This window comes from Rhineura floridana, chromosome 5 (genome assembly GCF_030035675.1).
Source record: "Rhineura floridana isolate rRhiFlo1 chromosome 5, rRhiFlo1.hap2, whole genome shotgun sequence".
Lineage (NCBI taxonomy): Eukaryota > Metazoa > Chordata > Lepidosauria > Squamata > Rhineuridae > Rhineura > Rhineura floridana.
In genome coordinates this window covers 111,196,007-111,268,095 of record NC_084484.1, presented here as the reverse complement: position 1 = coordinate 111,268,095, position 72,089 = coordinate 111,196,007, and the positions used below count along the sequence as shown (strand labels likewise).

Here is a 72,089-nt window from a genome sequence, read left to right as displayed (position 1 = left end):
GAGAGAATCCAGAGTTCAAAGTGTAAAACCAGAATAAAATAATCCAGATCCCTGATGGACTTTTTTTTGTCAGTGGTCTCATAGTTTGGTGAAATTAATTAAAAATCAGTCATGTTCACAGAGTACCTGTAATCCTATTATTGACCTTACCCCATACTCTGACCTCATCTTCTGCAGTTTAAAAGTTAAAAAAATGCATGGATGATTTTTAATTACTTTAAGGAAATTACCATTGGAGTCTATGATAGCGCAGGTCTGCTCAGTAAGAACCGTCAGTGATCTAAAAGCCAGACTAACACCTGTTTGGCTTGGATAATCAGGGGGCCACACCCACACCTGACATTTATTCTACTTTAAACAGTCATGGGTTCCCCCAAAGAATCCTGGGAAGTGTAGTTTGTGAAGTGCTGAGAGTTGTTAGGAGACTCCTACTCTCCTGACAGAGCTCCAGTGACCAGGGTGGTTTAACAGTCAGTCCTTCTTCCCAGAGAATTCTGGGGATTGCTCAGACGCACGTTACCAAATTCTTCCAATCTACACAGCAAGTGAATAGAACTGTGAAAGACCTACCCGAATTGTGTTTGCATTTTTACAAATTTGTTGGGCAGTACAATATCTCAGAGAGGAAGTCAGGTCTCCTGCTCCCCTGGTGTATTCACTATAGCTGCCCAATTTTCCTGCTTTTTAAAGTTTGATAGAAATACCTGTTACTTGTTGTTATGTGCCTTCAAGTCGATTACGACTTATGGTGATGTTCTTAAACTGCAAGGGGTTTCCTGTTCATGAATATACATTAGATACAGGCTCATGTTCATAAATGGTTTCTGAGCACTTCATGTATGCTTCTCACGAAGTTGAAGAAAGTAAATCAAAATGTAGCAAAGACAACAAATATTCAAAATCACTTCTACCCCTTTCTCGGTTGTTTTCTGAAGCTTTGGAGATCAAGCAGTAAAAAGTAATGTCAATAGTGTAATCTGTGTCTCTTACCTGTAACCAAAATTTCCTATATGGTCATAGTTCTCATTGGAGGAAGGATGATATGAGGCACAGAAGGTGGGTTTTTTTGTCTGTTAGTAAATATTATTCAAGAGAGGTAGCACGACAGCAGGCTATGCTGTCTTAAACTAGCTATGTAGCTTAAACTGCAGACTATACATGGCTTTAGAGAAAATGGTTTAGAGTGGTTTATCATGATGCAAAAGTTTGTATTCTGGCAGAGATATCCAAGAAGAACCTAAGTTGTCAAGAAGCCAATGGTTAAGGGTGAATTCATAAATTATTTGCTGCTTTTCTCTTTAAAAAACACAGAGTGGGCTACTGATGCTTTCCTGGTTGCCTCTTCTCTCTATTTTAAAGGGAAGCAAGAGAACATATTCCCACACTCTTCCCAGCTGGTATAGAACAACAAGTGTTTCTGCCTAATAGTCCCGTGACAAGTTAGTTGTGAGTCCTGTTTTCTGCAAGTAGTCCACTGCTCCAACATGTTTCTGAAGACTGAAGAAAGGATAATGGTGTGACTATTTTTTAATTAAAGTCCTTGTTACCATTAACTCTATTGAATCCTTAACTTTGTGTGTGTGTGTGGGGGGGGAGAATTAGGCAAGCAGTTTCAAAAAACACTTAATTCAGGAATGTGAGGGCTTTTACTCCAAATAATGCCTACCTGCCCTGCACCTGATATCATATGTGATGTCAGGTGTGGGACTGCTAGACATGTGGCTGCCAGTGCACAACTGGAAACCTTAAACTGCACTCCTGGTTGTACATGTGCAAGGAAAAGCAGGCTTCAGCTGATGGGCAGTAGAGCTGAAGCCTACAGAATTGACTTCCTGTGTGAGTTCCTCATGGAGAACTCCTTTGCACAGCTGATGCCTGGGAAAATCTGATGGGCAGTAAAGCTAAATTCTCAAGCGCTTTCATTGTCATGTCAGGTGATTTGTTTGTATTCAGAAGACCCTAGTCATTTGCGAGTGAAGGGGCGAAGTAAGACAAGGACACATCAGCTTGGGTTGAACAAGGGCCACTTTATTAAACTATACAAAAACACCTTTTAAAGTGACCTGCAGAGGGAAACCTAGGTGCGGAACTATCTATAAGCAAGCATCTTGCCATACAGCTCACGGGTGACAAGCCCCTGCTGGGGACAAGGGCAAGCCCCATCTGCTTACCCCTTCCGCCAGCCACACCCAGTAGGTGAGTAGGGGGGCCTTCTCAGGTCACCACCCCCCGGGGCCGCACAACCCTCGGGTGGATGAGTTAAGTTGGCCCCAAAAGCAGCCCATATCCTGCCCTCAAGCTGCAAAGCTCTGACAGACAGGCCTCTGGAACCGCCAATCACCTCCAAAGGTGCCTAAGGGGGCCACCGAGCTGTCCTTACCTATTTCCCTTTCCGCACCTTCCCACACCAGTGCCCCAATTATAAACTGCCCTCCTAGGGCAATTAAACTTCGACCATAACAAAATAGCCAAATTAGCCAAATTCACCTATTAATCACAACGCCCACTAACCCGATTCCATCCCACTCTCACAGTGTGGAGTAGGCAAAAAACCTGCCCGCCAAACAAGGGTGGGCAGGGTAAAAATTCCTACTCGGTCCCGAAGTGACCACTGAACACACTATAAGAGAGGGAGGGAGGGGTGGGCATCGCTCGCTGAAAGAGGAGGTAGGAGGGGCGGCCTAGCCTTAAATAGGCCCATGGCCCCTCCCCTCCCTGCTGCATGTCACACACGCATAATGCTGCGACACACGACATTGCCCTTAATGAAGATGGCCATGGCAGCATCGCTCCCTCCTTGCAACTATGCCCCGCTTATCCATGCTGCGCAGGTAAGTGGGGCTTCATTTCCAAGCAAGAGCAGATGAGAATGCAGTGTTTCCAATAAAGTGCTAATGAGAAACCCTTTCCAAATTCAAACATATCTAGTTGGATCCAAAAATACCAAAGTGGCTTTTAAGTTTCTGAATTATCTCAACATGACTCCATGGTCTTCCCAAGTTGTTCTATGTCCAGTGAGGGGGGGAGTTAATAGGGAGCTAACTATTTAATGAGCTTGCAGTGGGCTAGGGAAGTTGATCTATCATTGTGTGTAACAGAACTGCTCTAAGGGAATAAAGGCACATTTACTAGGCCAGAAACATGTGAAAAGACTGATTAAATACTGACAAGATTGTGAAGTGAAAAGATAATATAACATAATAAAACATTCTAGAGGATTGGTGGCTTCACTAGGTTTGAAAGAAATTTAAGTAGAGCAGATTTTTGTCAAAAACATGCAGATTTTATCTGATTTCAAAGTGAAATGTACCTATATAATATTGTTATGAGCATGGGGGGGGGGCTGGAATGGATGATTTCTGTGGGTCACCTTTCCAGCCTCTGATTTTGAATCCTATGTCTGGGAGGCTGGCTCTGCTAGCCAGATGAGTCTCCTTTGTTAATCAAATAGAGTGGCCAGGTAGTTAATGGTCCTATTTAGTTGCCCTGGCAACTGGTGAAAGGGCTAGGAAGATCCTTTTATCATTTTAAACTCTACTGGAGGAGAGTCTCTCCCCCCCACTCCTGGGCGGGCAGAAGTGTGTTTGTAGTTGGTAGTGTGTGTTCGGGACAGAACTAGGGCTGCAGGCATGCGGAGAGGCTGGCTCCCTGCATCGTGGCCATAGAATGCCCCTGCACCTAGATGGAAAAGCTGGATATTAGACTGCTGATGCCTTGAACCCCTCCATCCTAAGCTCAGGTTGGAATGTGTGTACATAAATAAACCATATTTCATAAAGACACCGCAGTCTCCACTGACCTTCTTCCCAAAGGAAACCAAACCCTGGATGGGTGCAGGGACCCCCTGAAATCTCACCGCTCAGAGATTGGGGGAGGCGCGCAACACTGGTGTCAGAAGTGGGATTGAGTTTCCTAGAAGAAGCCTTGGGAGCAAGGTGTGCCTGAGTCAAGATGGAGGGGAGAACAGCATTTCTCCTGGAACAGATGAAATTGATGTTCCAGCTGGACCAGCAGCAAAGGCAGAAAGAATGGCAGGAGGACCAGCAGCAAAGGCAACAGGAGCAGCAGGAGCATTGGAGACGAATGGGAGAGATATATGAAAGCATCTTTGGAGAGAAAAAGGAGACCCCATGTGAGGAGGTGAGAGCCCTGCCTGATCAGCCACTACAAGGGGTCGAGGGTGACCCAGGAGTCCAGCTGCAGAGCACCCAGATGGAGGTGGCTAAAGAGATCCAGAAAGTGGATGGGCAGCTGGAGGGAGTGGGCTGTAAGGAGTTGCAGTCAGTAGTGGAGGAAGAAGAAGTTTTTATTGTCCAGGAGCCTGCCAGGGGGGGAAACAGCAGAGAGCTGGAAGTGAAGCCCCAAGATTTGAAGGAGGACAGGCTGGAAAAAGAAGAGGAAGATGCCTTCGAAGAAAGTAAAATAGAGGCTGGAGAAGAGATGCTGCTGATAGATTTCTCTGCTCCCTGTGTGCCAGCTGTGGAAGAGAAAGTGCAGGAGGAAGAAAAAGCTTCAGACAAAGGTGAACTAGAGGCTGGAGAGGAGCTGCCAGCGCCTGGAGAAATGGCTGTGAAAGAAAAGGTGCAGCAGGAGAAACCTGAGAAGGGAGTTCAAGTCCAAGAGAAGCTCCCAGTGCCTGGAGAGATGGGTGAGATAAAATCCCCAAGTGACTTTGTCCCTTGGGTGCCCCATAATGGTCTTGTGGGGTGAGATGCAGCTCCTATGATGGGTCCAGTCCTTGGGCGAATTCCAGCAGTGAGAGGCACCCAGTACCCAGTGAGTTTGGAGGGTAAGAGACACTGGGAGGGTTTCCTGCCTCTGTTTGGGCCCATGTTTCATACTGGAGATTGTGAGGGAGGACAGAGAAGATTTCTTTCTGCCAGCCTGGGTGGACTAGGCCAGCTAATCTTTAAGAAGATCCCCCCGGATAAAGACTTGTGGCAGAACTTTGATTTGGCGTTTGGGGCAGGAGACCAAGTGGACTGGCTTGAAGACTTTTCCCAGAGCAGAGAGTGGCAAGAACATGGCTACAGCCTGCCATGTGCTGGGGAGGAAACAAATCTGTTCCTGGAAAGGAGTCCCAACTCCCTGCAGGCAGCAGCAGGGATCAGCTTGGACTGGGAACGCCATGAAGCCCCAAGACAAAGGGCCATGTTGGCAACCGCATGGCTTCGGGGTGGGGGTTGTGCTTATGGGACTGTGTAACGCTGTTGATTTGTGCCTTTCTGCAAGCTGGTGGGGATATCAGCTGTTTAATGGATTTTTAGGAATCATGTTGATAGGGGTTTTTTGTAATAAGATTTTAATGTTTAGGATTTGTTATTCTGTGACTTGGATTGTGGGTGTATGTACAACTGTTTGGGGGAGCAAGGAGTAAATGTACATGTGGTTGAGGGCATGCTTAAACATGTCAGGAACTCAGGCAACTGCCAAGTTATGAGGACTGGGTAAGCTGTTGGATGCAGAACTGTGACTGGGAGCTCCAAGAAAGAAGAGGAAGCCCAAAGAGAGAGTAATTAATGGAAAAAGGTGCTGTATGGAAATGAGACTGTAATATGACTATGCTTTTAATGATGTATATTGCAATGTCTTGCTAACCGGTATCTGTTATTTCTTTGTAGGAAAAGTTGTTATTCTGTTGTTTTTGCAGGTCTGGGACAGACCTCTTTCAGAGAAGGGTGTAGTGTTATGAGCATGGGGGGGCTGGAATGGATTATTTCTGTGGGTCACCTTTCCAGCCTCTGATTTGGAATCCTATGCCTGGGAGGCTGGCTCTGCTAGCCAGATGAATCTCCTTTGTTAATCAAATAGAGTGGCTAGGTAGTTAATGGTCCTATTTAGTTGCCCTGGCAACTGGTGAAAGGCTAGGAAGATCCTTTTGTCATTTTAAACTCTACTGGAGGAGAGTCTCTCCCCCCCACTCCTGGGCGGGCAGAAGTGTGTTTGTAGTTGGTAGTGTTAAGGATAGTGTTGGTAGTGTTGGTAGTTGGTAGTGTTGGTAGTGTTAAGGCTAGTCAGTCTCTCAGGGCTGAAAGGGGGGACTGTTAAGGATAAATTGAAATCCCCGGTGCTTGTAAAAACTAGAGTTCACTTGTCCTATCTCAACCAGCTTGGGTTTATGGGAAATAGAACCAAAGTGGCCTTTATTTGACTTAAGATATAAAATGTCGGTTTATTTCCTGGTGACCTGACCCTTACCTACATTCCAGTGGCTCGCATAATAAAAGCCGGTTTAAGCTGGAAACTTCCCTACTATGCATTTTCTGTATCACATTTGTGCTTATGGCCTTGCTTATTGTTACAAACGTGCATTGCATAGAAATGTCAATCGCTATTCCAATGCCCCTCATATCCTTGACTTATACTACTCCTTTGATATGTAAGCAGAGTAATATCATGTCTGTCTCTGGTTCAGGGGGCGCCCGGTTGCAGCTGGGCCTTCCCTCAATAGTTGCCTTTGTCTGCTCCTTGCATAGTGCTTATCTCAAGGACATGCGAAATATGCAGACATAGAGTCTGAAAGATAGTCTTGATGTTTCTACTTTGTCCTTCCCCCTGTACCCCTTTTACCTCCTTACACATGCCCCAAAGCTATGATAGTTGGCAATTGTTTTCTTTGTGTTTTATGACGTGAACCCGATATTGTAAACTTCGGGGTAAACCTATATAAACCCTTGAACACCAATAAACGAGGTTCCCATGCGGGCCTGCTTCGGCTTGTAAGTATTGGGTCCCCTTTGCAAAGGTTTTTGTCTCGTGTTACTTGATCTCTGATAGTGGGTTCATTTGCACTCAGCTCCGCACTCTTCCCGGGTGTAATAAGCGAGTTGGGGTTGACAGGACGACTTGCGTGTTGGGTTTGGACCTAACAGTAGTGTGTGTTCGGGACAGAACTAGGGCTGCAGGCATGCGGAGAGGCTGGCTCCCTGCATCGTGGCCATAGGATGCCCCTGCACCTAGATGGAAAAGCTGGATATTAGACTGCTGATGCCTTGAACCCCTCCATCTTAAGCTCAGGTTGGAATGTGTGTACATAAATAAACCATATTTCATAAAGACACCGCAGTCTCCGCTGACCTTCTTCCCAAAGGAAACCAAACCCTGGATGGGTGCAGGGACCCCCTGAAATCTCACCGCTTGGAGATTGGGGGAGGCGCGCAACAATATCAAGGGTTGTATCCAACAGGGCTGTCCCATTTGCACAAGGACTTCCATTTGTGCAACAAAATTTCCCTTCACTCTCCTCTCCCCATGCTCCCCAACTCTGCTTTGGAGATTGCCCCCCCAAATAATAATAATAATAATAAAAGCCATGATGGAAAAAGTTTTAGCTTTGTTTTTGGAGCAGCCAGGGCTAAATCAGGAACCCTTGGATCTGAGCAACCAGGGCTAGAGATGTTGGAGCATCCTCCAGTACAGTGGTAAATTATAGCAAGTATTGGAGTGGCTCTGGCTCTTCCCACCCAGACTGGCTATTTACTGGCTGACTTCAAGAGGAAAAACTATAAAGCCTTCATGTCCAGGCTGGGACATGCCTAGACAACAATTATACTGTTCCATGACTCTGCATTTGTCATAACTCAAACTTGTTTTCTGCCTTGCCTTACTCTGTCCTGACTCCTGGTTCTCATTTGCTGCCTCCCACCTGATTACGTGGGTTCTGTGTTTAGAGACTGGTTTTGTGAAATGTAAATATGTATGTGAATGATTTTGGTGATTGTATTATTACATGCCACTAGAAAAGACAATAATGCTGGGAAAAACAGAAGGGCATAGAAAAAAAAGGAAGGCCAAACAAGAGATGGATTGATTCCATAAAGGAAGAACTGAACTTACAAGTTCTGTTCATGACAGATGCTCTTGGAGGTCACTGATTCATAGGGTCGCAATAAGTCACAATTGACTTGACGGCACATAACAACAACAACAACATTATTATTATATGTATTTTGTTTTTTGGTAATATTTATGAAATTTACTACAGTATCATGTAATTATGTTGGATTTTGATGTTATATCTTGATGTATTTCAGTGTTCATGTGTGATTTGCTTTTGTGGTTTATATTTAGCGTTGCTTTATTCTGCCACGTAAAATATGGAATTAGTACTAGTATTAGTGTTTAGTTTTGAATGAGGAATTTGTATTGTATTTTTTAATTTTGATTCTTTTTTGTTGAGGTAATGAAAACTAGATATTTCTGTTGACATATGAAGTGGTATATAAGTTCAGTGCTTGGAGTGAACTCAATCAGATTAACTACTAGCTATAAGAGGATCACCTCACCTCTATTGCATTATGACCATTTTTGTTAACTCTAATCTGACTCACTTCTTTCTAATCTAATGTGGTTCATTTACTTCTTTCTGTTTCAGGTCAGGACTAAATACAAATGCAAAGGATTGTTTACCCTGCTCTGCCTAATATCCTTTGGCAGAGGTCTCTGTATAACACAACCCATTCACTCACCAAAGCCCAGCCCCATCTGTCATACAACTTTAAACAGTCATGACTTCCCCCTCCAAAGAATCCTGGGAACTATAGTTTATTATCAGGAGACCCTCTATCAGAGCTTGGAAAAGTTACTTTTTTGAACTACATCTCCCATCAGCCCCAGCCAGCACCATGCTGGCTGGGGCTGATGGGAGTTGTAGTTCAAAAAGTAACTTTTCCAAGCTCTGCCCTCTATTCTCATCACAGAATTCCCCAGGAAGAGGGATTCACTGTTAATCCACTCTGAGAATTACAGCTCTGTGAGTGGAACAGGGGTCTCCTAACAACTCTCAGCAACCTTAAGAACCTACAATTCCCAGAATTCTTTTGGGGAAGCCATGACAGTTTAAAGTGGTCTGATACTTCTATAAATATATAGTGCAGATGGGGCCCAAGACACAATGGTATAGGTGCTGTAGGGCACATGTGTGGAAGGCCAACAAGTGTAGAGCCCTAGAGAAAATTAGTTCTACAACTACTTTCCTCCCCTCCTGTGTTGCTTGCTTGTTCAATTCTAAATAAAGAAGGGTGTTTGTTTTTAAAAAAGTATACGCTGCTCTGTGATACATACTGGTGTACAGTAATGGTGCCAAATAAACGTCTTCATCCATCATTATCATAGATTATAACATTATGCAAAATGTTTTAAAACCACCAGAGTAAATACTACAGATACTTTAAAGATAATTCAGTTAGCGACTGAAGAAAACATGCCAAGCTACTTTAGTATTGTTGCATGCTTTCTGCACTTAGGACCAAAATCCATCCCAAGAGCTGCTGGTCTAGATGGCACCCTAAAAAACTTATTTGCCATATTTGGCAATGTGAAGAGAGAAAATGATGAGCACTCCAAAAACATCTTGGCAATATAAATGATGCATTTTAGACTTGATCACATATTTGGTATATTTCTTTCTTGTGTATGGATTGTACAAAATCAGTATTTCTTCCTTATACTTTGGAGCTCATTTCCTCTGTAATAACATACAAACTACTTTAGGCTGTGATCTTAGAAGTAGTAGCACTGAATTCAAAGATGTTCTCTCTGACCATCCATTTTTAACAATGAATCCTTTGCCAGGTTTGGTGTCTCTTCCCAAATGCATCCATGGCAGCATAAGAAGTAAATCTGTTCCTCAACACTTCAGACAAAAGTTATTTGATTCCCCTTATAGTATGGATGATATTAGATAACTCATAGCTTCCTTTATCCTGCCATAATAAAGCTCATAATGTTAATATTCCGTGGTCCATAGAATATATTGATCTTGATTTTATTGACTCATACCTGCCCAGCTAATACCTGCTATTATTATTATTATTATTATTATTATTATTATTAACAACAACAATAACAACAACAACAACAACAACAACAACAATAATAATCTGTTGGCTATAGGTACATTCTTAAACTGCAAGGTAGGTTTTTTTGCCTATTAGTGAATTTCTCTGCTGTTTAATCCAGGAGGTAAGAAATGGGATCTTGTACAAGTTTGCTGAGAATGGATTGATCACTGCATAATTATTGAATACAATGCAATTTACTTCCCTGCAATCATGCACAGGATATGTGAAACTGACCATGGTGGATGGGGAGGAGGAGGGGAGGAGGAGGAAGAGTAGAAGGGATGAGGGGGATGGGAGTAAGCAGGACGGGGAGCAGAGGAGGAGGGCAGGTTTGATCATTTGCATGCTTATTGAGCAGTGGGATTTAATCCTGGGCAACCATGCTTAGGATAGCTGAAACTGATGACAGGGGAGAAGGAGAAAAGAGATAGAGTGGGCAGGGGAGGAGGAAGAAGGAAGAGGGGAGGAAGAAGGGAGGAGGAGAGGAAGGAGGAGAAGGAGAGGGGGAAGGGGAGGGGTACAGGGAGAAAGGCAGGTCTGATCATCTGAATGCTTATTGAGTTCAAGGGGATTTACACCCATGCAATCATGCTTAGGATAGGTAAAACTGACCATGGGGAGGCAGAAAAGAGGGAAGGGGAGAGGAGGTGAAAGGAGGAAGGGAAGGACAAAAGGGGAGGGGGAGGCGGCAGGAAGGGCGAAGGAATGGGGAGGGAAGGGGCAAGAGGGAGGAGCAGGGGAGGACATGTTTGATCATTTCCATGCTTTTTGAGTTCAATGGGATTTACCCCTGTATAATTATGCTAAGGATAGATGAAATTGATGTGGGATAGGGAGGAAGATGGGGGGAGGGGAGGAGATTGGATGGGTGGGCACTGGAAAGAGGGAAAGCCTCTTTCCTTTCCAAAAGGGAAATATTTTCCAGGGTTTCCCCCACCTTTTCATTCTACTGCAAGCTCATGTAGTCTCCCATGCAAATCTAAATCAAAGCTGACAATGCCCTTTCCCTCACAGACGTACAATCCCCAGAAGACAGACTGACTGTTAAGTGACTCTGGCCACTGGAGCTCTGTCGGGGAATAGGAGTCTCCTAACAACTCTCAGGACTTCACAAACTACAATTCCTATAATTATTTGGGAGAAGCCATGACTGTCTAAAGTGAAATAATGGTCTGGTGTGGGTGTGGCTCCCTGATTATCCAAGGCAAACAGCTGTGAGTCTGACTTTTAGAACACTGACAGTTGGTTCTTACTGAGCATGCCCGTGTTTATCATTGACTCCAATGTTAAATTTCTTAAATTAATTAAACATCAGCCATGCATTTTTTAAACTTTTTAACTGCAGAAGATGAGGTGAGAGTATGGGGCAAGGTCAGTAATAGGATTACAGGTACTTGTGAACATGGCTGATTTTTAATTAATTTCACCAAACTATGAGACCACTGACAAAAAAAAGTCCAACAGGGGTCTGGAGTTTTCCCCCTTGTTTTATACTTTGAACTCCTGATTCTCTCTGACTGTTTTGTGTGTCACCATAAAAACAGTGGGTTGTTAAGCTCGCATTTCTGAGTTCAGGATTATAAGTTTTGTAAGGTTTTATTTTGAAATGAGCTTATGGGAAGCATCAGAATGGCATGGGGGTATTTTCAATTTAACATTGCGGAATGCAAAAAGTTCATGCTGGCTATAGTATACAGCCACTTTTGTGGCTGTATAATATTGTTGTGACCTGCCCAGAGACCTTCTGGTGAATGGCAAAAATAACAGTCTGCCTCAAACCTCTAAGCCAGCTTAAAAGGTTATCACTAGGGCTTTGCACTGGATCCAGCCAGATCCTGAACCGAATTAGACCAACCTGGGATTCAGCAGAAATGTGTTGAATACACCAGGATCCAGAGCTATCAAAAGGGAGGTGGTCTGGTGGCAAGGACAGGTGGTAAGAGGAAGACATGCAGCTAGCCGCCAAGCAATTTGTCTTCCCCCCACCTGATTGCATGCTTAATAAGGGTCTTAAATGCTGGTGAGGAAAAAGAGAAACGTATCTTCTTCTCTCCCCTTCCAACCATATGTTAATTAGGGATTAAAGTGATCTAAGGCTGTCAAAAAGTCTGGTGGCAAGGGAAGAGGAGATATGCAGGCAGGCTATGTGCATCTCCTCCCCCCCCCAACTGCATGTTTAATTAGGATTTAAAACTAGACTTAAACACTATGCAAGGCCTCTGAATTGATTTTGGGTCCGGATTCATCCCAGGACCATCCCATATTGGATAGAGGCCACTATGAAGCACTAGATGTGGGAGGCTGTGTACAGCCCTAGTTATAGCTTAATGCTTATGAACTTCAGCTGAGATTTTGCAATAAACACTCAGTCTAAATCTTTTTAACAAAGAAATAAAAAGTATGTTTATTTGTAAAAGGAAGATATAACATTAAACATTAGAGAAATCAAAGAAAATCAACGAAATATCTAACGTTCTATGCTGAGAAGTTCTATATTGAAGAATTGGATTTGATGCATATGGAAGACAAAAACCATAATTACTATTGCCACATTTTATAGACAAAGTAACAGCTGGCAACCTGGAGAAAACAAGGCTTCTTAGAAGAACTCATTTTTCACTTTATTTTTCACCTGACCAATAACTATGAAGTCTTTGGAATGATGTGTCATTTCACAACCATGACCTAGCCCTTTAAATCTTGTACTAAAGCAGGAGATAAAGCAGCTCTAGCTCCTCTACATGTTCTCCTCATAGTTCTGCTGTCCATTTCATTCTCTCACATAAACCGGTTGCCACAGCAGGTAAAGTTGGGACCATGAAAGAAATGAAAGGGAGGGCCATAGTGCCCTTGCCTACTGCTATGTCCAGTGGAGCTATCTGGGTTGTGATGTACCAAACTTAAACTGAACCTTGTACGTACTTTAATAAAAAATGAAATAATCAAGGCAAATTGAAAATAATATCAATGTTTCCTGCAGAGTGGGACCACTTTCAGGATGGAATTTACAAGATAAATTTATACAACAGGCCATGAAGGCAGGATGTATGTGCCAAGTAAGGTTGTGATCCTCTAACTTAATTTACCTGAGAGGAAGCCCCATTGGATCCAATGGGAATTATATCTGAGTAGGCATATTTTGGATTGCAGCCTTAATCTGATTATCTGAAAACCATACATTTACTGCTATGAAGTTTTCTGAGCTAAGCAAATAGACTAATATCAAAAGAAGGGTTCTCTTAAACACTCGAATGTGCCCATTGACCTTCATTTGCATTTGTACAAGATAATTCATCAACTCCTATGATTATGAGGAAAGGGAGATCAGTAATTCTGATACACAGCACTGAACAACCAACCGAGACACTGCATATAGGCCCCATTGCCATAAGGAGAGAACAAGGGTAAGAAACTGCTCCGCATTAAGACTTCTTATCTAAAAGGCTAGCTGCTTCTCCAGGCACACCAAAATATGATAATTGGTGTTCAAAAAGTCCCACTTAGAATCTAGCAACATACACCATTGTATTTCATACTTCTAGGGATAATGAAAAGATTTAGTGTATATTTGTGCCATTCTTATGCTTAGTAAAATAATAAAAGAACTCACAGCTCTCAGTATGCTGTCTTAATTGATAAAGGACCTCTTTATAATTGCCAATAATGTTTGCCTTTAGTGATGCTTTAGGTCAATTTCCATCATTCTTTGCAATTTGCAGCCAAGCAATCTCTATAGGAAACTGATGTGATGGATGATATTACACTCTTGGGAGCTTCCTTCTAAAAAAAATTCTTCAAATGTGTGATGACCCACTCAACAGTATCCCTCATTTTTTAGATCACAACCCTTTCTTCCAGTTTGGTAGTTTCTATAGGCAAGAACAGAATATATGGACATGATTTCAGTTCCAGATGCAGGAGTACTACAAATATATTTAAGGTGGATTAAGATGATGGAGAACTGTGCATTAACTACTTAAACTTTACTAAAGGGGAAGTCAGTTGTGATGGTGGCTTACCGAAGGTCACTCAGTAAACTTTATGGCTGAAGGAGCTCACCCCAGGTGTTCTCCATTCAACATCTTGCCTAATACATCATGCTGATGCTCTGACTCTCCCAGCAATGGACAAATATACACCAAGGTCCACCTAGTCTAGCATTCTGGAAGAGTAACAAAACAAAGGTCTTCCAAACACTATCTGTTTCCTACAATGGTCAGTCAGACACTTCTGGAAAGGTCACAAGCAGTACGTGAAGACAATTGCTCTTTCAAGCCTCTCTCTCTCCTCCCCCACAACTGTTGTTGAGAGATATACTGCCCTGAATGTGATAGTTCATTTTAGCTATCATGACTAGCATCCATTGACAGACCAATCTTCTATGAATTTATCTAATTCCCTATCAAAGCCATCAAAACTGGTGACCATCATAGTGTGGCAGTGAATTCCATAAAATGCTAAAACAATGCTTTTTGCTTTTTGTTTGTTTGTTGGTTGGTTCTGAATCTACTGATAATCAGTTCTTTTGCTCTTATTTTATTTATATTTATTTATTAATTAAATTTATATACCGCCCACAGCCGAAGCTCTCTGGGCGGTGCACAACAAATAAAAACATCAATATACAGTTAAAACCACATATCCAGCCATTTAACATACATTAATAATCTAAAAAACTTAAAACATATTTATACACATACTGGAATGCCTGTTAAAATAAATACTACTAAAATATTAAAATACTAAGATGCTAAAATGACTGGGAGAAGAGAAAGGTTTTTACGTGGCGCCGAAAAGTTATTAATGTTGGCGCCAGGCGTACCTCATCAGGAAGAGTGTTCCATAATTCGGGGGCCACCACCGAGAAGGCCCTCTTTCTTGTTGTCACCTTCCGGGCTTCTCTCTTATGATACTGATGTGGTGACAGCAGGGTTTTGCTCAATGGCTCAGACCTCCATTTCTCTTCCATAAGAACATAAGAAGAGTCTGCTGGATCAGGCCAGTGGCCCAAATCAACCATGTTCAGGGCCACTCCTGGAATTCACCATTAACCCTCCCCCCATTGCCAAAATATTTAGCTGTGCGTGAATGATGTGAAATGAGGGGCATTTTTGCTCAACCCTATAGCAAAAGGAGATTTTTAAAAAATCCGACTAGATGGAGAGGATATACTTTAATATCCTGCCTTCCATCCCTCTATTTCTAGTTTGGATAGACTGAGCAGCATAATAATAATAAAAAATGATGCTATTACAACTTGCCTCAAGCTTTAATTCATGTAGACCTCATTTTATATCTGACTGTTGATATGCCTGTAAAAACATGCTCATCAATGACAGTTGATTAATTAATGGGTTAAGAGCAGCTGAGATCACAAGGAGGGTGGACTGAAGCAATAGTAACACAAAGCACCAAGGCAGAAGAACATGCCTACCTGACCTATTTCATACGGTAGGAAACAGGATCCCAGCTGGAAAAAAGACTGTTAGGAGACAATTATGGAATATACTGCTCTGTCAGGGCTGATTTCTGGATCCAGAAATTAGCCAGATTTAAGACAGGTCAAATCTGTCACAAAATTAAAGAAAAGAATCTATTTGGAAGTCTGTCAGTGAACCCGGTGAGATTCTGTTTGACAGTGTGTAGTTTGAGAGCTACAGATTCAAGTACATAAGATGTCCCACTTTGCAGAATAAGCATTTTTTGGATCTGTTCTACATAAGGGAGATTCACTCCACAGGGAAAGAATTGTGGCAGTATCTAAAGAACAAGTATATACATACTTTTAGGGGATACTGCATTGTTAACCCTGTTTTGTACTGTCTATGCTTGTATGATATATCTTTCTGGTCATCGACAGTAATAAACTATTCATTCATTCAAAGAACAAGTAAAGAGTTTCTTCTTGGCGTGTGTCTATCACAGATCTACTGTTATTTCATATTCTGACATCCCTGAAGGAAAGTTGAGAGTAAACTATGTAGAATCAATTTCCTTCAGAGGAGACAGAACAGTGGAAAGTTGTTGTATCCATTTATTTAAAATGCACAACAATTTTAACAGCAGCAAATACCCAGTTGTGGTTTCAAAGCAGTATCTGTTCAGGTTTTGCAAATCCCAGAACTCTCTTGTTAAAAGTGTTTGACCACTAAGCAGATGTGTATTTGGGGGGGGGGATCAGAATTGTACCCACTGCCCCCAAAGGCTGCTTGAAGAATTCGGTCTTTGCACATTTTTACATCACCTGCAGGAGGGATTCAAGGGCATAACTGGAAATGTAGGTTTGTGCCATTAAAGTGGACCAAGACACTTTGTCACCCTAGTGCAACAAATCCATTTTTTTAAAAAAAATCCAGTCTTTTTGTGGTTAGAAAAGTTTTGGAATAACTGTATTTGAAACCATGAACTCATTTTGATTTAAACTATGAGTTCACATCATAACAATTCAATAATTTTTCAAATGTTGAGTGCTTTGAAGTAAAACCACATGTGTCTCGAAAGATTCCTCTTGAAAGAAAGAAGTCTCACAAGCTCTTGAGATAGTTGAGAACCGTAGATGTCAAATTAAATGGATCTTGCATGAATTCAAAAAGCAATTTGGTAGTTTTCAAAACTGGAAAAGCCTATAGGACCAAAGGGCAAATTGTGATTGTTAAGGGTGGGCACTTTTTTGAACTGGTACATATGTAAAAGAATTTTATTTAAGAAATAGGTGGTAGAAGTAAAGCACCAATTCATCACAGGTCAATAGCCATTTCACCAGATGTGATAAGTGACAACTGTGCTGGCAACCAAGATTATAACATTTAAAAATTCTCATGTGAATTCAAGTTGAGCTCGTTCACTGGAGTGGTCCCTCATTTTTTTAAATTAGCTAGAACCAGAAAAAAATTAAGTCACAGCTGTATCCAAAAAGAAAATAATCAGAACTATTAAAGTTGATTTAGAGAAAGGCAGGTTCTACATGTAGCTTCTCATATCACTGTTTTGCAGAAAATGTGATATGATCAATTCTCCTATGCTAGTATGTATTCTATAAAGGAGCAAAAGCATTGTCATCTAATGGGGATTAAATAAATTTATTTTATTTAACAAAGATTACATACCACTTATATAATCATTTTAAAGTGGTAATCTGTATATCTATGAAAAATTAATGTTTGTATTAGAGAAATGACAATATTTTGAAATCCTAAACCTACTGTCTGTCAATATTTATTGGGGGCTTCCAACAGCCATCTGGTTGGCCACTAAAGTAACAGGATGCTGGACTGGCTCAGCCTTTGGTCCTACCCAACAGGGCCCTTCTTATATTATTATGAATAGATTTTGCTCATTTAGTATCAAGAGTACTTATGCAGTCAGTGAACCAAGGATGTTCAGTGTGTCCCCCCTAAACTGTCCACCTCTGATTCACTTGGATAAATAGAATCCTGCATAATTAAGGCTAATGTCAGTTTTTTACACTGGCTTGCATATGTACCAGTAACTAATTCCTAATGAAGTCAGCAATCAAGCTCAATCAACATATAGAACCTGTTAACTATTCTTTTAAATTAGATTGCAACTATCAGATACATTTCCTGTATTAAAACTCAGTATGAATGTTGCCTTTGAGTCAATTGTGTGAAAATGACAGGAATGACAATGGTTCTCAAATACCATATGGTTCAAAATATACTAACGAAGCGTAGCTTTAAAATTCTGGGTATAAACTTCAGAATGTAAACACATTTAAGCCCAGTGAGCTGTAGCCCTCTGTCAGTAGACAGAACTGTTTATTGAGTTCTGTGGAAATTTCTGCTTTGAAAGCAATGAGCTGCTATGGCTCATTGTTTGTACATCAGAGGATGACAGACATGTACAAGGCCAGGCCTTCCCTGGCTTACCCATGCAAATAATAGTGATGACTTCAGGGGAACTTAGACATAAGTAAAACGAGTAGGACTTGCCCTAAACTAAATAAGGTAATAGATCAAGATCTCCAGTTGAGACTTACGTGCAATGAACACTTAGCTGGTACAGAAGAGGGCAATGGTAGCTGTGAGCAATAAGGTTTTTAAGAAAGGAGTTGTCTGAAGCATGCTAACTTTTGTGTTGGATTGTGGCCTTGTTGTTTGAGCCATTTCTATGAATTGAAAGTACTTACAGGAACAATCAAAATGACAGAAAGGCTGTAAAATGTTTGGATATTTTTAGTATCACACCTCTTTTTTTCTGATCTCACACATTAGAAGAACCTTCCAAAATGAGGAGATTATAAACATCTGAAGAGGCTGTCCTATTTGATGCAGATGATACTGTATAAAATACTATATATATCAGATAAGAAAATCTCTTGAGTTTACATGAATTGATAGAGGTCATTGAATTTAGACTACTTTTCATATTGTCACTTGTCCACCAAACTGATTTTAATTTGTTTTCTATTTGGGTTATACTATACTTTCAAAGAAAGGTCCATGTGAATCTCTCATACATAGACATAGTGTTCTAGTCTTCTCTAGGACTGCATTTCTAATTATGAGGCCATAGGGGGCTGCCCTTATACCAAGTTAGGAGGATTGGTCTATTTGGCTCACTATTGTCTGCAGTGATTGGCAGTGGCTTTCCATGTGAATCTTTCCCAGCTCTGTTTTGAGATGCCAGGGATTGAACCTGGGACTTTTTGTATGTAAAACATGTACTCTATTCCTGAGTGATGGCTCTTCTTGTGGTGGACATTTTTGCACTCCCACCATGGCAGGTGGCAGGGAGCAGGTGGAGTTGTGGGCAGGGGCACTGATGCAGCTGGGGCTCTTGTCAGCCCTGGGAGTCAATTAGAGAACTTGGCGGACTCCCAGAGAATGAAGCTGGGGCTTGGACCAGACAGAAGCCTGCACTTTGCTGGTCCTCACACAGACCTTTAAAAGGCGGGTTGGCTATGCCAGTGTCTGCAGTTTCCTGCCACCCCAAACTGTTTGACAGGGCCAGAAAGAAATTTTACTCACAACCTAGATTTATGGGATTCTCGCCTTAGTAACAGTGTGTTTTTCCAGTTTGTCATGTGTATATCTGTCACAACTTGGTAGGGGAGGGCATTGGGCAGGATCCATAGATTGTGAGGGGATCCCTATAAGCAGTACTGGGCTGCACAATAAGGCCCCTGGTCCCAGTTTGGCCCATGCCAAGGTAGCAATCTCTTCCTACTCCCAGTAACTCCTACTGATAACCCAACAGGTATAGAAAAAAGTCCTGGGATGTAAGTAAACTGAGTGTAAAAAGAACAAAGACAAGGATCTTGAAAAATAGAGAATGGTGCAGAGTAGAGAAGGAAGAAAATAAAGGAAAAGAAAGTGGCTTGAAGAAAAGATGATGGCAGGAAATTAAGGCTAATCATAGAAGGGTCTCTGAAAAAAATTCACAGTGCTTAAGGGTAAGAAGGAGCTGCATACTATGAAAGGTGTAGGATGAAGGCAGGAATATACAGGGGTTGCTTGAGACACAGGGTGGCTAAAAGATATGGTTTCAGAATCTAGATTCTGTTAGGGAAATTCTCCAATTATTGTCTATGTATCTGGCACCCAATGGGTATGAAAATATGAATCTGTTAATTTTCAGTTCTTCCAGTCTTTCATTTTTCCAGTCTTACACTCAGTTTTCCACATTTCCACAGCAATATGTTATTTTTTATTTTTTTAAAAAAAATCCTTATGAAAATTATTCAGCATTTTAGTGCTAATTTCTCCCAGGAAACACATTTTTGAATGCAAGTTTTGAAAAATCCACAGATTTTTTGCAAGCAATTTTCCCTGATATAATGTATTTTTCTGTGTTTTTCACCAATATATGCATTCATATTCACACTTTACCCTTATATATGGATATATTTGTACATATTACTTAGCTGGAGAATTGCATTGCAAAATTCAGAAAAGTGTGAATTTGGAAGGATGATTGTTTTTCATTTTGCATATTATTTCAGAAAGTGAAAATTTGGCAAGCTCGCCTTTCAATATGACTGAATTGAATTTGTCCCCCTTCCCTAACTATGGGAGAAACAAACGAGCGCATAAAAGCAGGTGGGGCAGAATTTTACACACTGATTTGAACTAAATGACCAAATCTTTGGCTTCAGGATTCTAATGACTTGGGTCCAAAGAACCTCATGCACACTGAGACTTTCTTACTTCATGCCAGTGATTCCCAACCTTTTCTTCCCACAGGTCCCTTGAAAACTGTGATGGTCTTGGTAAACCATTAATGGTTTTTCTGCCTGTTACACTAGTGGTAATGCACTGGTGGTTCATGGACCACAGTTTGGGAATCCCTGCTTCACACTGAAACTCCTTGCACCCTTCTAAAGCTGAATGTAAAGCTGGAGCTGTGAAAGGGAATTGACAGCTTATGTTCATGGGTGAAAATGCCATCCTCTCACGCATGGGATCCTTTGGACCTCAGCATTGTTCTTCACACTTCAAGGAGGAAGACGCACTGAAATAAATATTTTTGACAGTATATATTATATTGGAGGTGATACTAGGTTTATCTTTAAATTGCTCTAAGCATTCAGAGCTGCTATAATGCAAGGATTATTAACAAGGACTGGTCTTTTTAGGGTAGATAATCTAATAGTATTTTACTTCTGTCTTATTGTAATAGGACCCACACTTGAATGCCTCCGTTATTAATCCATGTTGCTAAAATATGTTGGTTTTATAAATCATATTAGCAATTGGTAGTGCAATATCCCTCTTTTCAAACCTTTTCATGAAGGCTGGATGTGATCCAGCCAGCTTAAGTACTTTTTATGTTAAGTTGCTTCCAATGAGAGACAATTAAGCGTGCAAAATAAATGACACTCCAAAGTGGTTATGTTTGGCTGAATTTTGCCCAGTGTTTGGTCCATCTGAGTCTAATAACTGCCTTTTCCCAGACTGCTCAATTATAAAAGAAAGTGGAAAGAAAACATTGCCAAAAATGATTAAAATTTTGGAAAATATGTTCATTTTTATAATTGCAATTTTGTCTATCGAGGATCATTTTAAATTTTAAATTGGAACTCAAAAATGTGGAGCTTAAGATGGTGTTACCATTTTTGTTCAAAGCTTACTTTTAGTGGTCCATTAAACTCCTAAGAAACTCTCTCGAATTTGTTTCCAAGGTAACACAAAATTGTGAAGTTGATCTTTCGGTATCCCCGTTGATCCTTATACTCAATATTGTTTTCTTCAAACTTCTTCCAATTCACTTTATATCCTGAAACTTTACTATATTTATCTGTACAAAACAAACTTCTCTTAGACAACTGGACTGCCAAACTAACCCCATCAACATACATATTTATTTAAATATTATTGCCAACATTTATAAGAGATGCCTTTTCAGGTTTCAGAAGTGAGGGGAGAAATTCACAGCACTGAAAGGTGTCTCTTGGATGTATTCAGAATTAAATTGTAGGCAGTGTATTTTAAGAAGAAAATGTTTGAGGTCACTTATAACTCACAGAAACAGAGATGCTTCTGAGGAAAAACTATTTTTGAGAAATAAACATTTAACTCTTTCTCCCCCTGTCACAGTCATAACAAAAATCCCCTCATATAAGGTACTATGCATTTCAAGGAAAGCTTCCATTGACACCAATGGGAGCTTTCCTTGAAATACAAATAGTAGCTTTGAAGAGTCAATTTTTTGTCAAGATCCTGGCAGAGGCAGAAAGAATTAAAGTTAATCTTCCCACATCCTATGTTCCTGAGGCTGCCTGGACTTCACCATAGACACTATTTACACAACAACAGGTGTGGATGCAATTCATGTGTACAATTAATATTACATCAAGTTTGTCTTCCAGAGCCATTGTTTTGAACTCTGGTTGTGGTCCCTTTACAAGCTCAGGCTTCCCCATGGCTAATGTTTACATAATGGTAACTACACACGTTCATTGTGTTCATGACATTAATATCATGAAAATGGCCCCTAGGCCCAAGCATTCCAAAACAAAGGTAACAGAAGCCCCATCACATGCTCTAAACATGAAGGGAACATATAAGTGAAAGGGAAGCAGAGACATACACTTGGGTTCCGACTTTGCATCCCCCAGTTGAGTGTGAATGTCTGCCAAGGAACAGCCATATGTGATATCTATATTGCATTGCTATGAAAGCTCATTCCACAATTAAATTTTTACCTTTTCAGGTGCCATAGCCCTCTGCTGGTTTTGCTGCAGCTACTTGAAGTTCTACAGTTACTACTCTTTATAAACAAATCCTAGAAGAGTAAGTATATTAATCTGTGATGGCAAAAGTAGATGGGTCTCTGGCATTTTGCAGAGTAAGACTACATCTGCATCTTACATTCAAAGCAGTATTATATCACTTTAACAGTCATGGCTTCCCCCAAAGACTCCTGAGAACTGTAGCCTGTAAAGAGTGCTGAGAGTTGTTAGGAGACCCCTGTCCCTCTCAAGAGCTACAATTCCCAGAGTTCTCTGGGAAGGCAGATTGACTGGAAAACCACTGTGGGAATTGTGAATGGAATGATATATATAATATTGCCTTAAATGTAAGATGTAGCCTTGATTAAGCATAGCCGTCGCCGGGATCATATCACCCCAGTGTTAGTAGATCTACACTGGTTACCAGTGGTTTACCGGGCCCAATTCAAGGTGTTGGTGTTGACCTTTAAAACCCTAAATGGTTTCGGCTCAGTTTATCTGAAGGACCGCCTCCAGTATCATCAAGTAGGCCGCCTCACAAGATCAGCCGCACAGGACCTCCTCTCGGTCCCACCAGTCAAAACAGCTAGGCTGGTGCGGACCAGGGAGAGGGCGTTCTCGGTTGTGGCCCCCACCCTCTGGAACTCTCTCCCTTATGATCCTCAACATGCTTCCTCCCTGATGAGTTTTCGCCTAGCTTTAAAGACCTGGTTATTCAGGCAGGCCTATAACATTGGGGTAGACTAACTTTTTGCTGTATTAATAGATGTTTTTGATATGAGATGAACTGTATATTGTATTTTAATTGTGGTTGTAAGTCGCCTAGAGTGTCCGTGAAATCGGACAGATAGGCGACTAACAAATTTATTATTATTATTATTAACACTTTTTGTGTGACATAAACATTTATGGACCAGAAGTCTTTTCATTAGTTGCAAGAAAAAACCCGGGCTAGCTATTGATCTATCTTTCACATGTAACTACATACACACACTGTCACCCCCTCCAAACACTAACCAAGCGACCAGGGATAGGGAGCCAACTTAACTGTGATGTCACTTGATTGACAGTTGGGTTGCCCTGCCCACCTGTCAAAATCCCAACATCAGAGGTTGAAAGGGTGAGCATGGGGAGGATGGCAAAGCCTGCCCCACACTGAATCTTTCAACCATTTGCAGTCCTTGTCCTGATTTTCCTCACCCCCCTGATGTTGGAGGTGCAAATGAATGCCTACCCCCACTCCCTTACCAACCTCCCAACTATCCCCAGGCCTCACCAAACTCCCCCTTTACTTAAATCTCTCTCCTTACCCCCTCCTCTTAGACCTGACCAGGTGTCCTTCCCTTCTTCCCTCACCTTACAGATTACCAAGCCCCCCTTCCTCACAGATCACCAAGGCTCCCCTTCTCCCTCTCCTTACAGATTGCCAAGCCTCCCTTCCTTGCTCCCTTTAGACCTTCCCCTGTGAATAGGAGGGAAGCAGAGGAGAAAGGCAGAGGCAGGCAGCCAAGGTGAGCAGCACAGGAGTGACAGGGACACTCAGGACAGGCCACGGCAACTCCTCAGAAACTGTCCTGCTCTCCTGCTGGTGAGGATATCCCATTGGTGAGAAGCTGCCCTGGCATGTTGTGAATTTTCCTTCATGGCTTGCCTGGGCTGCTGTTGCAATGGTCCGACAGCATTTCTAAGGCTGTTGTCATGCTGTAGTTCACAGCACCCTCTGGTGGTGGATGGCACTGTATAAACTACAACACAATGACAGCCTTAGAAAAATATATTATGTTACATACACACACACACACACACACACACACACACACACACACACACAGATGAGTACCACTTTCACACAGTCTGTCCAAATGCAAACAAAAACAGAAGCAAAAGATATATTACACGTATGCATGTGAATCCCTGTATGAGTGTCCAGCCACCAGAGAAGCCAAGCATACCCCAAGAGCATAACGGAATATTTAGCTGGAATCAACCTGTGTGTTGCTCTTACATGTGTATGGAAAGATATGGCTTTATTCTGTGCACAAAGGCATCTAATAATTTCTTGTGTATAAAAAAGATGAATTTCTGTATAAAATATATCAAAGCCCAACGCGTTTCAGCCTGTGTAGTCAAGCCTTCATCTGGGGCTACAATATAAAACAATGAATATTCTTTAAAAAAACATACTAACAACTTAAACACACACATTCATTTTTAGAAGGACACAGTTACAATTACAAAAATTGCTTTCATATTTCTCAAAATATAATTACAAAACTCTAACAACTTAAATGCATACTGACAACTTAAACACACTCATTTTCATTTCTAGGAGGATACAGTTACAGCCAAATGTTACTTTCATTATATATCAAAATATGGTTGCAAAACTTTAACAACTTAAATACATATCTTATTCTGAAAGACCAATCACAGAATAATATTGCTTCAATATTTTCAAAATATACTTACAAAATAAATTCTTCTGTGAGGTATTATGACAACCTGGTATTTTCCTTATTGCTGTTGTCATGTAAAGCAAACTGAAACCCAAATTCAAAGAAATATAGAACTCTATAGCATGTAATGAGTTGAACCTGCTTGATAATTACTTCACCACACCTGACTTGAGTTGACTATGTTTGTTCTGAATTAGAGTAGAGGTAACAGATTGAATTCCTCATTTAACCCATTAGGAATCATAGTGTCTAGTTCCAAAATCTAATATAATTCTCTACGCAATAAATTATCTATGTTTCTTCCAAAAACCTTTTCTAAAACCCAAAACTTGTATTCTGTTATAGAATGAGGGCACTGATTATGATGTTCTACAAGAGGCGCCCCTCTTCTATTATTCCTTAAATTACTCCAATGTTCCCCTATCCTTATTTTCACCATTCTTGAGGTTTGTCCTATGTACAGTTTTTTACATCCACATTGTATAATATAGATGACTCTACCTGTATTACAAGTGGAAAAGTGCCTCAAATGATATTTCTTCTGATTAGCAGGATTAACAAAAACTGTCATTCTGCTGGTGTTTTTACAAAAAATGCAGTGGCCACAGGGTTGATGACCCAGGGGAGAAGTTGTACCTGGGAGTAAACTCTGTCTTTGTTGAGTGGCATCTTTTAAATCACTATGAACTAGAATGTCCTTAAGATTCTTCGTTCTTTTATAAGAGATCCTTGGAGGTTCCTGACAGCCCTTAAGATGTTCCACTATATGCCAGTGTTTTCTTATACTATTTTCTAACTTATTAGTGATATGATCAAACATTAATATACAGTTTACACGGCTAGAATCTTTTTGTGATGATTTTATGAAGAGTTCCTCTCGTTTCTTATTAGCTGCTTTTTAAAAGTTATTCTCAATAATAGGGGATGGATATCCTCTATTCCATAGCTGTTTTTTTAAGAACAAAGATTGCAATAAGAAATCTTCCTCTGTAGTGCAGTTCCGTTTTATTCTAAGAAACTGACCATGGGGTAAATTATCTCTTAATACTTTTGGGTGTGAACTATCATATTTTAAATAAGTATTTTTATCTGTAGGTTTTTTATAAATTTTTGTATGTAAACTATTGTTTAGTTTCTTAATATCTAAATCCAAAAAATTTATTTGATCCAAATTGTATTGATAATCAAATTGAATATTGGTGTTTTTGTTATTAACCCATCTTACAAAATCATTGAGAGATTCTGGGGTGCCTCTCCAAATCAAAACAACATCATCAATATATCTCCACTACCCTATTAATTGTTCAACACGAGATTCATTATTGATATCTTTTTCAAAATCTGCCATATAAAGATTTGCTATTTCTGGAGGCACTTGTACATCGGGATCTTGACAAATTAGAAAAATCCACTCAGCCCTTCTGAAGAAATCTCAATAAGATGGAACAACGCACCTTACAGGAATTATCACAAGATAACTCTATAATTATAAAACCAGCTGATAAAGGAGGGGCAATAGTGATACAAGATCTACAACAATATAAAGATGAAATATATAGACAACTAATGGATTTGACTGCTTATAAGATTTGTCCATATGATCCTACAGATAAGATTACTCAAGAGATAAGAAATGTGTTAGAAGAAGGAGTTTGTTTGGGGTACATTTTTCCTTTGCCAACTATTTTTACATGGATAGGGCATTGCCAATGGGATGCTCAATCTCCTGCGCTCTATTTGAACGTTTTAGTACTTTTTTGGAATGGGCAGTTAGAAGAAGGACGGGGCTTGCTTCGGTGGTGCATTATCTCGACGATTTTTTGTTTGCGGGTAGTGCTGGCACTGGCGTATGCCAACACTTAATGACACAGTTCCATGACTTAACAACGGAACTCGGGGTCCCTTTGGCCACAGAGAAGACTGAGGGTCCCGCCACAGTTTTGACTTTTTTGGGCATTGAAATTGACTCTGACCAACAATGCTGCAAGCTGCCCTATGACAAACTTCTTATGCTACATACGAGGATTAAGGAAGTCACAGGGGCCCAAAAAGTTCATCTTTCCACTCTTCAAGAGTTGGCAGGGCACCTAAATTTTGCCTCCCGGGTTATAGCACCTGGCAGAGCCTTCCTCCGTCGAGTCTATGATGCTATGGCGGGGCTGCATCAACCCCACCATAGATTTCGGGTGACAGCGGCATTACGCGCTGACCTGGCGGTGTGGTCCTCCTTTTTACAAGATTTCAATGGGGTGTCCTTTTGGAGGCAGGACTGACTTTTGGAAGCAGTACAATCTGACGCGTCTGGGGGCTATGGTTTTGGTGTAATCTTCGGGTCTTCCTGGTGTAAGGGACAATGGCCACAGTCATGGACGCTCTACGGTTTAGACAAAGATCTAACCTTTCTGGAATTTTTTCCAATAGTGGTTGCAGTATATCTGTGGGCCGCGGAGTTGAAAAACTCCACGGTCCATTTTTGGTGCGATAACATGGCTACAGTCCAGGTCATCAATTCCCTTACATCCAGGAACGCTAGGGTTATGGGTCTCATCCGTTCCTTCGTTCTCCAATGCCTGCGTTTTAACGTTTTGTTCCGAGCACAGCATGTTCCGGGCATTGATAATGGTGTTGCTGATGCTCTGTCACAGAACCAGATGGATCGCTTACGTCAGCTGGCACCGTGGGCCAGAGCTCAGCCGGAGGCCGTTCCCTCTGCGATATGGGAGATTGGAGAGAGGAGTCGGAGAGAGCCATAGGCCTTTCCATCGCCCCCAGCACACTCGCCAGTTACCGAAGGGCAGGTAGGGCGATGCACGAATTCTGGGCCGCCAAGGGATATACTCCTGAGTGGCCTATTCCGGTAAGTCACATTATGGAATTCCTGGTGGAGGGCAGGAGACGCGGCCTGTCCATCGGTGCCCTGCAAGGTAAGCTGGCGGGGCTTTCCTTTTTAGCCAAAGCAAGGGGCCTTCGTGATAATGCAAGAGACTTCAGGGTCCGCCGCATGTTGACAGGGTGGGCCAGGGAAAAGCCGGTCCCACCGGATTCCCATCGTCCCATTTCTCTGGACATGTTAATAGGAATGGTCGAACAATTGGCAGCACTTTGCTCCTCCAGCTATGAAGCCAAGCTATTTCAGGCAGTAGCACTTACATTGTTTTTTGGGGCTTTCAGGATTGGAGAAGTAGTAGCCTGCTCAAAGCGAGACCGGTCTGGGCGTGCTCTCCAGTTTTCAGACGTCTCCATTGATGGAGGGGGTGCCTGCATAGTATTGCGAAGGTCTAAAACTGACCAGAAGTGTAAGGGACGACATGTGTATTTGGCCCTGTCTTCGGTGCCTGCACTTTGCCCTGTACGGTCTTTGCAGATATTTTTGAATGTCAGGGGGTCAAACGAAGGATATTTGTTTATCCATGCCAACCAGGAGCCCCTATCTATTTACCAATTTTGGGCCTTGATTAAACGTGTCTTGCATGGGATTGGGCACAACCCTGCACAGTTTGGAACCCATTCATTTCGAATTGGAGCTGCTTCTACAGCAGCAGGTGTGGGATTTTCCCAGGCACAGGTACAAGCGGTGGGGCGTTGGTCTTCTGATGCTTTTAAGGGCTATATTCGCCCCTTCTGAAGACAGGAATTGCGGAAGCTTACCATTTGCATCTTTGACAGGTTGCTGGTCGGGGACGGAGCGGGCACGCATCCTTATTTGTGGCCACAGCATGGTGTTTTGGGCAGCTCGAAGGGCAGCGAACTCGAGCACCGGCTCCCAGTTGGGCCTCAGCAGATGGGCAGCGATACAGTGGCTTAGCCGACGAGGAATGCGTTGGGAGGGGCTCCTACCTGCACTATTCCAGCAACAAGCGACGCGGATTACTCCACATGTACTGGTCATCCATCTCGGTGGAAATGACCTTGGTTTGATACAGGGCAAGGCCCTCCTCATTCAAGCATGTAGTGACATGCAGCTCATCAGGCAAAGGTGGCCTGGCGTTCGTCTGATTTGGTCAGACATACTCCCACGGAGGGAGTGGCGGGGGGTTTGGGATCCCCGAGCTATAGATAGAGCGCGGAAGATGGTCAACCGACGGATTTGCTTGGCCCTTCTTCTGCATGGTGGGTTAACCATCCCACACTCATGCATCCGGCACAGGCAGGTTGAACTTTATAGGGCAGACGGCATTCACCTGTCTGACACAGGTAATGATATATTTCTTGGGGACCTGCAGGGGGGTCTGCGCGAGGTGCTTCTCGGCAGTGGGGTAAAGGGGGACTAAGTAGAGATTTGTCCCCCTTTTGTGGCAGGAAGGTGTGGGAAGGGAAATAGTTAAGGACAGCTAGGTGGCCCCCTTAGGCACCTTTGGAGGTGATTGGCGGTTCTGGAGGCCTGTCTTTCACGGCTTTGAGGCTCGAAGACAGGATATGGGCTGCCTCTGGGGCCAACTTATCTTATCCACCCAAGGGTTATTCAACCCCGGGTGGGGATGACGTAGGAAGGCCCCCCTACTCACCTACAAGGTGTGGTCGGGGTAAGGGGTAAGCGGATGGGCTTGCCCTTGCCCTGGCAGGGGCTGGTCACCCAAGAGCTGTATGGCAAGCTACTTGCTCATAGTTAGTCCCGCACCTAGATTTCCCTCTGCAGGTCACTTTAAAATTGGGTTTGTCTGCTGTAATTTAATAAAGTGGCCCTTATTCAACCCAAGCTTATGTGTCCGTGTTTTATTTCACCCCTCAAGGGCAACATAATATTTAGTAACAGATAGCAGTAAGCATAGATAAAAACTCATTCAAATGCTAGTTTAAGTTTGCTATATATTGTAAAATGTCAAAGGACTCTTGTTTTTCTTGCAGAAAAGTTAGTTATGGTTTGGGAAATGACACAATATAGAGAAGAATTTTTTTAAAAAAATCACAGCAAAACATTGTTGTTTAGTTAGGAAAAGCACCAAACAATAAAAATCAGTGACTCACTAGGCATGGATTCAGTCAACATCTGGATTTTTGTAGAGGCACATTATGAACTGCATTCTTTTTGTAATGTGATGGGGACGATGTAACAAATTACCACATACAGATTAATTATTCCATTCTATATTTAGATATACCAGAATGAGCAGAATCAGGCAATGCTAGAATTAGGCATTGTTTGGAACTTTGTATTCAGAAAATACTCCATCCTTTTTCTTGTTTTGTTTTTTTCTGAACAAACAAGCAATTTATGCGCACACACGCACACAGAGTACTTCCAGAATTTAACTATGAGCCCTGCTGAGTTATCTTTCTGCTAAAACAATGAAATAAATTTGGAGTTAGCTAATGCAAATGTAAACCTATTTATATAATGGCCTGCATCATGCTTAATTTTTTTTAATATCTGCATTGTATACTGTCCAAGAACAAACAGGCTACAGGTGAGGATGAGTGGTAAGTCCTACATAAATGTCAAAATCAAGTCATTCTGTACAATTATCCCAGGGACTTTACATCGATACCTAATTAAACTCACATTCAGAAAAGATGTAATTAAACATCAGAGTTTCTATCATTCCTTTTAATAATGAACGCAGATAGTGAATGCTCACAAGACTGTGGCCAAAATGAAAGAGAGATTGACTTGCTTGGAGGAACCCTGAGGTTTGCAGAAGCTAAAATAAAATATTTAGTAAATACACCGGAGGGGATTTTAATTACAGCCCAACATAGGCTAAGCATACTCAGTACCCATGGAAAGTAGAAAGTAGAGAGACAAATGGATTAGACAAATTCATGGAGGATAAGGCTATCAGTGGCTACTACCCACGATGGAGAAGGATACACTGTAACATTTTGTTTCATGCCCCATTTCTAGAGCACTAGTATTCAGGCTTTTTACAAACCCCAAGATAGGGCTGGAAACCTGAGGGTATTTACAGAAGGTGTTATTATGAAAACAGGACTTGCTGAATTACAGAAAGTGGCACACCATCTTGTCATCTTTGTTTAATAAATGAAAAGGTCTCATAAACTGACCACACAATCCTAAGACTGTCTTCTTTGAAATTCACTAGGACATGGAAATTATCTACTTGAAAGATCACTGGGACTGCAGTATGATTAGGATTGCATTCTAAATAATTGTTATTTCTAGAGAATCATCAGCCTGGCTGAGCTTTTGAGGTAGGCCAAAAAAGCTATATAACAGGAACCCTTTTTAGGTCATTGGAGGGCTGAATGTGTGCAGGGGCTGAGGTGGTGCATATGGGCACTGCACCAATGACCCTTACATTCTGAGTGCATCCCCTCTTTCCCCAGCCTTTGCATGTTTAACACCAAGGTCTGAAGGGGGCTTCTAATGGCATTCAGCCGAACGCAGTTAGAAGCCTCCCCACAATCAGGAACATTATTATCAGAAACTTTCTTACCACACTCAGCTTAATGCAGGAAGAAGCCCCTTTTCAGCTTTTCACGTTCAATATGTACAGATGACAATTGTACTTTAAAATTGATGACAGGACAGCATCCTCCACTTCACTTAAGGACAGCAAGCTAGCTTAGGGGGCACAGAGCAGGTTGTGTAGGATACAACAAGCAAAGGGAACGCTGTTGGCGGACTCAGGAAGAGTGGTTAGTGGGCTGCCATTGATGCCGCCCGCACACACATCCAGCACCCACCACCAGAGGTAGCTGTCTCACACTACCTAATGGCAGAGCAGGCCCTGGACAGTCTATAAATGTAATAAAGATAGACAAATAATGACCTAGTTCTTAAGACACTATACGTGAAAATATGGCTTACCAAAATTCTGTGAATGTGCAGGCTCCCAGAGAGGATTTTTGCACCTGATTTATTCCTCCCACATTGTGTCTAGCCTCCCCATTATCAGGCCCTCAAAATGAAATTAACAGTATTCACTCTGGAGAAAATATACCTTCCATAAAGCCAATAGAATGAATTAACAATGAATTATGGAAAAGGTAAATGGGCCACGTTAATTATCTCCATAAGTAAATTAATTAGTTGCCCTTGGGGACTCATCCTTAGCCAAACTGGTAGATCACAGTTTAGGTGGTGAAGGGAATAGTTCACGTATCAAATCCCAAAAGAAATCAATAATTGATCTCTAATTTATGCAAGGCAGTTATTAACAGCTACAGGGTAATTGCTCTGTATCATCAAAAGTATATACTGGAATCAAAGGTCATTTTCTGTATGCTTGTGCCCAGGTGTAATCACACATCTATACCTCACAGCAATGCAAATTAATTGCAATAGTCTTGTTGCCCCATAATTCAGATTTTTCAAGTGATATTACTCTTAATTAATTAATTACCTTGTTGAAAAATGGACCTATTAAAATCTTCTTAAGTTAACTATTATTTCCCAGGTTGCATTTTTTCTTTCTGGGATCTTTCCCTACTTGTGTCACTAACCACCGAAAAATCTCATTTATTTTTAAAGTGCATTAACTTAAATAAAACAACCACCACCCTAGTCTTGGGTTTAATAATTTGTGATGTGCCCCTCCCCAATTGTGCCTAGTAGATTTAAGTTGCAGTAGAATAAATTTGCCTTTAAAAGATAGATCTTTTGAGGGAACACTTTTGAGGGAACTTTCAAAGTGGCTTGTGGTGTGCCATGTGTTTCTGCTGTACAAAGGGCAATAAATCATGTGGGAAACAGGTTAGGGGATTAGATGAGTCCTTGGCTTGATCCAGTAGAACTCTTCTTATAATCTAATTATATTCAAATAGTAGTGAGCTTGAAACTGGAAATCAATTTTATTATAAGCTAAATCCATATAATATAGCTAGGGTGATTTACATATGGATTCTGATTATGGCTTCAGCATTGTCTTTGAGGAGAGCCTGTCTCTGGCGGCAAACAATTCTGTGTATCTCATTTGCTGGCAGAGAACCAGTTCATGATACCCAAGTTGTAAACATTTATTTTTCTTTTTCTTACTATCATACTCTTTGTAAAAAACAAATTATCTTTGTATCAGTTGCCATTCACTGGTTGGCCTGCCAGTCACTCTCAGTCTGCAGGGACCCTTTTTCTTCACATGAAGAAAAATTAACATCTGAGTCAGTGGTTCCCAACCTGGGGATCAGGACCCTGAGGGGGTCACAAAGCCATCCCAGAGGGCACACAAAGAACCAAGAGAAGAATTATTTATTAATTTAAAAAATGAATTAATGGCTGGTCTGTACACCATCACCTTGTGAGCCTGCACTAGACGTGCAGGCAGCTGCTTCCACCTCCCCTTGCTTCCTTTCAACTGGCACAGTTAGTTTTCACCACACAGAGAACTGAGCAGCACAGCACTCACGCATCAAGAGAAGGGGCCAGCTCAGCGCCTCTCAATCCCCCTTTTGTCAGGGGCAGTGAGGGAAGATCGATCAAGCTGATGGACTGTGGCTGTAGAGACAGAGGGACCCCGAGAGGGGGCCACTGCCAAAAAAGTAATGGGATGGGTCCCAGAGTATCCCTCCAAGAATGCACACCTGGACACTCATTAAAAATGTATTGTATAGTTAACTTATAGTATAGTGCATACATGTGTACTGAGAAGTAAGTCTGTTCATATTTAATGGGCTTACTCCCAGGTAAATAAAATTGCAGTAATCAGTCCAGACTAAGATTCTGTTGAAGCTTTGCAGCTGTGCTATTGGGGGGAGGTATGGGGCTTTCTAGTACAAAGATGCATCATTCTGGTTAAAGAAAGTAAAAAAAAAATGTCTATAATACAAGGACTTAGGCTGCAATCTTAACCAGGTCTGCTCAAAAGTATGTCCTATGGAACAGCAGCCATATGAGATAAGTTAGGCTGAGAGTTAGTGGCTGACCCAAGGCAAGTGAGCAAAAAAATGATGGGTGAAATTGCACATATTTTAAAATATATATTTTATATTTTAAAATACGTTAAGTTGCCCAAATTTTATTTTTACTCTTTACCTGAGTTCTTTGCATGGTTTAGGGTTGGCATTGGGGGAGAACAGGGCTCTCGTGCCTTTAACTGCTGTGAGGCAGGCAGAATTAAATTAAATTAAGCCTTTTCTAGTATAGAAATACAATTATGGGGAAAGCTTCACCTGTTGACATTCTGTCTGTTAGACAGATTATTCTTATTGTCATATGGCACTTCCTGAGCCAAGTGCTAAAGGTGAGGCATCATTGTATACAGGTGGAACACTTAAAACCAAGGTCTATTCACCACTCTGGGTGTTTTACTATTATCTCTTTCTGTTCACTTTCTTCAAAATTTGTTAAAAGTTGTTTATGTTGCTGTAACCTGCCCTGGGACCTTCTGGTGAAGGGAAGGTAATAAATATCATCATCATTATATTTGTTTTTGTGATGCATACAAAGTGGCATTTAACACTTCATTATGTATTTTTTCAGTTAACAGAGATTAAAATTACAAGTAGCATGTTGCGGGGGTCACAAAAAAATTTGAGTTTACAAAGGGGGTCCCGTACTCATAAAGGTTGGCAACCACTTATCTGAGTGAAGACAAGCCCACTGAACTGTGCACGCGCGCACACATGCACACACATGCACACACAGAGAGACATTGCCATTACCAGAGCTTGGAAGATTACTTTTAAAAAGTAATAAATTACAGTTACAATTACATGGCCCAAAAAACTAGTAGTTACTGTTACAATTGCTCTGAAAGTAACTGATTACTTTACTTTTTCTCAAAAGTGATCACTGCAATTACATTTCAGTTACTTTTTTAAAAAACACCTACAAGGTGCTGGCCTTGGCTGCTGCACATCTAAGTAGCCTAAAACAACATTAAAAATAAGCACACACAAAGAGAGGTAGTAGAATAATTCTTTTTATTCATAAGATAGCAATGGTGGTCTCACCGCTGGTAAGGGAGGTGGGGAGGGAGGCAGAGGCCACTACTCAGATCTTTGCATGTCAAACCAAGTGCAACCCCCCCCTCAGCCAGCAAATGTAATATCTCTCACTTAACCACCTCCCGGACCCTGCCCTGACACCAACTAAGAGACAGTCACCCAAGCAAACATTTTCCCCTGAGATGCAAAAAAGTTAAAATACTGCAAATGCAGCTCAGTAGCCAGAGAGGGTGGTGGAGGCTACTTTGTGTGCCAAGTACAAACACAGTAGTCACACACACACACACACACACACACACACACACACACACACACACACACACACACACACATTGCCATCTTTCACCTCCACAGTTCTTTATCTTCATTCTGCTGCTGCCTCCTTCTCCTCCTTTATCTATGTTCTTGCCCTCCGGCTCCTTTCTCCCTTCATTCTTCTCCTCCACCATCCATTTTATAAAATTATTGTTTTCTCCACTCCACCCTGTCTCACTCTCCACCTCCTCATTACCCACCCACAGAGCATGAGGGAGGGGCGATGCTGCACAGAAGCCCAGTTTGAGTCACATGATTTCCATCCACAAATCAGAGGAGCAAAAGAACTCTCCTGCTTCCTTCCCCCAAGTAATGCCCAAAAGTAATGCTGGAAACATTACAATTACTCCACAAAAGTAATAAAATTCCTCCTAGTTCTGTTACAATGAAAATGTAAAGGAATTACCCACTTGTTCCTCAAAAAAGTAATGAATTACAAGTAATTTGTTACTTGTAACGAATTACTTCCAAGCTCTGGCCATTACCTTGCATGAGTTGGAGTGCGTACTTCTGAAGCGGGAGGCTTCCAGTAGTCATGGAGGGTCTCTGTTTCGAAAGGTTGCCCTCCCTGAGTTGGAGCATGATGGGGGCAGCAAGGTTGGGTGGGGGAATGCTTAGTGTGATAATTGCTGTTCTTTCTACTTGCATGTTGCTTTTACACATCAGGGATATGATCAGGAATAGGATCCATGATCAAGAAAATAACCCTCCCTGCTTTAGGGTCCATGCATTTGGAGCAGAGCTTGGAAAAGTTACTTTTTTTTGAACTACAACTCCCATCAGCCCCAGCCACCATTGCCACTGGATTGGGCTGATGGGAGTTGTAGTTCAAAAAAGTATTTTTTCCAAACTCTGATTTGGAGTATAATAAAAATTATTAGGGTTTCAAACTCATTGCTACCCTTTGAATCTAGAGCTAGTTTCTGCTTCTTACAGTAGTCAACCATGTGCTTTTAGGAAGTCCAGCAGAAGGGCATGAAGGCAATAGCTCTCCAGTAATAGCGCATCTCAGCAATTCTTATTTAGAGGGACACTGTTTCTGAACATGGAATTGCTAATGTACTAATAACCACTGATGGAGATGACATGCATGAGTTTGTCCCATTTAATGCTATTTAAGAATAATTCAGTGGCAGTCACCACATGTTGTGACTATGAATCCCTTAAATTATTTATGCATTGTGTGAAGAAGTGTTTCTGGCAATGTTTCTGGGGTGGAGTTGGTACTGTTATTTTGTGGAACTTATTGATACTTTCTCTTCCATGTTTGGTACAACATAGAAAGCAATCAGACAATTGGTTTATCTAGCTCCGTATTGTCTACACAGAGTTCTTCAACCTTGGGTCCTCAGACATTGTTGGATTACAACTCCCAGCATCCCCAGCCAATTTAGCTAATGGTCAGGGGTGATGGAAGTAGTCCAACAACATCTAAGGACTTAGGTTTGAAGAATGCTAGTTTACGCTGGCTGCAGCTCTCCAGGGTGTCAGACAGGGATCCTTCCCCTCAACTAGACTTTAATTTTGGGGAGTTATAGGAACACGTAGTATAAAACTACCTTTGCCTAAAGTGCAAATAGTAGCTCTCTGAGCATGGAGGCTTTCAGCCCTTATAGTGAAATTCATTCTAAGTCTTGATTTCATGGAGCGACACTGGAGATCAATTTTGTTTTCTGATTTCTAACAGTGTCAGATTTGCAACCTCAATCTGACATTCTGTTTTCAATTTTTCCTCTCTTCAGCCTTGGGTATACTTTACTGCAGGAAAAAGAAGTTGTAAGGCAGCTTTCTGCACAATGGCTTTAGAAGTGAATGCGGTGTAAGTGAATTGCTCCTTGGATCTAATTTTTTTTCCCCAAGCTAGATGGAGCAGGTGTACAGAAATTAATGAGGCAACCACCAAATTGCAAGGGTCATTGGTGTGTTGAAAGCTATAAATTAGCCAGATCTTTGGGGAAATTATGCTCTACGTCTGAGATGCTGTCATTTAGAAATCCATGTTAAACCCTACAGAAACAGCAGTTTGGAAGTCTGCAGGAGGGGAGAAAATATCTGATGACATTCATTTTGTTTGACTTGCTTTTGTAAGGCTAGAGTTGATTCTAAAGTCTATATATCTGAAGGTCAATTTATATTTGTTACCAAAACCTTCATTTCTTTTTAAGAAACTTTGCTGCATCTCTTCCCTCTCCACTCCCCTATATATATATATATATATATATATACATCGCTTTTGCAAATGCCAATCAAAGACTGCTAGAAAAACTTTATGTGCAGTGCTGCTGACTACAAGAGTATGTATAAAACACACTAAAAGTCATTTTGAAAGTTGCGGAGAGTTTGGTCTGTTTCTGGTTTCATAAAATAGATATACTAATATTGTATGAAACAATAATGCTGATATTATTTTAATAATAATGTTTGAAATAATAACGTTGGGAAATAATAATAGATGCATTTTTAAAATCTCAGTAAAAGGAATAGAAGTGAGAACTGTATACCACTAGTTACACAGAAGTGGTGAACTTGTTCCCATAATTTTCAAAGAAACCACATCAAGTACCTGATACTTGGGTACTAGAGGTATAAAAAGTCTTTTCAGACATATTTGTTCTCTGGGCCTGATATCAGTGTCATGAATTCTCAGTGGTGCTCATTCTGTAGGTTCCATCAAGGTTTTGTCAGTCCAACAAGCAACAAACGTTTCTGGAAAATGATAATTAATTACCCCAAATGTTAATTATTTGAGAACATTGCAAATAGTGTTTAACTGCTTATTAAAAGGGTTTGCCAAGAATTAGGCATGATTAATGAGTGACTTTTTACCTGTCTCCTCTTTTATTTTAGTTGTCTTACTTTCCTTAAGAATTTTGTAAAAAAAAATGTTATAATTTATTTTATGTTGTATCCTGACCTGGTATCATCAATAAAGGGTGGGCTTTTAAGTAAACAAATGGAATTCATTCCAGTATGGCACCATTTGGAGTCCTGGAAATTAATTAAATTAATATTTTAAGTCCCCAAATTGTTTATTTCCCCTCTGCATGTAATTTCATTACTTTGGTTAAATTCCCCACCTACAAGGAACTCAGGGTTGCATTTTTAAGCAACCCTGTGAAGTATGGGAGGCTGAGTTGCTTTGACTTGATCCTTGAACCCAAGGTCAAAACTTAATATTATTTGCAAATGTGTGTAATTTCCCCTACTGTTTTAAAATTAAAAGCAGTTTTAGAGAGGATGCAGTCTTCAGCAAAAGGTGTGGGAACAGAGTGTTTAATCTATTCCCACTAATTATTTTACCACTGCAAAAGCATATTGTTATGGGTTTCGGGGTTGAGACAGAAGATTTCTATAAGTCCCCTATACCTGGAGGTAGGCTCTGCAGCTGAGAAACCTGCTCCACCGGTCAGATGAGTCTCGTTTGTTAATCAGATAGAGTGGTAAGGTGGGCTAGTGGGTCTATCAAGTGCCCATTAACTGGCAAATGGGCCAGGGAGATCCTATTGTGATTGAAACTCTTCAGGAGATGCCCCCTCCGAGCAAAAGAGAGGCTTGTGTTGTTAGTTTAGTTTGAGGAAAGGCTGGGAACTGGAGAGGCTGCCTGCCTGTACCATGGCATTAGGTTGCCTCCTGTAAGCCTGATGGAAAAGCAAGATCTATTGGACTGCTAATGCTTTAACCCCCTCCATCTTAAGCTCAGATTGAAATGTGTGTAAATAAAAAACATATTTCCTAAAAGACACCACAGTCTTCTCTGACCTTCTTTCCAAGAAAACCAAATCCTGGGCAAGCACAGGGACCCCTGGAGATGTCTCACCCCTCTGAGATTAGGCTGGCGCACAACAATACCTACAAATAACTGCTTTTCCTCTCACAAGGTAAAAGCAGTTTGGGGAGGGGCAGGATGCAATTTTAATCTGGAAAACCACCAGTGTATGAAAGGTTAAATATCTGGTTGCTTTCTCTCCCCCAACTGTGCTTTATTCAAGATCTCAACCTCTCCTGACTGCTTGTCATTTAAAAAGAAAATGGCCCTCCAGATGTTGCTGAACTACAAATCCCACCATCACTAGTCATTGGCCATGCTTGCTGGGGCTCAGCAACATCTGAAGGGACAAAGGTTCCCCACCCGTGATGTATCATCAAGTTGAGCCCTAAGTGGACATTTAAACCTAGTTTCTCATATCTATACAAAACACTCAAATCACTGCATCACACACCACACTTTCTCAGTGTCTTTCTTCCCCTTAAAGGAGATGTTTAGGCTGACTTAAGCTTTCTTCACCAAGGTTTCCTTCTATTCCATTCCACAGTTTATGGGATGATCACTTTCACCATGCATGATTTGCCCCTAAAATGACCAGAGTAAGAAATGCCACTTCCTGGTGTGTGCATCAACCTGTGTTATATGTGTAGCATCCTTTCTGACTGTTTTGCATTGCCACACTTTCTGTCCCTAGATCATATAATGATGTATGTGTAAGTGGACATTCATGTCAGAGTGAATCAAGTAACATGCAAAGCAAAGTAAGCTGAGTTATGCATTAGAGGTTTCACACTACAGTAACCACACAGAGACAGAGACAGACACTTTAAAGCAAATTGTGGGTTCTTGATTCTGTTGTCTCTTTACTTTGGCTATAAATCTAATGATTGCTAAAGCTGCTGTGGGATCAGTGACTAGCAGTGTAGAAAATGAAAATGCAGAGCAGGAACAATATAAGGCTCATGCACTGCTTATCTCTGAAAGGGATAGTCAGCACAGCAAGAATGCCAAAATGTGGAGCAGCTGTTGTTGGGCATGTGCTGCTAATAAATTGTGAAATGTGTATTATATAATATTATACATGTTGAATTTTGGGCATATTAAATAGGATATAAATGTCAGCTATATTAATAACCTGCATCTCTGATTTTTTCCTGTTTTCTCTTAAGTTGGGACTATCAGCATTAGATATTTTTTCTTGAAATCTGTAATCAAACATCTTGATCCTAATTTCAAAACTTGTGAAAATTAAGAAGAATTTCCTTCTTAAACCCTCTTCCCTCCCAGTATAGTACACAACTCTTTATTATCTTTAGAACCTGAGGTTTTTGCCAGCTCAAATCACTTTTCAGTAGTACAAAAAAACCCTCAAACCACAAGTCTCAAAGTTGGGTTTTATGGGAAAGTGCTGGACTACTTTGAAGCAAAGACTGCACTACTTTGAAGCAGGTCTCCCAATCATCCAATATGGGTCATAGTTAAATGGGAGGGAGACATCTGAACCACAGGGCATAAATATTCACTGTGAAGTTTCCTGTGCAAAGGTATTATGAGCAGTCCACATCATACATTTAAAGCTCATCCAACACATTTTTTAAGCACATGACTTCCCCCAAAGAATCATACAAACTGCAGTTTGTTAAGGGTGCTGGGAAGTTGTAGCTCTGTGAGGGGAAAAAAACACTTCCCAGAATTCTTTGGGGGACATCATGTGCTTTAAATGTCTGATGTATGAACACTGCACAGTAGAATTTCCTAAGATTGTGCTTGTTATTTAGTAGTGATAAGCAAACTGTCCCTGGCTTGGTTCAGAATTGTATTTTTAGAATCTGCAAAGGCTCAAGGGGGAAGCTTTTGGATCTGTATATTGGTGCCCATTCAGTGAACCACAAAACTGCTGATTGGTGTATCTGTCAAAAAACGTAAGCACTTTCAGGCCCTAGACTGGCCCTACCCAACCAGCATGACTATTGGACCTTCCTAGACTAGAAAGGACTGTTGCTGCTTAGCTAAACAACAAGGTCTTCCTGAGCTCTGCTGCATTTCTGTGTATTGCTATACCAAAACCTGATCTCCAATTGCTCAAAAGTACCCCCCCTCAGATGAAAGTGTTTATTTTTCTTCCTTATTTGCACTTTGCTTTAGAATGTCTCATTTCAGAGGGTTTGGGGTTGAGCTCACCCTGTTGTGAGGTGGCTGAAAGTTTTGTGTGTATCACAGATGAATGCAGAAATAGGCTTCTACATATGCATAATATATGTACAACATATGCAAATGTGACATGAACCCAAACTGATTCATCCCTTTCATGTGAAATGTTGCTTGACTCACAGTAAACCTGAGCATTGCAAGCTTAACAAATCCATACATTGAACTATCTAAGTATTAGAGATCTTGCTGAGCTTTGTAATTTATTGACTTGGATTAAAAGGCTTGGTGAAGCATAACGTACCCCTCAAATATAAAGTGAGCATTATGACTTCCTAAGTCAAGAGTGGGGAACCTTTTTCAGTCCAAGGGCCACACTCCCTTTTTGGCAACCTTTTGGGGGCCACATGCCATTGGCGAACGGGTCCAGAGGCAAAAATGGGCAGAACATTGAATGTGACTTTTACTTTTGTACAGTAGGTTAGTGTCTTTGTATCCACACATCCTCTCTATCCTCCATCTAGGCAAGCAAGAAACATTAACAGAGTTCGAGGATGCATTCTGACCAGGCAAAAACACTCAAGGAATTGCAAAGCTGACCTGGTGAGGGGTTTGTCTTGGGAGGGTGCATGGCCTGCGGAGATCCTGAGTGCCTGAAGCTTGGAAGGCCATATTTGGTCCTGGACCTGAGGTTCCCTGTTCTTAAGTATTTCTATGGCTCAGATTTCAATCTGAGTTAGAAAATGCAGCTCCTTCTCGCCACCCTCTTGCTTTCAAGTCTCTTCTACCCAGCCACCCATCTTCCTTGATGGCACTTTAGTTCTGCTTTAAAAGAAGCATCTGTCCCTTCTTTCTCACTGGTTACTGCATGGCAGCTTGAGTGTATGGTTTACCTAAACGTTGGAAGAGGAATCATGCAAAAAACATTGTTGACAATAGTAAACTAGACATTTAGGCTACGGTAATCCAAACTAGAGAGATGGAGAAAGCATGTATATTTGTACAGCTTCACAGTCAGGGATGACGTACATCAGAACTGGAGGTACATCACTAAATCCTGGGGGAGGGGATTTGGTGAGAGGGAAATATAGAAGCATCCTGAACTGAGAAATGTAACCATAAAAGTTAAAAAAAAAAACCCAACATATTCTACATTATGTCTTCCAGGTATCTTTCCACTCCCTTCTATCATTTTGTTGAAAGATAGTGTTATAAGAGGCCAAGACTATGAAAGTACAAAATATATTTAAAAATCTATAGAACCCCCTGAGAAGTCCAAATACGGCAGGCACCACTGATTGAACCACCCCAAGAGAAAACATTTAGAACATTTTTTCTTTCACAACATGTGTCTGTTTTCTGAACACATTGTCATATGTTGCCAACATCTCATTTGTCTTCATCTGTTCTCCTTCCTCTATGAACATGCCAATTAAATGTTCAAACATTCATAAGAAGCAAAAGACAGCTTTCTTTCCCCCCCACTCCTAGCTTCCCTTCTCAACCAGGAAAGTCACTTTAAAAAAATAAGGCATATAAAACAGGGGGGAAGGAAATGGCTTTGCTAGCTTTATTGTATTTATCTGCTATTTAACTCATAATGAGCTTTAAGATGTTTCAATAGATTGGAGACCCCGCTGGTAAAATTTCAAAGAATGTAAAATAAGATCACATGAACAGAGACTACTGAAACAGTCTATTGTTGAGAAGGACTGTTAACAATGGGAAATTTTTTATGGTGACACAATTATATGTGATGACAGAGACTATGTTGAGAGAATAGTGATATTTCAATAGAAATCTATGGCTGCAGTCCTGTACAGTGATCTCTCAGCAGCTTTCGATACCATCGACCATGGTGTCCTTCTGGGGAGACTAGCTGACTTGGGAGTGGGAGGTACTGCATTGCGGTGGTTCCACTCCTACTTGGCAGGTCGCCTCCAGAAGGTGGTGACTGGGGAACATTACTCGGCACCCTGGACTGTCCAGTATGGGGTTCCGCAGGGGTCAGTTCTGTCCCCCATGCTGTTCAACATCTATATGAAACTGTTGGGTGCGGTCATCTGGAGCTTTGGAGTGCGTTGCCATCAGTATGCTGATGACACGCAGCTCTATTTCTCCTTTTCATCTTCTTCAGGTGAGGCTGTCAATGTGCTGAACTGTTGCCTGGCTGCGACAATGGACTGGATGAGGGCTAATAAACTGAGGCTCAATCCAGACAAGACTGAGATGCTGCTAGTGGGTTCTTCTGACCAGATGGTGGATGTCCAACATGTCCTGGATGGGGTTGCACTCCCCCTGAAGGAGCAGGTTCGTAGCTTGGGGGTTCTCCTAGAACCATCTCTGTCACTTGAGGCTCAGGTAGCCTCGGTGGCACAGAGTGCCTTCTACCAACTTCGGTTGGTGGCCCAACTACGTCCCTATCTGGACAGGGATAATCTGGCTTCATTTGTCCATGCTCTGGTAACCTCCAAATTAGGTTACTGCAATGCACTCCACGTGGGCCTGCCTTTGAAGACGGTTCGGAAATTGCAGCTTGTGCAAAATGCAGCGGCCAGATTGGTAACAGGGACCAGATGGTCCAAACATATAAAACCGATTCTGGCCCGCTTGCATTGGCTGCCTGTATGTTTCTGAGCTCGATTCAAGGTGCTGGTTTTGACCTATAAAGCCTTACACAGCTTGGGACCACAATACCTGATGGAACGCCTCTCCCGATACGAAGCCACCCGTACACTATGTTCAAGATCAAAGGCCCTCCCTCTGGGTGCCTACTCCAAGGGAAGTTCGGAGGGTGGCAACAAGGGAGAGGGCCTTATCAGTGGTGGCCCCCAAATTATGAAATGATCTTTCTGACGAGGTGCACCTGGCACCAACACTGTTATCTTTTCAGCTCCAGGTCAAGACTTTCCTCTTCTCCCAGGCATTTTAGCATGTGTTTTAAATTGTTTTTATATTGTTTTAAATTTTAAAATTGTGTTTTAAATTGTTTTTAAAATATGTGTTTTAAATTGTATATTTGTTTTAATGTTTTTGATTGCTGTAAACCGCCCAGAGAGCTTCGGCTATGGGGCGTCATACAAGTGAAATAAATAAATAAATACAGTTACCTGGGAGTAAGTCCCATTAAATTCAATGGAAATTACTGTGAGTAGACATGTATAGGATTGTGCTGTAAGGGCGAAACCCTGCCATCAAAAGAATGACTAGGAACAAGGAGGGATAGCTTTGTTCTGTAGGGATTTCAAATCCCTGATCAGGTACCCTGTCTAACAGCTGGCCAGTTCTGAATGTCTGCACTGATGGTGGGATATCGTGACAGCTTTGGAATGTACTGACCACCTCCTGCCTCCTGCCTAAGCAGATGGAAGTAGCCTCAAGAATGGTATTGAGGAGCCCAAGACTGTTGGTCTTGGGGGAATTTAATGTTCATGTTTATTGGGACCTTGTTAGGAGAAGCTCAGTACTTTCTGGCCACCTTGTCAACATGGGCCTGTCTCAACAGGCATACTTTGATTCTGGACGTCTGTATAAGATTAAGAGGAAATGATCTGTGGGAGCCAAAAAAGATCCATTGGCATGGACAGATCATTGTTATTGTTGTTATGTGCCTTCAAGTCAATTATTACCCTATGAATCAGTGACCTCCAATAGCATCTGTCGTGAACCAACCTGTTCAGATCTTGTAAGGTCAGGTCTGTGGCTTTCTTTATGGAATCAATCCATCTCTTCTTTGGCCTTCCACTTGTTCTACTCCTTTCTATTTTCCCCAGCATTGTCTTTTCTAGTGAGTACTGTCTTCTCATTATGTGTCCAAAGTATGATAACCTCAGTTTCATCATTTTAGCTTCTAGTGACAGTTCTGGTTGAATTAGAACAAATTAGAACACCCAGTTATTTGTCTTTTTTGCAGTCCATGGTATGTGCAAAGCTCTCCTCCACCACCACATTTCAGATGATTTGATTTTTCTCTTATCCGCTTTTTTCACTGTCCAACTTTCATATCCATACATAGAGATCGGGAATGCCATGGTCTGAATGATCCTGACTTTAGTGTTCGGTGATACATCTTCGCATTTGAGGACCTTTTCTAGTTCAAAGATGGCATATCAAATTTGCTGATTCGCCTAAGGAGGCTGATGAATCTAGATGGTTTTCTGAGGTCTTTTGAGCATTTTCTTGTAGGTTTAGTGCAGGAGTAGCCAATGTGATGCCCTCCAACTGTTGTTGGACTACCATTATACCTGATCATTGGCCATTCTGACTGGAGCTGATGGGAGATGGAGTCTACCAACATCTGCAGGGCACCACTTTGGATACCCCTGGGTTAGCAAGTGGTTCTGCTAGGCCCCAGTTTTGGTTGGAATAAGGGGATAATCCAGACTGTTGGTACAATTGCTCCCACACATTCCTGTCTTAATCACAAAGCTGCATCACTGCCTTGGTACATTTAGGAGCTAAGGGTGATAAAACAACAAGGTCTATGACTAGAGTGTAAATTGTAGATTCATATTTAATAAGACCAAACACAATTAAGAATGCATCTTCAGTCTTATTTTGTGGGAGCAATGGCAGTGTAGAGATGTTACCTCTTTGCCACTATTGCATATGCTCAGTGTCACCCAGTGGAGATTTTTCAGCTGGTGAAGAACCTCCTTGGTGTGGCCCCTTGAATGCAACAGCTTGACTATTCAAAGGCCAGCTTTGGCTAATTTGTTAGACATTTTGTAGAATCCTGGCCAATTTGGATGCCATTTTTTAACAGTGTCAGAGAGGGGCATATGTCAGTATGGATATTTTTCACTTTGTATAGCTCTGTGTGATTGATAAGTTACTTAAAAGCTACTACTTGTTCTCTCAGGGTGGTTCATGACAGATGCTCTTGGAGGTCACTGATTCATAGGGTTGCCATAAGTCGTAGCCAACTTGGAGGCACATAACAACAACAACTTGTTCTCTAGACCCTTGTCTTTCCTGGCATTTGAAATCAACCAGGGTTGGGCTGGTTACTTGGACCTCAGGGATGATTAATGCCTCTCTGAAGGGCGGTGTATTCCCACAAATTTAAAGAAGGGAGTGGTGAAACCATGGATTCCGGCCTAGTTTGGGGATGGAATCAGCTTTGATCATCCTGGTGAATGAGTTATGCAAGGAAGTGTTTGGGGAGACTACAACCTCTTGGTTCTCTCAGACCTCTCCATAGCTTATCCTTCTGGATCATTTACCTATCTAGGATCCAGGTATTTCCTAGAGAAGTGGTCTTAGAAGGAACTGCTTCCACCCATGCCATTGCCTAGTGGGGAGTCTCAGGATTTCATTCTGTCCCCCACACTTTTTAAGTCCTACATGAAATCTTTGGGAAACATCATCTAGAGGTTTGGGCTGCAGCATCAGACCAAACCTCCAGGTGCTCTATACTCTATTCTACCTCACATTTCCATTTATTAATCCCAAAGAGGCTGCAGAATTCTTGAACCAGGGCTTGGAGCTGGTTTTGGAGTGCATGAATAAACTGAGATCAATTTCATACAAAATGGATGTACAGTAGGGCCCCACTTTACAGCACTTTACTTTATGGCACTTTGCTAATGCGGCGATCTCATTTAGACACAATTAGACTAAAGCCTCACTCATACAGTGCTTGTTCCACTTTTATGGCGGTTTTCAGGTGTCACACGCCATTCTATTCAATGAGTTCCACTTTCCGTCGGTTTTCGCTTTTCGGCGGGGGTCTGGAATGTAACCCGCCATATGAGTGGGACCCTACTGTACTGTGGATAGGGAAACCGACTATTGCCCCCATACCTAGAAAAAAGACTCAGGACACATTCATTGGAATGATGTTATATTTATTAAAATATAACACAATTTTTGGAGAACATGCAGGCCAAATTAACCAAATTATCCAAATTCAGACCATCCAGACAGGTGAGGCCTTAGCCTACCTCTGGGCATGTAACCAGCCACCAGCTGAGGCTCCCCACTCAAGAATGAGGAGGAAAACTTCCCTCCTTCCTAGGCCAGCCTTGGGTGTGCACCCAATCTGTGCATTGGAGCCCCGCTGTATTGGTGTTCACATGAATACACAAGCCAGATCACAAGGGACACCCCCCAAGTCCAACCCCGGCATCAAACCCAAGTGATTCCCAGAGGATGCCCCCTGAACCCAAAATGCCTCAGTACACCAATTCTTACCACCCCAAAACTCATCACCTGCCTGGACACCACACAATAAGGCAAGGCACCACACCCTCATTGCAGCCAATTGAATTAAGCCCTGCAGTATGAAGTAGGCAAACCAAAGGGGAGGTTAAATGCACCTCCCCCCAAAAAATTCCTACTCAGTCCCTAAGCGGCAACTAGCCAAGGTCCTACTGAAAGGGTGGCACGGTGGGTGCTGCAAACAAGCGAAGAGGGAGAGTTGGAGGCAGATTCAGCTTTTAAGCCTTCTCCTCCGCCAGGATTGGCCAGCAGGCCCCACGTGACCTCCCCTTGGGATAAACCACCCAAGCCCTCTTTCAAAAGAAGGGGGTGGGGGCAAATGCACCCCTGCATAGATAGGAATGTTCTTCTAGATGTAGGATTATAGCCAGTCTTAGATGGAGTAGCATTCTTCCCTAAGGACCAAGTACACAGTTTACGTGTTGTCCTAGATTGGGTAGTCCTGGTGGTTCCAGGAATTTTTTTTTTACTAATTAAGGCTGGTACACTATCTATGGCCCTATCTGGAGAGAACTGACCTTGTCTTGGTTATCCAAGAAGCTCTGGTCAGCTGGAATATATTACTATGTATTTTATTCATGGCATGCACCAGTCACATATAAGTCAGTGAGTTTGTTAGAGGGGAATGAATCCTTGCTCTCTCCACACCACAATTTTAGTTGAAAGTAAATTGCTTGAAGCAGCAAAATGCAATGAAGTAGAACCAAGTGGTGGTAGTTTCATTCCCCTAACCCATGACTTTCCTTTCATGTTAAGAATAAGATAGGCCCTTCCCCTGCATAGTACTGTACAGATAAAAAAGTCCACTTGACTGTCCCATTGCATCACAGGGAGGGATGGAGGGATGATTCTGTTTCCAGTTGGTGTGACTTTTGCATATCTTTATTCTAGCCCATGTCCATATTCATCTGTGGAGTTTTTTTAAAAATCCCCTTGAGAATTTTCATTTAAATACATGCTTTTAATATATTTTCTCACAAAATATATATTTCTAAATGTATTTTATCCTCAAAATATTGCTTTTAAATGCATTTTGATATATTTTAAGGCCAAAACGGCCCTGTAAAATTTAAAAAAGTGCAATATTTGAAAGGATAGCTACATTCCAATTGACATGTAGCCTGGAAGGTATGGATCAGATTATTTTTTACCAGTATTTGCAGAGATCTCATTTCTTAAGAATCCCTGCTCGTGGGCCAGATTCCAGAAGCATACTGAGATGCATGGCTTAGATTCACATATGACAGTGGTGGAAAGAGTAATATTTTATTTATTTATTTATTACATTTATATCCTGCCCTTCCTCCTAGAAGGAGCCCAGGGTGGCAAATAAAATCACTAAAAAAACCCTATAAAACGTCTTAAAAACAAATCTAAAATATCTGAAAAAAATAATTCCAACACAGACTGGGATAAGGTCCCTTTTTAAAAGGCTTGTTGAAAGAGGAAGGTCTTCAGAAGGTGCTGAAATGATAACAGAGATAATGCCTGTCTAATATTTCAGGAGAGAGAATTTCAAAGGGTAGGTGCCACTACACTAAAGGTCCGCTTCCTATGTTGTGCGGAACGGACCTCCTGATAAGATGGTATCTCCAGAGGCCCTCACCTGCAGAGCACAGTGATTGACTGGGTATATAAGAGGTAAGACAATGTTTCAGGTAACCCTGTCCCAAGCTTTCTACACCAAAAACAGAACCTTGAACTTGGTCCCAGTGGCTAATGGGCAGCCAGTACAATTCTTTCAGCAGTGGGGTGATATGTTGGTGTTACTCTGCCTCAGTGTGCAGCCATGCCACTGTATTTTGCACCAGCGGCAGCTTCCAGACCAACCTCAAGGGCAGCCCCACATAGAGCGCATTACAGTAATCCAACCTGGAGGTTACCAGTGCATGGACAACAGAGGTTATATATGCAGCCATTTTCAGTCCCTTCCCTACAAACACATTTGTAATGTTAATGAGAGGTGCCAAACTGCATGGAAAGCAAAACTAAAAGATTAACAGGATTCACTAAATATTTCTATATTTTTCTCCTTATGATCTGAGATGATAATTTTTGTAACCAAGACAAAGTGAATTCATACATTGCTTCTTTGTATAGATCTAGTAAGAGCTGCTTTCACCACTCACTTAAAAACTAGTTTATCACTAAGAGAAGTCCCAGGGAATAAAATCAAAGCAATATAATCCTCCTTGCTTTACTGAAGAAAAAGTCCAGCTCTTGACACAGACAATAAGCTATGTAGCCACTGTTAGCATTTGCACAATTCTAGTATATTGCTTCAGTTTTTCTCCCCCTTTTGTTTGGATATTGTGGAACAAAAGCTCACATTTGGTTTATGTAAAAGTTTGTTGTTGCTGTTGTTGTTATGTGCCTTCAAGTTGATTTCAACTTATGGTGACCCTATGAATCAGTGACCTCCAAGAGCATCTGTCATGAACCACCCTGTTCAGATCTCGTAAGTTCAGGTCTGTGGCTTCCTTTATGGAATCAATCCATCTCTTGTTTGGCCTTCCTCTTTTTCTACTCCCTGCTGTTTTTCCCAGTATTATTGTCTTTTCTAGTGAATCCTGTCTTCTCATTATGTGTCCAAAGTAGGATAACCTCCGTTTTATCATTTTAGCTTCTAGTGACAGTTCTGGTTGAATTTGTTCCCAATTATTGGTCTTTTTTGCAAGTGTGCACAAAGCTCTTCTCCAGCACCAAGTAGTTTGTCATTTATAATTAGCCCTCTTTTTGTTCCCAAAATGTATTGATAGTTTTTGTACCCTTTCTTATTTTATTTTACACTTGCAGATATTGAACTGAATTTGTCAGTGATTAACACTTTTTTATCATTAATTTTAATTCAAAGTTTCAAAAAACAAAACAGAACAAAACAAAACAAAACAAAAAAACAAATTAATAACTAATACAATAAAATAAAATATTGACTTCCGATTTGTCGCAGATCAGTTATAGATCTATAATATATAACAAACCTGTCTCTTAATATATTACAAAATCACTTTCCTCCAGTAGTTATCTTAATTAATCATCAAATCTCATTAACATTACTTTATTCTTTCCGCAAAAAGTCAAAGAGAGGCTTCCACTCCTTGAGAAATATATCCATCGATTTTTCTCCAAATAAACATGTCAATTAATCCATCTCATCAAGTCTGCTAGGTCCAGTAGTTTCAATAGCCATTCTCAGTGTTAATTCCATCTTCCATCTCCATCCTTGCACCCATAATAATCTTGCTGTCATAGTCATAGTAGTCATATAATAAAAGTCTGATAGGAATTTCTTTCATCACAAATATTTCCTTGCCATCAATTCCGAATTTACCACTGAAATGTTGTTGTAAAGCTGCATCTCTGCTCCTCCTTTCCACAGAATGCACCATCACATCTCCTGAGAGTTTTTCCATTGTCACACATCTGGAATTAATTTTGTAAACTTTCTCCATTTCAAGTTCCATCAAATCCTTCCAATCCAGGAATTTTTTTGAACCGTTGATATCTTTATCTCTAATCTCTTCACCAATACCTTCAAGGACAGCGCTGAATTCCAAACAGTGATATTTGTCTCCAGGATCCATCACAGCCATAAAATCCAAATCTTTTTCCAAGTCCATATTTGATATATCTATTCCAATCTCCAGGGCTTGAACCTTTCCTTTAATTTTTCTTTCATCTTCTTTTATTTGTCCAGCCGTATCTTTGGTCTCATCCACCTCCCCTCTCACAGAATCCTGAATTTCCATCAGCTCCTGTCTCATTTTGCCAAATTCACTTTTCATCTCTTGTCTGCTCTGTCTCAACTCCTGTCTCACCAGCTTAATCTCATTCATTATTTTCTGAAACATATCTAAATAGAGAACCCCTTCCTGTACATCCAGGGTCTCAGCCACCTTCTTGATTGTCATTCTTAACTATTCCCAAGCAAAGAACAGTTTATTTCTTTTTCCAGTCACAAAGGAGTTAATCCTCCAAGCCTGCTGACATCACCCTCTAGACAGCACAAACCGCCTTATCTCTTATGTGTCCAAAAGTGCAAAACAAATTTAGTTCACAGCATCCAAAAAATTAATGGCATAAAAAGTAAGCAGATTCGTCAAAAAAAAAAAAGTAGATCAGAAAAAATAGTCTCAAATGTCATAAAATCAGAATTCCTCTTTAGATTAGTTGCCCCTCATCCGTTTATATCTTTAAAATGCTCAATTCCATGCCAGCTTTTTGCAATAAAAAACAAAGATAGGCTATTTCGATTTTCTTCCTCCTTAATTCCGTGTATATGAGAGAAAGTTATAACTCACCCAGGGATTCTTTGTTGCCGATCCATTAACAAATCTCTTTTGCTGTAACGATAACAAAATGATAAGAGTAGATAGAAGAATGCTTGCCTGTTAGAATACGTTTTTCTTTAAAGAAAAAAAAAGTCTTGCTTAATCAGTTTGAGCTTGCTTGAAATTCCTGGCTCCGTCCGACGTTGCTGATAGGTCCTTCATTCCTAATGAATTCAAGTCCCCCAACAAACACAACGAAGCTTGTGGATAATCTCTTCGTTTCTCCCTTGCCTGGGAGAAAGTTTTTACCAGTCAAAAAAAACCTTTTGGTTGGTTTTAAAACTGAAAAAGCTTCCTCTGAGAAGAGAGCTCACACAGAGGCAGGCACAAGCTAAGCAATCCTTCCCGGAAGTCAGTGATTAACACTTCAAAAGTGTCAAGAAAATGAATATTGTTGTGCACCACCCAAACCTCCGAGTGGTGCGAGACTTCCAGAGGTCTCTGCACTTACCCAGGGTTTGGTTGCATTGGAAAGAAGGTCAGCAGAGACTGTGGTGTCATTATGAAATATGGTTTCTTTATTTATACAAATGCCAACCTGAGCTTAAGATGGAGGGGTTCAAGGCATCAGCACTCCAATATCTTGTTTTTCCCTCAGGGTTACAGAAGGTACCCTAAAGCCTTGGTGCAGGGAGTCAGCCTCTTTGTGTCTCTGGTTCCCAGCCTTTCCTCAGACTAAACTAAAACACAAGCCTCTCTTTGGCCCCGGAGGGGGGATCTCCTGAAGAATTTCAATCACAATAGGATCTCCCTGGCCTATTTGCCAGTTAATGGGCACTTGATAGACCCATTAGCCCATCTGGCCACTCAATTAGATTAACAAAGGAGACTCGTCTTACCAGCGGAGCAGGTTTCTCAGCTGCGGAGCCCACCTCCAGGTGCAGGGTCCCAAATCAGAGACTGCAAAGGGGATTCATAGAAATCATCTATCTCAACCCCAAACCCATAACAATACATTAATGTGTTTTCCCCCTGACTGCTGTTTATTTAAATTCTATTGCCCCAAATCAGCCAGGCAGATCTGCACATGGAAGCAGCCTTCTGCATGTTCAGACAATGTCAATATTAAACTGGCTAAATCAAGGGTAGCCAGCATGGTACCCTTCATATGTTTAGACAACTCCCATCAGCCTCAGCCAGCAGTTATCTTTCCCTGAATATCAGTTGGTTATGCTGTTTATGGTACCTACTATTGAGTGTTTTGTTATGCAATAGAAATGCTTAATTTTGAATCCATTTTTGATTGTGTCTCTTACTTTTTAGTTCTCTGTGTGATTACTAGCGACTATCTTACCGCTTCAAAAGATAAGCACTTATTACCAGTGTGGAGAAAGGGATCATAAATAACAGGCTTGCTGTTAATCTAAAGCCAATAATACTGGGCATTCCTGATTATGGCTTCAGACTTTGGCATCCTTATTCAAATTAACATTTTTTCAAGGCATCCCTCTTTGATTATAATAAGAAATAGTTTGATTCCCCACTCCTTGCATATCTTATTATTATATAGCCACGAGAGTGGCTGTGTACTATATTCAGCATGGATTTTTCATATTCCACCAAGTTAAATTGAATATACCCCATGCCATTCTGCTGCTTCTCAACAGCTAATTTCAAAACATCATCGTACAAAATGTATAGCCTGAATTCAGAGGTGCTTGCCTAACAACCCTCTAAGTTTTCAGGGTGATACACAAAACACTGAGAGAGAATCCAGACCTTAAAGTCTGAAACACGAGTAAAAAGTTCCAGACCCCTGTTGGACTTTTTTTTTGTCAGTGGTTTCATAATTTGTTGAAATTACTTAAAAATCAGTCATGTTCACAGAGTACCTATAATCATATTACTGACTTTGCCCCATACTCAGATTTTCAGCTTCTGCAGTTTAAAAAAAGTCATGGCTGATTTTTCATTAATTTAAGAAAATTAAGAAAATTAGAATTGCAGTCTACTATAAACACAGGTATGATCAGCAAGAACTAACTCTCAGTGTTCTAAAAGCCAGACTAAGCTGTCTGGCTTGGCTAATTAGGTGGCCACACCCACACCAGACATTTATTCCACTTTAAACAGTCATGGCTTCCCCCAAAGAACCCTGGGAAGTGTAGTTTTTGAAGAGTGCTGAGAGTTGTTAGGAGACTCCTATTCCCCGACAGAGCACCAGTGGCCAAAGTGGTTTAACAGCCAGCCCCTCTTCTGGTGATTGTAGCTCTGTGAGGGGAATAGGGTGTCTCCTAACAACTCCCAGCATTTTCCCCAACTTGTACCTCCCAGGATTCTTTGGGGGAAGCCATGACTGTTTAAAGTGGAATAAATGTCTGATATGGATGTGGACAGGGACAGCTTTGGTCTAAATTTGGGTGGAATGTGTCTGCTGTAAAATAAAAAGGTGGGGAAAACCTTGATAACAATGTTTTTCTTTTGGAAAGGAAAGGGGCTTTCCCTCTGTCCAATGACCACCTACCCAATTTGATCCCCTCCCCCTCCCCCTAACTTTCCTCCCCTTCTCCTTCTTATCTCCCTCCCCTTCCCTCTCCCCCTCTTCCTCCCCTCCCTGCCCCTTCCCAAGGTCAGTTGCACCTATCCTAAGCATGATTGCACAGGAGTAAATCCTACTGAACTCAATAAGCATGCAAATAATCAAACCAGCCCTCTCTCCCCTTCTCCCTTCTTCCTCCTCCTTTCCTCCCTCTCCGTCCTCCTCTCTCCTTCCTCTCCTTTCCCCTCTTCCCTCCTCATTCCTACCCTCCCTTCCCCTCTCTCCTTTCTCTCCTCTCCCTCCCCTCCCCCTTTCCCCTCCTTCTCTCTCTCTCTCCCACTCTCTCATTCCCCTCCCCTCTCCCTCTCTCCTCCCCTCTCTCCTCTCCCTCCCTCCACTCCCCTCTCATCCCCCTCCCCTCTCCTCTCCTCCTCCCCTTTCCCCTCCAGTCCTCTCTCTCCCTTCACCTCCTCCCCCATGGTCAGTTTCACCTATCCTAACCATGATTGCACGGACCATTGAACTCAATAAGCATGCAAATGATCAATCTCAGCAAACTTGCACAGGATCCCATTTCTTACCTCCTGGATTAAAAAACAGAGAAATTCACTAATAGGCAGATTCACAAGATTCATTGCTTAAGTAGCAACATACTGTAATCGGTGTAATTTTACAACAAACCTGCAGTTTCAGATTCAACTGTTAATACACCCAGAATAAGTAGAATATAACCTCCAGTTTGAAACATAAAACGCTATCTTCTCCATTTTATGACATTGACCAATAAAAACACATTGAAAATAATAAAAATACATTTGACACAGATTTCTAGGATGAATAATGAGTGAAATATAATTTACTAGGTTAGATTATCTGTAGAAACAGCAGTAACACAGGAAAGAAGCAAAATGAGAAGAACACCAACAAATTCAAAAATATGTAATTCTCCATCTTTAGATATGTAGTCCTGATTGCAGGTGTTGCCACCACTCACCATATGCTCAGAGGCACATGTTACCAGATACTTTCAAGCTACACAGGAAGAAGATTGTGGAAGAACTGTGAAAGCCCAACCCAAATTGTGTATGCATTTTTACAAATTTGTAGGGCAGTACAATATCTCAGAGAGGAGGTCAGGTTTCCTGCTCCACTAGTGCATTTACTATATCTGCTCAATTTTCCTGCTTTTTAAAGTTTGCTAGCAATATACTATCCATATTGTGTATACACTATCTATATTGGCTATACACATTCTTAAATTGCAAGGTTTTTTGCCTTTTAGTGAATATACATGAGATATAGGCTCAAATTCATGAATTGTTGTTTCTGAGCACCTCACGTATGCCTCTCATGTAGAACGTAAATCAAAATGTAGCAAAGACACAACAGACATTCAAAATTGCTTCTACCCTTTTCTCAGTTGTTTTCTGAAGGTTTGGAGATCAAAGAATAAAAAGTAATGGCAATAGTGTAATCTGCGCTCCCTACCCCTAACTGAAATCTCCTCTATGGTCACAGTTCTAATTGAACTAAGTAAGTTATGAGCCACAGAGGATGTTATGTCAAGTTAATGGAAAAGTAACAGCAGGTAGTGAGAATCTGTTGGGAAGAAACTGTAATGAATTAAACATGTTTGACTTTTGATTTCATCATATAAATACTGCAGGTGGAAACAGAAAACCAACTTGCCGACTGATTAATGTGGGAAAGCTTTACCACTCAGTAAGGCACCATCCTTCAGCACATATCAGAACATGTGCCAGGTAAAATATCACTATGTTTTCATCACCACAGTCTACCAAACAAATTCATGTGGAAAATCCTTGCCACCTACGCCCTTTTCAGGCATTACTAAATAGGATTAACCTATTACATGAGAGAAGGCAGGGAAGTGTCCATCCCCACATCAACATTCTTGCTGCCCTCTTATAAAGGCAGGGGATTCCTCCTATAATTGTGAAGAGTCACTGTGCATTCTAGAGCCCTGATTTTTCTTTCTGAAAAATTGTAAGGAGAAAAAGGTGGCTGTCCCTATTTTCCCCATACAATGTTGCTAGTAGCCTTACAGAAATATTGTATGAATCACCTATATCACCTGTGTGTACGTCAGAGAGACAGTTACTTTCAAAAGCAGTAGGACAGGCAGAAAATATTACATCAAACAGAACACCTGCAGGTCCTGCAATATAATTTATGTCATCAAATGCAAAAGACCAGGATGTCATATCTAGTATGTAGGAAAAACTACAGCTGACCTACACACACACTTCAGAAACCACAAATCAGCAATATTGACAAAAAAGTGGAGCAACCAGTTGCAAAATATTTCAATACTGAGGGCCACAGTCTGTTGCACTTTTCTATGACAGCTATAGAGATGGCAACAGATCCAGCAGCATTGACTAAAAGGAAAAACCTTTGGATATACTCTCTGGACACATTGGCACCACATGGCCTGAACCTGGAGGACAGTACCACCACTACTTAGCTTCTGCAAATGAAGCCCCTCTGAGCATTCCATCCTCAAAGCTCTATAACTGCCACCTTGGTAACAGCATTTGTATGTTAGCAGCTGATGAAGGAGGAAGGTGAAAAGTTTGGTAGAGAAATAAAAACCTCTGTTTTGTTAATCACAGTTACATGCATATATATTTTAGGTGATTAACGGAATCCTTGTAGGGATCCAGAGTAAGCTTCGATAAAGTTCTCTTTGTTGCTTTCAAAACTCTCTCTCTCTCTCTCTCTCTCTCTCTGTTTACACAGACAGAGACAGACAGACAGACAGACAGACAGACAGACAGACAGACAGACAGATAGATAGATAGATAGATAGATAGATAGATAGATAGATAGATAGATGGACAGGATCATGTATTGTGATGTAGCATCCTTCTGTAGTCCTGTGAAATGTAGCGCACCCAGCACCCGGTTGTACCCAGTACCGACCTGTCCCAGGTAATCAGTTGAATTGATAGACACAGACATTTGAAGATTTTAAGAGTCTTTACTGACTTAATTAGACAAGCATTAAACACACACTCCAACTTCTCCTGACTACTGCTAAACATCCCCCACGCACTTGTGACAATGGACTTTATCTGTTTGAATTAAAAATGTATTTTGCTTAACTGCCTTGTTTGGTTAAAGTAAAAAGTGCTAGGCCTGTTTGGAATTGTAGCACAGTAAACTGACAATCAACTTGCTTGTGTGATAATTTGCTGACAGTTAACTTACTTGTGAGTGTGTAAAGAGAAATGCTAAGTTGCTGACATGCATTATCATTGTTTAAAGCTGCATTTGCACAATAGATAGCTGTGTTTGCAAAAATAAGATCCCAGGCTTTTAGTTGCAATGTCCACCTGTACTGTAGAAAAGTATCAAATATTGTTGCAACATTCAAGGTGGAATAGTGTGAAAAATAAGTTCCATATATGGATATGGAAGCGAGGGGACGTTACCAGAAGAAGATGGGCAGGGATTAAAGTGATGTAATTATGATGATATTGATGCATGCATAATTAGTAAAACAAAGTTGATAAAAGACTTGGTTGTGCCTAGCTGAGTCAGAATTGGCTTGGCCCTTCTCCACGTGCACGTGTTAGAAATAAATATACTCTATCCTCCATCTTGTTTCGTTTGTTCTTGAACTCTATTGGGTGAGTATTTGGGAGCGAATCCTCAGCCACTAGGGCCCTAAAAGGGACTAGGGCTTATTGTTTATAACACACTTAACTTTTGGTTTCTCCAGGAATATATACACTCCTCTGCCCTTGCTAGCCACATCTGTTGTGCCGACCTTGGCAGTCCTGAATGGAGTTTAACCCTGTAAGTGTCATTTCCACACTGTCTTTCTGTAAAACTACACAGTTGGTCTTCTGCATGGCCTACAGCTCCCACCTTTTACATAAAGACAGTCACAGTACATTATTCTGTCCAATTACACAATGTAACATACATACATTTTTCCAGTTACATTTTCAGGTTGCTGTTTCTCTTTATTTCTCACAAAACAGTTGAGTTTTTACACAATATCATGTACAGTGGGCTACTCTTGACTCAGGTCCTCCACCTTCCTCTTTCTATTCCTGTGTTTTCCCCAGATTAGTTCATTCAGAGTGTCCTTTAGAGGTATCTGAGGCTCTGCTAGCTCTGTGTCTCTGTTATCCACATTAGCATCAGGTTGTCCATTTCCCTCCTGTTTTATGGCCTGATCTATGCTTTGTTCAGTGACCGAATTCCCAAGATGGACATGTACCGTATGTTCCCCATCTTGCTCTTCTATTTCTATGCTATTGCTAAGTACCACATGTTTCAGACTTGGTAACCATACCCTATAACTTGCATTCTGGAAACCTAGTACATTTCCCTCCTGTGCTCTATGGGCCAATTTCCCTTGTCTTTTGCTTTTGGGTACGTGCACCCAGCACCTCGCTCCAAACCTTGCTATGTGTTGTAGCCTTGGTTTTCTTCCGGTGAGTTTCTCATATGGTGACATTCATAGGGCTCTATGCAACAGCCTGTTTTGAATGTAAGCAGCATATAGTATGCATTCTCTCCAAAACGCATTTGTCATCTCTGAATCATTTAGCATAGCTCTCGTAGCTTCTTGTAATGACCTGTTTTTCCTCTCTGCGGTCCCGTTTTGAAACGGAGAGAATGGGGCTGTAAAGTTCTGTTCTATTCCTTTGTTTTCTAAGTATTCCCTTAATGCTTTGCCTGTGAACTCACCCCCCTGATCAGAACGTATCATCCGTATAGTGACACCATGCTGCACTTCAATGTTCTTTATAAACATTCATAGTTTCCCCTGTGCTTCATCTTTTCTCTTAAGCGGATAAATGGTGCAATACCTTGTAAAGTCATCCACTATGACCATAAAGTACTTAGCACCCCCTTGTGACTTTTGAAACGGTCCTGACAAGTCAGTATGTACTAATTGGTATGGTGCGTCTGTAGTGCATTTCACCTCTTTGTTTATGTGTGCTACTGTGGCTTTGGTTCTATTACATGTTTCACAATCAACATATTGCCCACATTCCTCCAGTTTCATATTCTCACTGTTACTTGGAGTTTTCAATATTGTTTCATAATTTGCATGTCCCAACTTTCTGTGCCATTGATGTATGCAGCTTTTATATGGCCTTTTACATGCACTCATTATACACCCTGCATGTTTGCATTGAATGTAAAACAGAGAGTCTTTCAGGATCCCCTGCATACAGACCTTACCTCCCTTCAATATTTTACATTTCCCTGTTTCAAATGTAACAATGTAACCCATGTCTATCAATTTCTTAACAGATAGAATGTTACACTCCAACTGAGGCACAAAGAACACATCAGTCATGATCGTATTCAACATACTTAACTTCACGGTACCTCGACCCAATATCTCCCTTTTCGATCCATCAGCTAGAACAACAACTTCTTTCACGGGTTGCGAAGTGTGAAACAAGTTCATGTCCCTAATCATGGTGTGGGTTGCTCCCGAATCTAAAACCCATTCATCATAGTCTCTTTTGCCACTGCTTGTCGCTTTCTTAGTCTCAGCACTCACCAACTTAACGCTTGAAGGCTTTCAGCCTCGTTCTCTTCGCTTGGCCGCACAGTCTCTCTGTAGATGTGCTGTAGACCCACAATAGTAACACACTTTCAGTCCATTTGATGCACCTTTGAAGTACGTCTTCTTACTTCCTCTTTGCTCCATCTTTTCTTTTACTTCGATTTCTCTTCTTCTTTCCCATTCCTGAAGAAGTTTTCCGCCAACGTAATCCTCTGATAATCCTGCGTCAAGCATGGCTTCCATCCATGTGACAAGAGAATCCCAGGTTTCATCCAACGATGACAGGATGATATAAACCCTTTGTAACTGTGAGTATTCTACGTTTCTCTCATGTAGTTCAGCAAACAGTCTTTTGAATTCCAGCAAATGCTCAGACATTGTGACAGTCTCAGTCAGTCTCATTTGATATAAATTTTACTGCTGGCAGTTTGCCTGACATAAATTACGTTTAAAGCTGTCCACATGCCCTTCGCTGTCGGCTAGTCTTTCACATGCAATAACTGAGAGTCAGATAACGCCAATATGATATATGCCCTTGCTTTTTCATCTCTGCGTATCCAAGCTTGCTGCGGAGCTAACGGTGGGGCTGCATCAATCACCTTCCAAAGGTCTTCTTTCATCAGAAAAGCTAGCATTCGGAGTTTCCAACTGGAATAATTCTTTTCAGTGAGCTGTTCCAGCGGCATTCCGGCTGTCAGTGAAATAGCCATCTTTGAGCAACACACTTCTGCTCACCTCTCGGCCGCGTTCTCACACTTCTGGCTTGCTTGCTTCTGGTTTGATAGCACTCGACCGGGGCTCTCTTCTTTCCATTTTACTGGTTACACTGGTCAGGCTTACTGGTTATACTGGGCAGGCTGGGCCCATAACCCCTGTAGTCCTGTGAAATGTAGCGCACCCAGCACCCAGTTGTACCCGGTACCAACCTGTCCCAGGTAATCAGTTGAATTGATAGACACAGACATTTGAAGATTTTAAGAGTCTTTACTGACTTAATTAAACAAGCATTAAACACACACTCCAGCTTTTCCTGACTACTGCTAAACATCCCCCACACACTTAACTTTTGGTTTCTCCAGGAATATATAAACTGCTCTGCCCTTGCTAGCCACATCTGTTGTGCCGACCTTGGCAGTCCTGAATGGAGTTTAACCCTGTAAGTGTCATTTCCACACTGTCTTTCTGTAAAGCTACACAGTTGGTCTTCTGCATAGCCTACACCTTCTACAGAGAGAGACAGCGTGGCCACAGTGTGATGTAGGAGCACTGTCATATGGAGCTTCTTCCAGCACCAAGCAGCTGATCAAAAACATACTTTCAGCACCAGCGCGGGTTGCTGTAACTGCCAATCAGTTAATTTGTGGTTACAGCAACCTCTTTTGAACTTTACAGGTGTTAGTCACTTCACATCATTAAGGACATCAGGTGATTGACAGGTGGGTGGTTCCATTCAGCTGTCAAAGTTGGCTTATGGGTGTGGGGGAATAAGGGTGTGGCCCAATAATATGGGTGTGGCCAGTGGACCATATCCAGTTTCTCACCTCTGTTTTAATGAGTGATGCAGATTGGGCTGCTTAAATGGCATGGTGAATTGTTCAATTTATGCTTTTTTAAGTTGATTATGAATGGTGGTTGTTTTAACACTTTTAAAATGTATTTATATTGGTTATTGTTTGTATATCACTTTGGGTATTGTATTCTTAAAAAGTGGGTTATAAATTTATTAAATTTAGTGGATTATCACCAAACTCTCAGTAATAACTCGCCTGGCCACATCTGACCCACAATCTATACTGAGCTATATTATAGTTTTTACTAACAATCAGAAGTCTAGATGGAAAAATGATGCTATTCCATGCTTATTTGTTCATTTTATTTTCTTGTGAAATATTTATTTATTTATATATTTATTTAATTAATTAATATCCTGCCCTTCCTCCAAGTAGGAGCCTAGGGCAGCACACACATGAAATATGAGCTACATATCAATAGATAGAGAAAAGAATGAACTGTGGCTTTGAATGTGGATGATATAAAATGTTTATTCTATTGACCAAAGGCTCATCTGTTGTCAGATCAACAGAGTTACAATTTTTGGCTGAAAGTCTATTTGTTTACTGTACAGCATTGTAAAATGTTGGCACTAAAGAAATCATAGATGGCAGCAGTACAGCGATTGTACAAGAAAAAGATATTTGGGTTTATCAAACAGCAGGTATTTGGTACTTCTGTACAAATATGCAAATATTTTAATCATAATTGCTTAGATTTTATGAGTTTGGGCCTTTTGCAGCCCAGTGATAAAAAAGCATTCCCCTTTCCTTACAGTTCTCAATAAAATACATTTATTTACATTCTCTGACTTTTTTTAAATTGGCTGCATGCATTGTTCTGGGTCAGTCACAGCAATCTGACTGAACCGAATTGATGTGACTCATTAACTTCCAGATATTTCAGAGTAAACATCCAATACAAATCTCTCTGGACTTTTAAAAGGTAATTGTTTGCATTTCAGGAAATGGTGAATTCCAGCCTTTGCTTTTATGAAGGCAGATTGTTTTCAAATCGTCTTGGCACAAAGCACAGAAACATGGAAGTCCATTTTGTTCTCAGATGCTTAGTATATCTCTAATTGCAAAAGGAACATTATTTTAACGTTTGAATCTGCAGTTTTGTTTCAACTGGTGTAAAGTACAGTAAAAGCTTTGATACTGTAAGAATGCAAGAAAATGAGTGTTCCTAGGTGAGAGAGAAAATCCTACATACTAGCAAAAGCACTGTGCAAATTGAGCTACCTCTTTCAGGAAGAAAAATGTGCAGTTTATTTGTAGATTCACTACAAATGGTGAGTAGTAGCAACACCTGCCATCTCCAAAGATGGAGAATAACATATTTGTATGTTTGTTGGTGTTCTTCTTTCCTATGTTACTACTGTCTCTACATAGAATCTACCCTAGAAAATTATATTTTTCTCTTTATTCATCCCAGAAATCTGTGTCAAATTTACTTTTATTAATTTCAAAGCCTTTGTATTAGTCAATGTTGTATAATGGGGAAGATAGCTTTTTGTGTTTCAAACTGGAGGTTATGTTCTAATTCTACTTTGGGCGTATGAACAGTTGAATCTGAAACTGCAGTTTGATGTAAAATCAGAGTGATTACAATATGTTGCTACTTCATGAATGACTCCAGCTGTTGGAAAAAACAAACTTAGCCTGCCCAAGATGCATGTGTTTAGCCTGCTATGCTTAACCCACTCCACTTAAGGAAAGGTGGGCATGGTCAATTAAAAACATGGAGAAAACCTAGAATTTTACTACAATATATTTCACCTTCCTCTGTTTTATCTTGTGCAAACTGAGACACTCCTCATGTCCATGAGAAACTATTCTGCAGAATAGTCAGTGCCATTATACCACAATTGTTTTTGGAGTTTTTTTAGTGTTGCAAACTGATGCTGTACTTCACATGTTCACAGAAACAGAAGCAAAAGAAAATGATTTTACTATAGGAAACTTCACTAAAATTGCAAAGTAAATCAAACATTTAAAGTGACTGTCTGTACTATATCAACTGATTTATATTGCTGCTTCCTCCCTGCTAAAACAAGATCAGCATAGCACATGTCTTGTTTCTGTTATTAGGGCTGATTGCAGGTGTTGCCACCACTCACTATATGCTCAGAGGCACATGCTACCAAATTCTTCCAAGCTACACAGCAAGTTGATTGGACCATGAAAAACCAATCCAAATGGTGTTTGCATTTTTACAAATTTGTAGGGCAGTACAATATCTCAGAGAGGAGTTCAGGTCTCCTGCTCCCCTGGTGCATTCACTATAGCTGCCCAATTTCCCTGCTTTTTAAAGTTTGATAGAAATATCAATTGGCTATAGGTACGTTCTTAAACTGCAAGCTTATTAGTGAATCTCTCTGCTTTTTAATCCGGGAGGTAAGAAATGGGATCCTGTGCAAGTTTGCTGGGAATGGATTATTTGCATGCATATTGTGTTCAGTGGGATTTACTCCTCTGCAATCATGCTTAGGATAGGTGAAACTGACCACAGGGGATGGGGAGGGGAGGAGGAAGAAAGGCAGTGGGAGGGAAGGAGGAAGGTTGGATGGGAGAAGGGGGATGCAAGCAGGCAGGAGGGGGAGGGGAGGAGGAGGGCAGGTTTGATCATTTTCATGCTTATTGAGTTCAGCAGGATTTACTCCAGTCCAATCATGCATAAGATAGGTGAAACTGACCTGGGGGAGGGGCAGAGAGGAAAGGAAGAAAGGGGAACAGAAGGGGAGATTGAAGGAGGGGAGGAGATTGGGTCGGTGGGCACTGGGCAGAGGGAAAGCCCCTTTCCTTTCCAAAAGGAAAACATTGTGAATGGTATCATTGTTTTTCAGGGTTTCCCCCACCTTTTTTTTCTACAGCAGGCACATGTAGCCTCTCACTTAGATTTAAACCAAAGCTGTCACTGGCCACATCTGCACCAGGCCTTTATTTTACTTTAGACAGTCATGGCTTCTTCCAAAGAATCCTGGGAAGTGTAGTTAGTGAAGGGTGCTGAGAGTTGCTAGGAGATGCCCTGTTCCCCTCACAGACCTTCAATCAGAGTGGCTGACTGTTAAACCACTCTGGCCACTTGAGCTCTGTCAGGGGAATAGGAGTCTCCTCTCAGCACCCTTCACAAACTACACTTCCCAGGATTCTTTGGAGGAAGCCATGACTGTCTCAAGTGAAATAAGGGTCTGGTGTGGGTGTGGCCTCCTGATTAGCCAAGCCAAAAAGTGGTGAGGTTGGCTTTTAGAACACTGACAGTTGGTTCTTACTGAGCATGCCCAACATTATCATTGAGTTCAAGCCAAAATTTCTTAAATTAATTAAAAATCAGCCAGGCATTTTTTTAAAAAAACTTTTAAACTGCAGAAGATGAAGGTCAGAATATGGGGCAAGGTCAGTAATGGGATTACAGGTACTCTGTGAACATGGCTGATTTTTAATTAATTTCAGCAGATTATGAGAATTCTGACAGGAAAAAGTCCCAAAGGGGTCTGGTTTTTTCTCTCTCTCTCTTTTCACTTTGAACTCTTGATTCTTTCTGAGTGTTTTGTGCAACGCCATAATACCTAAGAGGGTTGTTATACAAGCGTTTCTGAGTTTAGGACTATATTTTAATTAATTATGTTTAGTATACACTGACATTGTTTTAATTTTTAATAATTTTTAACTTTTATATGTTTTATATTGATACATGTCTTGTACTTTGCTATTTCTTGTCTTGTGAACCGTCCAGAGAGCTTCGGCTATGGGGCGGTCTATAAGTTTAATGAAATAAATAAATAAATAAATAAATATGTTTTCTAAGGTTTTGTTTTAAAATGAGCTTATGGGAAGCATCAGAATGGCATTGGGGGGTATTTTCAATTTAACATTGTGGAATGTGAAAAATCCATGCTGGCTATACTATACAGCCACTCTTGTGGCTGTTGTTGTTGTTATGTGCCTTCAGGTCGACTACAACCTATGGCGACCCTGTGAATCAATGACCTCCAAGAGCATCTGTTGTGAACCACCCTGTTCAGATCTTGTAAATTCAGGTCTGTGCCTTCCTTTATAGAATCAATCCATCTCTTCTTTGGCCTTCCTCTTTTTCTACTCCCTTCTGTTTTTCCCAGCATTATTGTCTTTTCTAGTGACTCATGTCTTCTCATGATGTGTCCAAAGTATGATAACCTCAGTTTCATCGTTTTAGCTTCTAGTGACAGTTCTGGCTTAATTTGTTCTAACACTCAATCACTGGTCTTTTTTGCAGTCCATGGTATGCACAAAGCTCTCCTCCAGCACCACGTTTCAAATAACTTGTGGCTGTATAAAGAAGTAAATAAACCATAATTGAGTAGATTTTTTTTAAAAAAAACCCTTACATTCTGAATAGAAGTAAAGGGATGGAATGATTCATTCATTTCAATGGATTAGATTTAAGCAGATACTTAACCTTCCCATTTAAGTCAAATGGGTTTCAAAAGTGGTTAACTGTCCAGGATCATATTGTATGTCTGCCAGAACAGATATAAAGAGAAATAGGAGTTCATCTAGCATTCAACCTATTGGCACATAACTTGGAACTTTCTTTTTCGAGAGTATGCAAAATTTATGAAGAGTCTGTGAAAATCAAATTAGAGTACTGTTCAATGCTTTCTTAAGCAAGCATACTGGGTCTACACATTTATACATGCCATTTACTGAGAATTATTCTTAAGATCGCACTGGATGGATAGGGGCTTAGATTCTAACATTTGGTTCTGTTCTCAGAAGGCCCTTTCATTCAGGGAAGAAGAGTTGCACCATAGCTGGGCCTACCATTAGGCAGAATGAGGCAGGCACTTCAAATGGCAGAAGATGGAGGGCAAGGAGCTGCAGCAAGTTGTTTGATGACAGTGTTCTATTTACCATGTGGCCTGCCCTGTGACCCCTAGGCTAATCTGCTGCCCACAGATGTGGTGAAAGATGTCATCCCATTGCCAATTTTAAAGTAATGTTCAACAACTAGTGTCGTCTTTGGTAGGTGAAATGTGGAAAGGCACCTTCTTGACTTTCAACACAGACAACAAATGTCTTGGGCCAGTCTTGAGTTGTGCTGTTCCACACATCACTCCATTTGTGAATGGAGTGAAAAGTTAAGATCCAAGCTAGTCTTTTGAGGTTTTAGAAATGATGCCCTGAACTTTGGTTTCTCCTCTGCTTAGAGAAGTCTATTCAACCATCCTTTGTCTGTGTATCTGTTTGCACTATAAGTATTTCAGCTCAAATTCTTAAACAGCTTTTCTTATTTTTAGAAAAAATGACAGTGTCAGTCATTCTTACTCTTGCAATACTTCTTGCTTGAGAAACAACTACTTAATAGGACAGATTATCAGGGCAGATTCTTGGACTAAATCTTGGTTCAGATTAAGCTCTGAATCTAAACAGTAGTTTAATGTCATTTTAATGAACAGCTAACATTTTCCAGATTTTAATATATTGTTTCTCATGTTGGAAGTATATTTATTTTTGCAAATTGATAACATGAATAACGTTTGGATTTTCAGGAATACTTTGCTTAGCTCTCTGATGACAGATGGGGTCAAACATACCCTGACAGTACAGGGGGATCACAAAAGTTTGGTGTGAATCAACCATGTACATAAGATACAATAGAACCTTGTTATAATGTGGGGGTTGGTGGATAAAGCATGAACCTGCGTTATAGGGGTTCTGCATTATAACAAAAAGTGCATACTGTATACAGCATTGTACTCAGGGAGATTGTCATACCTGTGGGATATCTGAATCTGCAGTATAGCAAGGTTCTACTGCACAGAGATTGAAGTGAGCCCTGAATTGCTGTTTAAATGCATTAACCACTCATCCTGTTTGCAGATGCGTATCCCAGTATCTGTTCTTTCCATGCCTCCTAAGAAAAGAACATAAAAAGCAAATAAACAATATTTAGTCTATTTTATGATAGACAAATTGCTCACTTTCCTTAACTTCCCTGCAAACAGTACAAGGGATCAATGCTTCTACATTGATGTTTTTATGGAATTGTAATTTTAAATATTGCAAGCCACCTCAAGTGGTGCTTCTGCATCAGAAGGGTGGGATAGAACATTTTAAATAGAGTACCCCACAGGTTTACAACAACCCTTTGCAAACCTGAATTTTTAAACTATTCCTCCTGCTGTTGGAACCTTCATTGTGAACAAAAATTGTGTTTTTAATCAAAGCTATAATTTTGCATAACATTTACTTATTGAAAACATTCCTGAAAGATCTGTCCTTAGCCACATTGACATTGTTCATTTTGAGAGTCGGTGATTACTTTCAGAAATTTTAACTGTTTCTAGGAGGTTGTTTTTAACTGTTTTTAAAAGTTTTTATTGTATTATTTTAGTACTGATATATTTGTGACCCTGGACTTCTTTGGAGCAAGGACAGGATATAAATTTAATAAATAAATAGGCTTTTGAGGTCACTGTGACCACAAATAAGTTTGCAAGGAACCTGCACCCTCCTCAGCAGGAGGCCAACCTTAATGGCAGCTCTTAGTCAAGGATCTTTGGAAGGCAGTTTTACTCTTTTCATGGAAAGTTGAAACTGAAAATCTGGATTAAACCATGGGGGTGGTATACGATGGGGTTTTGAGGAGGAGGATGTCATGTGAATGCTGCAAAAAACTTGTGTGCATGAACAAGAGTATATAGTTTACATAATGCAATTGGTTCCCTCAGGGGCCAGGGGCCTTGGATGACTGTGTCTGGTACCAGATCAGGGCTAGACATGACAATAATAAGAAAAGAGTCCCAAGAAAAGTGAAAGGAAATGACAGCATTAGTGTGTTTTATGTAATCTTTTTGTCAGTCCTACTAATACATTTGTGAAATATGGTGATTGTGCATATGCTGCTTAGGTAGTATGTGCTATGGCTGCAAGGTTTGTGAGCATTGTGCTGCAGGTCTTACAGGTAATTCACAGTTTATGATTATTGCACTGTGATACTTGTGCAACTGGTATAATTATTATATGCATATTAATGGCACAATACTTTTTCATTTAAAAAACTGTGGAATTAGTTAGACGCCATATACTGTTCTTGTACTTTACATTGTGAGATATTGTTGACCCCAATGACTTATTTGCAACTGTGTTGTTTTACTAAAAAAAATTCTCAATTAAGTTTATTATAATCATAATCATATTTTCGCAAATGCTATCATGCCTAATAGAATCCATCAGCTATTTTATTTGTATGGTTTTTGAAGGGTACATATGACCACTGACACAGGATCGATACAGTCCATTTTTATGTTTCTGGGTTAATTTAAGGAATTTGTAATAAATTTGTTGATGCATAATATACAAGTTTTTGAATATGGAAAAAAAGTTATGTGCAGCATGGATCAACTCTCTAGCAACAGGGCTTTTGGTCAAAGACTTACGGCCGAGAGTTGAAATAAACACACAAACACAAAGGCTGGGTTGAACTAAGGGCCACTTTATTAAACTTTAAACTTACCCCTTAAAATAACCTGCAGGGGTAAAACATAGGTGCTTGAGCTAGGTTATAATTGATGTATCTAATTACAGCTATTGGGCGACCACCCTTGCTCAGGCAAGGGCAAGCCATTCTGCTTGCCCCTACCCCCGCCTCACCTCTAGGGTGAGTAGGGGGGCCTTCCCATATCACCACCCCCTGGGCCATACAACTCCAGGTAGATGAGGTAAGTTGGCCCCAAAGGCAGCCCATATCCTGCCTCCAAGCCATACAGCTCTGAAGGGCAGGCCTCCAGATCCACCAATCACCTTCAAAGGTGCCCAAGGGTGCCACCTAGCTGTCCTTACCAGCTTCCCTTCCCGCACCTTCCTGCCACAAAAGGGTGCCAAATCTCTATTTAGACACCCTTTACTCCACTGCCGAGGACCAAACCTTGCAGAAACCTCTGCAGGTCTGCCAAAAAAAGTCATCTGCATCAGTCAGGTGAACGTCATCTGGCCTATAAAGTTCAAACCTGTCATGACTGATGTCTGGGTGCTGTATAACTAAATCCCCTTGTCCAAGGAGAGCCAACCCAATCTGTTGGTTGACCTTCTTGCATGCCCTATCTATACCCCTCGGGTCCCAAAATAGCACCACACCCTACGCGGTAGGATGTCAGACCACACCAACAGAACTTGAGGCCAACTCTGCTTGATGACACAAAAGTCGTGGCATGCCTGTAACATCAGGGCCTTGACTTTCAAGAAACCTAGGTCATTCCTACCCAGGTGAATGACCAGGACATGCGGAACAGCCCACACCAAACTTTGCTGGAACAACAGGGGTAGGAGCCCATCCCAGCACATCCTTCGGCGGCCAAGCCATTGCACCATGGCCCACTGGCTGAGCCCAAGCTGTGAACCAACACTTGACTTCGCAGCCCTACAGCCAGCCCAGAAAACCATGCTATGGTCACAGAGTAGGATGCACACATGCTCCATTCCCATCCAGCAACCTGCCAACACAAAAAGACAAATTAAAACAAGTCAAACATTCAGATCCCGCAACTTACATACAACTTGTACATACAACTTGTAAGCCTTAGAATGCTATCTACTGTTAACCTGGAGCTGGTCACATGGAAGGCCAATGCAGGCCGCAGTTGAAGCCGCCCCAATCTGAAAGAAATGGGTACCAAATGCAGCAGTGTCCATCCCTAGGCCCCAAAGGGTGGACTTCATCAGGACCCAAAATTTAAACTTTCTCAGAGGGGAACCCCCTTTGTGTATGAACAGATAACCAGACCCAGATCCCCTAATCAACATAAAACACTCCAGTGCCCTAACAGGGCAAATGTCCTCCTGTGATGCAGGTGACAAGACCACTGTCTGGCCCTTACGCCACTGGTTGGTGTTAGACCACTGCAGCCTAATGCTAGCCTGCCCTTCTACCAAACTAACATCCAAAATTAACAAAGCATGGAAGGAGCCATCCGTCTTTGATCTGGCCACTACTTCCCCTATCCTAAATGCCCCCCAAAACAATGTGAGGGCAGTGGCGTGAAACAAGCATGCCTCAAAGGGGGAAGAACATAAGATTTTCCATTGCTCTAACAACCCCAGGAGCAGTTGCGGTGAAAAAGGACGTCTAGCATCAGGGGAGGGGGTGCTGCCTGGCCCAGCCCTCCAACATATGCCCCACTCAGAAATCCTCAGTGGAATCCATAACACCCCGGACTTTGGCAAGAAATGAAAGACCAGCTAACTTAACCTTTAGGGTTCTGACTGAAAGGCCCCGTTGTCTACCAAGAAGAATTCCAGTAAATGATCAACTGGAATGGGCCACAACTGAAGATAGCCGCTGAGGGCTGCAAAGTCATGAAGCACCCTACCTGCTCTGTTATAACTGGCCAGCATGCTGAGGGCAAGCAAGAAACCTATCACCCTCTCCGACTCCGCTCTCCATCTCACAAAGTGAGGGTGGGACGACATCCTGCTGAGCACTCCTCTCCATTTGGTTCCATGACAGAGCATCAGCAATGCTATTATCAATGCCCGGGACATGCTGTGCCCAAAAGAGAATATTGAAGCGGAGACATTGAAGGACGAATGCCCTGAACAAGCACATGACATTGGCATTCTTGGATGTAAGGGAGTTAATCACCTGAACAGTGGCCATATTATTGCACCAAAACTGGACAGTAGAATTCTGTAGCCTAATGGCCCACAAATGCTCTGCCACTACAATAGGGAAAAATTAAGAAAGGTTAAGTCTCTAGTTAACCCAGCCCAAACCCAATCTTCAGGCCACTTATATAAAGAAGTGCCAAAAATCACCCCAAAGCCAAAAGACCCAGCTGCGTCTGAATGGACCTGCAGCTCTGCCTCCAGGAGGCATTCTTCTTGCCAGAAGGACACTCCATTAAATCCCAGAAGGAAGGATGTCCACACAGCTAGATAAGCATGCAAGGCAGCCATCATTCAGACCCTATGATGAGGCCAAGACAGCCCTGCTATGGCATCATACACCCATTGCAAGAATGACCACACAGGTGCAATGACCCTCCAGGCAAAGTTCAAATGCCCAGCCAGCTCCTGGAGGGTGGCAAGGGACACTTTCTTTGCCTGAGTCACATTGCCAATCCTCTCCTGCAATGCATCAAGCTTAGCCCCAGGAAACTGGCAACACTGAGCCCTGGAGCCAATCTCGATGCCTAGAAAGGTAAGCACAGGTGAGGGCCAATGGGACACCCAGCTCTTCAGTAAGATTGTAAAATTGGGACATAAGGTAATGGCACTCACTGGAATCCCTACTGCCCACAAATAAAAAACATCATCCAAATAATGCACCACAAAGTCTAACCTGGTTCGCCTCCTGAGGGCCCATGCCAAAAAGGAACTGAAATGCTCAAAAACTGAGCAAGAAATTGAGCAGCCCATTGGCAATGCATGGCCAACATAAAATTGACCTATGAAGGAAAAGCCTAGCAACTCAAAATCATCTGGATGGACTCGCAGGAGCTGAAAGGCAGACTTAATGTCGCATTTTCCTATAAGGGCTCCTAAGCCGCATGAGCTCACCATGTGCACTGTGGAATCAAAGGAAGTGTGGCAAACTGTGCACAACTCCCCTGGAATAAAATAATTAACTGACATACCCTTGGGATAAGAAAGGTGGTGTATAAGGCGAAATTCTCCGGCCACCTTCTTAGGTACTATACCCAGGGGTGAGACCCGCAATGAGGGGGGGGGATAGAAATGGACCCAGCACGCAACCAGCTTGAACTTCCTTCTCAGTCTTTTCCTTAACTATGCCTTCAAGCCCCACAATCAACTTGAGATTATGAGACATGAAGGCTATCCAAGGGCCCAAATGCGGGGTTCCGAAAACCAAAAGAAAAACCTTGTAACAAAAAATGAGTGTCCTTGATGGATGGATACCCCATCACCAGTGCTTTAAGAGCATGTAGTTTAGTTGGGGAGGGCCCCTTTTCCTATAGCTGCCGCTGGAGGAAGCTGCTTCCTACTACCCTGGGACTCCCTAGCTCCACTTCTAAAGGGGCAACCCCATGGGCAGCTGTTGCAGGAGTGAGCTCTGCCACAGATGGCACACTCATGTTTAAAGCAGCATGGATTCCTTGTACATAAACCCTTGCAGCTGAACTCCCAGCACAGCAGGTGGTGTTGACCCCCCTGCCCCACAGTTACATGGGAAGGATGTGCTACTGGTTGCCTAAGTAAGAGATGCCCACTGTTGCTCCTGTCCCCTGTCACCGGCCGAGCAGCTGCCACAAACTGGAGCCATAAATCTGGCTCCTTCTTGTCCCATGGTAAAGTCATATCAAAGGCCACCCTCATATGAAAGTCCTCATCATAAGACAACTAGGCAGAGCCCGTAAACTCTTTGTAACCCCTATATA

The 72,089-nt window shown here is 41.4% G+C and overlaps 1 protein-coding gene across 1 annotated transcript; it reads left to right on the top strand.

The window, feature by feature from the left end:
• Nucleotides 1-27,360: 27,360 nt before the first annotated feature.
• On the top strand, nt 27,361-70,384 carry LOC133386091 (uncharacterized). Its single transcript, XM_061629711.1, has 4 exons — nt 27,361-27,415; nt 28,224-28,729; nt 67,604-67,657; nt 70,199-70,384. Exons 1-4 carry the CDS (start codon nt 27,361-27,363, stop codon nt 70,382-70,384), a joined length of 801 nt encoding a protein of 266 aa, XP_061485695.1.
• The last annotated feature ends 1,705 nt before the right edge of the window (nt 70,385-72,089 follow it).

Bases quoted from the DNA above. Each gene is read 5' to 3' on its own strand.
- LOC133386091 (XM_061629711.1), top strand. From the start codon at position 27,361: ATGGAATTCCTGGTGGAGGGCAGGAGACGCGGCCTGTCCATCGGTGCC. The intron at 27,416-28,223 runs GTAAGCTGGCGG...TGTTTTGGGCAG, and splicing joins GTCCATCGGTGCCCTGCAAG to CTCGAAGGGCAGCGAACTCG. The intron at 28,730-67,603 runs GTGCTTCTCGGC...TATGCTGCTTAG, and splicing joins TGCAGGGGGGTCTGCGCGAG to GTAGTATGTGCTATGGCTGC.